We start from the raw sequence: 63,978 nt of genomic DNA, 5'->3' as shown, positions 1-63,978 counted from the left end.
GAAAATTCTATATGAACAAACTCTTTTGAACAAATTGAGGTGGCAAGTATCACGTGCCTTACTTAGCTACAACACTCCTCAAGTTTCAAAATAGTTCATAAAAAAGAAATAAATAAAAATAAATAAATAAATAAAATATTCGATCTCTTCTTTGTGGCGCGCAACTCTCTCTCTCTCCATAAAACAAGCTGCAGCTAGTATAACAAGTGCTACTCCATAAAACAAAATATTACTTGCAAGCCATTAACTAGAATTTTCGTTCTAACAGAGGTTGTTCAAATTTAAGCTACATAAACTCTGCTAAATTTCCAGCTAAATCCAACAACTACTCTATGACCGCCAAACTATTCTACCGGCCGTCGTTTCTTATCCTCACGACCTCACTTGCTTATTTCTCTGAATTGTTTGGTCCTCCATTCTTCCCATTGTCCATCTCATCTAAGAATGTCTTCCAAAATGTGTCATCATCATAAGCCTACAACAATATAAAATATATATCTATATTGTAAAGATAATAAGTTTATCAGTTAGTTGAAATATACCTAAAGTAAAATTAAAGCTATACCTGCATTAGAGGATAGTTGTTTGTTCTATGAAGTTGATCAGAATGAGAGTCTTGAAAACAAGGAACATGAGATCCATTGGCTATATATCCCTGAGCATATTTATGATTGACATCTGCTATGGGAAGATTATATTTTGGAATATTCAACTGGCTAGATATCACTTGGGAAGCATCGAATTGGAAGGATAATCCATCAGTAACATTTAATTGACTAGATATGTCTTGTGAACCATGCGGAATGTGAGATGCACATTGTTTCTCCTACAATTTAATAAAACATAAAGAAACTAAACAAAAAAAATCATTAGGCAAAAAAATATACGGAGAACTAAATTGTGTAAAATCACCGTACCTTGGAAGCATTGAAGTTGGTACATATACCTAGTGTCTCATATGAGATGTCAGATGCACCTTCTAATTCCTATGTGTTTAATAAAAAATAACATTATTGAAAACGAATTTGTAGTACAAAAAAATAGAAATTAAAAACTTGCCTTTTTTCTTTTTTCATTTGTTCTTTGGAACAAGTTTCTCCTTCTTTTCTTGTGCCCCTTCTTTTTCCTATACGATTAATGAAAGGAATAAAAGAACCAGAAAAGTAATAGTAATATAATTAAGAAAATAAATAATATGACAAACTCACAATTTCCTTTTTCCGTTTGTTCTTTTGAACAAGTTTCTTCGTCTTTCCTTGAGTATCATTGATAGGGTTATATACTAAAAGCATTACTTTTGTATTAACTCTAATTCTTTATATTTTGAATGAGAATCATATGGGCAAATGTTATGCATATTATATATGTTATTAGTTATATGCATGTGTCTAATACTTTATGTTGTAGATGATATGGTGTGAACACACAAAAGATCATATCATCAGTACCTTATAAAGTATAAGTAATCATTCACAACCTAGATGGATTTGGACAAACCATTGGTACGGTTGTAGTATAATCTGGTATTAGTCTATCTTGACTATAGGATTACACTAGTACACTTTGTGTGTATTGAACAGGACCAAGTGAGGTTGTTTATCCTTATACTGACTATATAAGAGAGCAAACGCCTCTGTTATTATGGATACTTGTTCTCCTAATCTGGATATAATAACGGGCACTTACATGCATTGTACATTGCTATAAATCATCAATGAGTAAGATTCATATGTGAATCAACAAACTCGATGGATTGGGTAATGACATTGTATGTAAGGTGTGCTATTGATTATAGAAGGAATCCGTGTCCCGCAAGAAGTCGGGTTGATGATGTCCCCTTGAAGAGCTCAAAAAGATTGTCATGTAAACCCTGTAGGTGGATTTATTCCAACATGACAATGAGGTTGAGTGGTACTACTCAAGGACATAAGAAGTTGATAATATAGTTGTCAGTAACTTGACTTAATCAACGGATATTCGATATCTTAAACACGGGGAGATCAACGAGCATATAATATGGAGCCCATAAATTCTGACACGTAATTTGGGATTAAGGCGGTAGTGCAACAATGGCCTTTAGTGGAATAAGCCATTTGTTGACGGACTTGGGCCGTGTGTTTGGGGCGAACATGGAAAGCCCAAGCCCATCAGGAGGCCCAACCCTAATTTCTCCTCATGGTCCCTGTTGTAGCCTATAAATAGAATACTCTTTCTCTCTGGCCGAAATTAACTATTCACTGGTTCTAAAAAAGAGGCAAGAAAAGTAGATCTGAATTCGTTTCTGGTCTTGAGAGAAAGAAGGGGATTGATAGATCGTTGTCCACACAACGTCCAATCTATTATAAAGGAATACAACAGAAGATCAAGGGGTTGATTGTTAATTCGGATTCATAAAACTTGGATTCTCAGAGTTATCAAAAACGGATCTAAAAGGTATGTTTTCCAATCACAAATCGTGAGAACCAATTAATTCCGCTGCGCGTGGTTCTCGCGGTTTGTAGAAATATTGCATTCTGAATAACGGTTCCTACAATCATGTGGGATGTTAGATGCACCTTCTTTCTCCTACATAAGTGTAATGAAATGAATGTCATTATCAGAAAATAATTAAGTAGTTCTACTAAAGAAGATAAATTGTACAAACTTACTTTTTTCTTTTTCTGTTTGGCCTTTTGAATAAATATCTCTGTCTTTCCTTGTTTCCTCTTAATAGGTGGTCGACCTTTTCGTCGAGCAACCAGCGGGTCAAGAATGGTACCACTTCCACTTGGTTGATCAACAGTTGATGGAGTTCGTTGAGTAGTTTCATTGATGCGTGCACCATTCTTAAACTCATTAATGAAACGTTCAATCCAACCCATTGCCATTTTAGTCTTCTCTTCACTTTCTACGACCAATTCTACCCCCTCATAAAATGCATTACATAACTTATCACGGCGCTCATTCTCAGGATTCATAGCCCAATCGAAATAAAGGATTTTAATCTTCGTGTGACACCTCTTCACATCTTTTCTCCATCGCCAAAAAATATACTTTTCAGGTACATTTTCAAGCTTTTTGTGAATCAAAACTGTAAGGCAATGTCTGCATAATATCCCTCGGAACTCAAATAAGCGACAAATACACCTAACATCACAATCAACAGGGTTAAACAATACCATAAAAGTGACGTCTTGTTGTTTTAGTCCACCCAAAACTTTGCGAACTTCATACTTCTCAATGTTGCTATTACCTCCAGTGCGTGACAGACCACAATAAAGCAAACCTTTCAGCTCATTTTGAACCTCCAAAAATTTCTCATTGGTGTAACATTCATGGAATTGTTGCTCAATTTTGTACTTAGTTATACAAGGAATTGAAGCTCTAAAGGTATCCGAATCTGCTTTCTTCTCCTTCTCTGCTTTCTTCTCCTTCTCTGCTTTTGTTCACAAAGCATTCTTATACTGCTCAACAAACTGCTTCAAAGTGGTCTTTGAATTAACATATCCATTGTTTCGACCAAATATGATCAAAACACTAAGTGGTGACGAAAGAGATGAATAACGTAGAAAAGTAGTGAGAAAAGTGATGGTGATTGAGTGGATGATGAGACTGTATCTTTCGGTTGCCTACGTACCCAAATTATCGATGAGATCAAGTCTTAAGAACGTAGTTCTTTATGAAAAAGTAGTTTTTTTTTCCTATATATGTGTAGAATAAAGACTTCTTGAGCTCAAGTATTCTTGTAGCTTAAGTAATTGTAATTGAATATAACTTTCAACTGACAATTATCTCTTTGATAAGAAATGAATCTGGACATAAATTAATATACGTTAGTGGCAAGCCATGTGGCTAAGGTTCAGCCTTAGACACATGAGTTAATGAGCATGTACATTGATCCATGGTATTGCAAATTAGGCTTTAGCCCTGTCGATTAAACGAATAAAAATGGAGACCCCTACTAATGGATGTTTGCCATGTAGGTGGGGGTTGAAACATCCATCAAAGAAAGCATTCATGCTCTCACTTCTTTGAGTGGTTGACATCCCTGCCCAAAATGTATGTTTCACAAAAGTAGGAACCCAACGATGTCGCTCCTTGTATCGGCTATTCAACCATTCATTTTCTTCAAGGTTAAACTCCTTAATTAAAGAATCATAGACGGCATATTTTATAGAACTCTTCATTTACTTATATTCGGTATACCCCTTCAACTTCTCAGGTATTTTTTTCATAATGTGCCACAAGCACCACCTATGTCTTGCATTTGGAAAGACAATTTCAATAGCATTTTTCATGGCCCCATCTTGATCAGTTATAATAGCACTAGGAGCTCGGTTTTTCATGCATGTAAGCCAAGTGGAAAAAAGCCAAACAAATGTTTGTGTATCCTCATTTGATATCAACCCACATCCGAGCAATATTGACTGGCCATGGTGATTCACCCCAACAAAGGGAGCAAAAGGCATGGTGTACTTGTTCGTCAAGTATGTTGTGTCAAATGTGATAGCATCACCAAACTCTTCATACATCGCCCTACACCTCGCATCTGCCCAAAATAAATTTCTCAACCTACAATCATCATCAAAATCCATCAAAGAGAATAAATTAGCATTATTAGCATGCATTTTAACGAAGTAATTTTGAACTGCTAAAGCATCTCCATTCCCAAGTCTTTTTCATCTTTCAATATCCAAAAAATTATAACTATCTTTCATCAAAAATGGCACATTCTCATTCCCATCGGCTTCATTCACAAAAGTATTATAAGACTTATTTGCTTTTATACCGGATTTAGCATGTTGTAGAAGCGTTCTTTTAGCCGCTAGAGGTATTTTTCGGTTATTCTTAAAATATCATGCTTTACTTGGACTCACATCGTGGTTGTGGCTAAGATAAACTGAGTTAAGCTTCCATTTTCTATCCACACATAAAACACCACTAATCTTTACATTACACTTCGTATTACAGATTGGTTGTTTTTTGAACAAATTCTTACCTATACTCCTTGATTTGCCCTCTCGACAGCACGATCATCCCCTTTTCTTGAAGTCCTAATCTTCACTGGAAAACCTTTTTCATTACCTTATTTTCGGTAGTACTGCAACATGTCATCAAAACTATCAAACTTCATTCCCACCTTAGGTTCATTCAAGTTTTCTTTTACAACTTCTTCAATTTCCTCACTACCTTCTATCTCCATTCCCTCATAGTCTTTAGTCTTCATGGTATTTATTCAGATAAATGCTTGGAGATTCAATAGAAGCTTCAACATCCATCCCTTATTTAATATTGAAATCACTATAGTAGTGTAGCTTAAAATAGAGATTGACAATCACGAAAAAAGAATGTTCTTTATCTAAGAATCAAAGCCATTTTCAAGATGGAGTTTTTAGTGAAGAGATTGAAGCTTTAGCGCGAGAGAGATGAAAATTGGAGTGTACGCGCCAAACAAAAAAGACGAGCAGTTAGTTTATTTTTTGTTTTTTTGTTTGTTTTGGAATAAGAGGAGTGTTGGTTTGAGAAGGGGCACGTGATGCTTGCCACGTCAGTTTGTTCCCTAGAGGTTGTTCAAAACTGTTTGTTCATGTAGAAAAAATCAAAATTAAAATACATACTAGCCATTTGGTCCGGTGATAAGCACCCAAAACTGTATTATAAAAACCTGTAGAGACATAACATTTCGGTCAATTTTGTGCTTAATAATCATGAAATAATCGCATATTCGTGATTTTTGCAGGTTGGAGCAACTAATGTAAAAATTATGATAAAGCCAGCATTTAAGAACGGAATAGGGAGTATACACACGCCTTCCGATCAAGCCCATGTGAAGCCCAACAAATCCGGATTAAAGCCCAAAGACTCAAATAGTACAGAATCCAGTCAGAAATGGAATTACGTGCACAGAATCGTCAAACTTCCGAAGCTCATATCTCTTGAACCAGGACTCCGAATGCGACGAGTAAGCTGCTCCGACGATCAGTGCGACGAACCCTACGCATAGGCGGGAAGTTGTAAAAATGCCAAAAGACCGGACTGGACACTGCACGTGGACCCACTAGGCGGGCCCATAAGATTTGATGAGTCATCATGGAAGTCAAGACAAAGGTGCAAATTTGACACCTTGCATGAAGTTAATGAGTTGGTTGGATTTAGGTGATGATTATCTTAAAAAATGAAAGGTGTCAAATGGGGGTTAGTTGTGGATAAGTGAAAAATAAATGAGAGGAGAGTGTTTCACGTGGGAGAAGAGAAAAATGCTCTATTATGTAAAGTGGGGCTGATTTTGGGAGTTGGCAAGCTTTTACTTCCTTGACTTTTACTTTTCATTTACTTCCATGTCTTTACTTTTAGTTTTTAGTTTTTAGTTTTAAGAAAAAAAGCTTATAACTTGTTAATGGAGGACTACATCTTCTAGTTCTTGAATAAAAATTTCTGTTTTCTTTAGGTAATTAGTTGGCTTTGTATTCATTTCTTCTTTCTATCTCTTTTTACTTATCTTACTTGTAGTTTTAATCAAATTCTAGGATCATGAGCTAAAACTCTCCCAAGGGGAGGGTTAATGATGCTCATGTGAGGATCAGGCTACAAATTTAGGATTCCAAAATCACTACTTAAAAGACTTAGGTTCTATTTTTCATCTTGTCCCAAAATGACAGAGATTGACAAATATCTGATCAATTGTTGTAAAGTAGAACTAGGAGTTGGAATGATATTTCAGAGATAAAATATCATTTCAATTCTACATGCTAGCATGATATGTTTAGAGATAGGTATATTATGTTGGGGATTTGAGATGGTAGTGACCTGTTTCTAAAAGACTTGTAGCTAGGCCTTGCATGAGTAGGATTAATCCTTCCCTATCTTTCTCTCTCTTTCATTTAACTATAAACAAACTTACAAATTTTAGATAACTTGTGTAAAAAAAATCTATCTATCAAATCCTTCTCACTTAATTATCCAAGGTGTAGATTTCAGTTGTGATCATTTAGATTCTTGTCTTAGAAGTTGGAACGAAATCCCTACTCGAACTAGATTAACATTCTAAAAGAAAAACAGTGAGTAAGGAATTATTGAGTTTTAGCACGTAGTAAGTCAACTTCTAAAAACACTGAAAAGTGCTAAGATCACCCGGCCTATGGCCGGACTTGCCACATAGATAGCTAACTACTCAAAAGCCTAAAGTCCACTTCAATAAATAATAATTATTCATTGCCATACTTTGTTTGAAGAGTTTATATTTTTCTAATTTTTTTTGAAGGGTTTTATTTCTATTTTTGGGTTATTATTGTCCTAAATAACAATTCTTATCATCCTCACCTATATAAACTATATCAAAATATAACGCAACAATCAAGGAATAGAATACGTACTCAAAATATATTATATGTTTAAGCAATAACCAAATTATATTCATTGCGCACAATGGTCTCTCCATTTGCATAACACGTAACCTCTATTATTTAGAGAATTCATTGCATCGAATTACAATGAGATCATTAAATAATGAGAGTTCATACGCCAAGATATTAATAGTTGCAGATGGACAGGAACTTTCAAATTCTAATACAATGCAAGAAGGAACTCATTCTTGCTACCTTTGGAAAGTAGCTTTACTTTTACAATTGGTTTTAATTTTTTTAGCCTAATTAATTCCTATGATTTATCATCATGCTCAATCACCAAAGAAATATATTCAGATGCACAGATGGAATCTCAACAAAAAGGCATATCATTCATTAACTAAATTAAGTAAATGGGTGAAGGAGGTTGTCGTCTTGGTAATGGTGTTAGCCGCAACTTTAGAGAAAATATTTTAAGATCAGTGACCCCAAACCTATTTTAACGAAAGTTTTTTCGTGTTCCTTAATATTCTTAAGAAGAATATAATTTGTTGAGTTAATGAAAAAAATATGCATAATTCATAAACAAGTATATAAATGCGTATCTAGATTAAATCAATTGGTTACTCAGCTAGACATAGATTGTAAGTCCTAAAGCAATGCATTAAAATCACTTAAGCAGTCGACACACATAAGGCTTTCGTGTTATGTATTAGATATTTTTCACTAGTGTTACGCAAGTATAGTATTCTAACTCAAAATTCTTTACTAATTTCAACAAAAGTAAAGATTAGAAGTTGATATTTACGAAATTACGAAAGTGGAAAATATGTTAGATAGCCTGAACCTATAAATCTACCACGTATGCCAATCAAAATACTTCAAGAGTCATAGGTGCAGATGGTATTAAATTCATATATTCAATTAATTATCGAAAAAAATATATTAAATACAATTTACACTATACCCCTGGTCCAAAGAATTTGCATTACTGCCTTCACCTAGTGACGAATCCTATATTTTTTTGGTTACATAATCCGATAGACTTCATTTTGTTGGAAATGTACATCTAGATCAAAACAATAATTTCCAAATGACACTAAAAATGATACGTAATCAAAAATAATTATCGAGAAACCAAGTACAGAAACTCAAGTCGAAAACCCATGACAATCTAAAGCCCGCAAATGGTTTGATTAACATTACGAAGAAAAATCTCACATTCCTATCATTAGAGTAGGTTTACAAACTCCCTTTAAGTAGGGAGTAGTCCATATACAATACAATAATACTAATAGTTTCAAAGCGTGTGATAAGGGTTACAAATTCTGAAAACACTAAAAAACTGGAAATTTGGGTAGAGAGGGAAAAGAAAAGAAAGTCGTGCTAGCTCATCTAATAATTCCCCCAAACTAAAAGCACAACCCCTCTTTCTCATTAACTCATAACTAAATTTTCTCACAAAATTGGGGTTTGAGCACCTTCTCTCTCTCTCTCTCTCCACTTACCCTCTTTGTTTGGCTCTGCTCGACCTCTCTCAAGATCTCATCTCTCTCTCCCACTACAATGAACATATTTCTTTAACTCTTATGCCAAAAAAAAAACAACAACAACAACAACATAAAACTTTTGAATGGATTGTGATGTGCAATTGCTTGTCTATGAATTCAATCAGTAGTTTAAAAAGACAGTAATATATTAATTTTGAAAAATTCAGCATATTAAAGTAATGAAGAAACATGAAAAATATTGAACTTGATAGTTGCCAGGCTTGCTACATCTATAGTTAATGATCAATTGTTATTTTTTTTCAACATAAATGCAAATTACATCAATATAGAAAGCCAATAGGCTTGTCCCCACACTTTGCGAGTATGGCTACCTTTTTCACCATATATATATATAAGATAATAGATCGAAGGAAAGGAGGAGAAAAACCCAAAAAAGGAATGATATTAGACAGGAGATTTTATGCCACAACACGACTCAAAACTGAGGTTGTGAATAATAACCAATCATTTTTATTTTTAGGAAATTATGGCATACAACAATAATTGTTTACAGACATAAATTTTGGCAATTGGATACCTGACATAGCTGATCAATCTCGTCTTTAGAATAATGAACTTGATCGGTTTGTCAACTTCTACAAATTGAGTTCTCGGCTTTCTAAACTTCTTCCTGTAGTGTTGTGCTATGTTTCCCTTTTTTGCTTCTCTGCTACTTTTATGTGTTATTTCTAAGATTAAAAGAAGTATGGGTGATAGGTTACAGGAACTATATAGTGTATGTTGCTTCAAGGATATTGTATTGGATAAATCAGCTTCTACTGCAACAGTTAGATCTTCCAAGTCGAAATGACTATTTTTCTAATTGAGATATTGAACCCATATGATCCATATCCTTCTTGTGTGTCCAATCAAAGACTGAATTGGTGATATCTGCAATAAGAACAAAACATATTGTTCTCCATTAGGCCTACAATTCTATGAATCAACTCACATTTAAAATTATTTGTGACCTTTACTTTTCACAGTGGCAATACCCTATGCTAGTTAGCTTAGAGGACACACATTTTATTGAAGAATACACGTTCAATTTATAATTCTCCAAAGAACACCCTTCTGCCATCTTCAATATCAAGTGTGATTCTAAGATTAAAAAAAGTATGGGTGATAGGTTACTACGTCGAGCCATGTCCATGTCCATGTCCATCATCACCATGACCCTCCCAAGGATGTCTTCTCTGGTCCTATGAACAAAAGCACCATATATATAATATAAGAACAACTCGACCCAAACAAACAGAAAAAAAAAAAGGCATAGGCGGGCACTAACAAAGTAAGGAAGTTTACGAAGACCAAGACAAAGTGATCAGCACATAATGCATTATCAACACATAGTCAAATGCAGACTAATTTTATCCACAAGTTTAGAAAATATTTTTAAATAATAATTTCAACACTATGGGCAAAACCGGCATAAAAGTTTTAACTTGGAACACCGATAGTCCCATCGTAGCCTTTCCTTTTTTTTTCTTATCCTATTCTTCCCAAAGTTAAATTGATGCTAAAATCTTCGTGACTTGCCCGTTTCTCTCTCATTGATTTTAATGGCAACATCTCAAAACTCTAGAACATGTTCTTGAAACTTCTGGATACCACCAATAATATTCACAACTCTACTTGGTCTGAAAACAATCGAAACCTTCTTGTTTCTGACATTGGTGATGGTTCTGCTAAGCTTTGGGACCTTAATTTACCTCCAAATCAAACCCCCATTTGTTCACTCTTGCTGTTGATTGAGATCTCATTTTCAAGTTTTTTTTGGATGATAGTGGAAAATTTTGGACTATTATACACCTGTAAGCTTGTACAGAGCATGTTTATAGTGTTTTTTTGCAATTTGGAATCTGTAGCATATCGGTCTAGTTTTCGCTTTGGTTTCAAGTGAATGTACAATTAGAATTTTGGGATGTCAGAGAAACCTAAATTAACTATGATACCTGCCTATGATTTTGAAATTTTATCTTGGAACTGGAATAAGTATGATATTTGTATGATTGCTACTTCTTTGGTTGATAAGTCATAAGTCGATTAAGGATGGGATGCTAGGAGATTTCAAATTGCTATAACTCTTCAAATGGACTTTAGTTATGCTGTTAGGAGAGTTAAGTTTTGATCACCTCGTAGGGATAGCTTGACTCTGTTGTGTTCTTATGGTATGAGTGTATGTTTTTTGGGATTATTATGATTGAAGATGCACTATTCAGGGAATACACTTAATAGTAAAATGTACAACGTACTATACAATTTTTTACAGTTTAGGTATATATATATATATATGAAACCAAGTTTTACAAATCTAAAATACTTTAAAGATTACGCCTCTTATCTACAGTGGGGCAATAGTATTTTATTATTTTTTTAATGTATCTCTTGGTTACTTGGTCATTTGTTATTTGCCCATCTATTTTTTGATATTTACCTAATTTATCCTATTTAAAAGAGAGAACAGGTTGTTAGGCATAAAAGAGAGAAAGATATGGTTGGATGAAGAGAGAATGTAAGAGTTATTTTTTGGAAAGTTGGAAATCGACGAATGAAAAAAAAAGCGTGCATAGGATATTTTACGCATTACACCATTCTAGTGTATTTAAAATGATAAAAGTGATTTGAGGTTTGAAGTTAGTTTCTTTATGGGATGCTAGGATTTTTTCCTTTTCGAGAAATACCACTGGCTAGCTTGGAGAAGACTCCAGTCATTCATAGAGAACTGGCTCACATGATCAGAATTAGTAGAAGATCTGACTGTATCCATCTGAGATTGAGTAACACTCTTTTCTTTATCTTTCAAAGACACTTGTTCAAACTTCAAACTGTTCTTCTACATCACCATGACTACCCGTAATCGAACCCCAACGGACTTGCCCCTTGCAAAACTGTATCTATTATCTCGTCAACTGCTTCTTGTGTATCTTCTTCCATTTATTATTTATTGGTATTGGTAATTAATCAATCAATTAATTAAAAGGACAAAATCAACGGAGAATTTTGTATACAATACAACCATGATGATGATGACGTTAACATTTGCTATGCATACCTTATAAACAGGTGCTGATCAACGCATTTATATTTTATTCACATCTTCAATCTTACCTGGAAAATGAGTAAATCATTAGATCCCCTCTCAATATAAACACCCACATTGTACTATAATCAGAGAGAGATAAAAACAAATAAATAGATCTGGATTAGATTTGATTGTATAAGGCAGATCTACATCTACATTAATTAATTGAGAGAGAAAAGTGATTAATTGTGGTACCTAATGATGACGAGTTCAGAGATAGATTGCTAAGTATTAAATAATAAATATTGTGGGATTTTCGAAATAATAGGAGAATTGGGTAATTGCACTCAGTTATATCTTCCCTTCAAGAACCCAAATCACATTATTCTTTTTAGATTATCATCGTTAGAAAGCTATTAGAGCAAGACAATAGAACTTGAATACATGAAGCTCCAACAATTTATTGATTGGAAAATATGAATAACCCTAGGGATACAACATCAATAACTTTGATGTCATTCCACTGAGAAAAAATATAAGAAATAATCCTAGGGATACAACATCAGCAACTTAGTTGTAACCCCCAACTAATATTTGAGGGCTATATAAAATGGACTTTCAACAGTCCCATGCAAACTTTGCTTTGCTAAATGAAAACCAAATTGCTAAAAGAGATGATGTCTATGAATTATAAAGAGCAATGGAAATTAGTAAAAAATACCTGATTTTATGGAGGTAGCAAGGCCAAATTGTCCACACGTTCCTGAAGTATATTGTCCAACTTCTCTCTCCTGAACATGACAACCACCATAGGAATAATCAAAGGCTCGTACAAAAAAAATATGTCCCAACCAACACAAATGCCCCGACCACAATTTTGTTGCGTTCATCTCGAAATAATTGCAAATATAACACTACTTAGTAGTATATAGAAAATCTTAGTATGGACTAAGAAGTATGAAAAGAAAGACTATGGAGAATGTACCTGATCGGGTTCAATATCAACTTTTGCTTTACCATTGCAACTTTCGAATGCACCAAGTTTTGTTTGCACAATAGTTGCCACAATAAAACCGTCTATTGGAAAAGCTTCGCAGAAAATTACACTGAAAAACAAAAAGATACTTATCAGTTTTAAATGTTGAATATGATATAATTAAGAGACACTTCATTAACATTAGCACTATTAGCACCGTGTTCAATGAATAGATGAAACCATGATGACATCATACCAACATCTTCATATTATGAATCAACAATTTCCGACACAACCTAATCAACAATTTTCTAAATAAAATGCAATGTGCAACTCAGTATCATTTGAAAGAGTAGGAAAAGTATATGTAGTTTGCATTGGATTTCTTTTATATTCCATTATTCCCACTCAATTTCTTTGTAAAATTGTTGAAAATGAATATAGGATATCGAGTATAACACCTTCAGTATACTAAACATAGATGCCTATTGCTGACTAATGTTGCAAAGTACCAATCAAGAAAGATGCAACACAACCGATACTCTCATTTAGCTAAAACAGTAAAAGATAATTGGTCCAGTGGTTCATCATGCATAGATGTCGTTCTGAAGCTATGAAAATCATCTACACTGGTTTGTAGCTAAACGTGTTCTTCTCGAGAAATCAAAATAGTTCATCATCATTGGATTAATGAATAACTCATCTGGACCAAGCATCGTGGGTTTATAATAAACACCATAAAACATAACATTCATATTTGAAGGTGACTGATATAGTTATCTATAGACATCCACCTACACAAAATAGAAACTTGGAAAATGACATAAGCGGGAGAACAAAAGACCTGATTTACATCAAACACTACCTATGACCTAACTCTAAATCCACTCAAGTGGCATCACACCCACAAAACATGAAACTCGAGAAACATAAGATATCGAAGAGATAGTATAATCTACCTCAAATGGTGAAATACTCTAGAATGTAATCAAAGAACATGCATACCCTGAGGTGGTCTCCAGTGTATTCATTTTGAATGATAATAATGTTTACGACAAAAATGCCTGAAACTTCATAATTTTATGTCAAAGACGATACATATGGCTTGCCTCTTACGCATTGAGTCAATTTGGATAGACCAAGGACACCCAGGTCATTTAATTGCCTTACAATATCAACCATGAAAGTTGTGAAGAACTTTAGAACTGTTTACTAAAATTTAAATAGTGTTTATATAAAATGACACCAAAAGCTGACATGGGTTACACGTAGCTTAGAAAGAAGTGACATGAAGGTATAACCAAGGCAATCCTAACAATTTTCAACACCAAATTTCCACTCAAAAATGTAATGTAAAGCATCCCAATTAGATTGATGAGTACTTAAGTTAGGCAGACATGAAAGAGAGCGTCATACTTGCAGAGATCAACAATGCACTCTATGAGATCCAGTTGGTGTCTTTCACTTACTGTAGTTCATCGTAGAAACACATAAGCCAACTCTGAAGAGTGTTTGAACCCCTAAAGAAAAACTCAGAACAGTGAAAAGGTGTAGGTGCCAATAATAATATGAAACAATCGCATAAGGTATTAATGATACTCATAAGAAATCAAAAGTTGTGTACCAACTATAAGAGTACAACTAATAATACTTCCATAGTTCCATGTTTGTTGTCAAGGTAATAATGCATGTTTTAGGCCTCCCATTAATCTTTTTTTTCCAATAGATTAATGGTTGTTGTTTGTAAATCGTATGGTTTTAATTATAGGTCTTATGTGTTAGTCTGTTACCTTTTTTTTTAATCAATTAACAAACTTTTTATTTTGAATTGTAGCATATATAAACTAACGTCAAGCAAGAGCAAGTTTGAGTTTAAGCAATGAGGGTTCAAGTGCAAACTTTTTTGTACTAAAATAGGTACCCTTCTCATCCGAACAATATCTGGAAAATTAACATCCCAAAACATTTAAAGGGACAAAAAGATAAGTCGCATTGAGGTCTTCATTTAGAACCAAATAAAATGTCAATGCGCATCACATCTTACGTGTGTGTGTTTGTATTATGACTACTAAAATAAGAGAATATCAAAGTAGCATATTCACCTTTGATACAACATATTCCTTAAAACCTCGGTAGTCATAATCAAAATCTGAGCATCTCTACTAACAACAGAATCTCCAGTAAGCAAACCAACATTACTCTCCCCAAATGTCTCCCTGTAACAAAAAAAAAAACACGCCATCACATATTCACATCACACAAAACTCTCAACTTAAAACAAAATATCAAAACATATCGAAAGTCTCGAAACTTCTGATTGGACAAAGCTTTCAAAGGGGTAGTATAAAAAATTCTCCTTCCTTTAGCAAATGTAGCTACTACTGTAGCTTCTGCTATTAATGTCTTTCCACTACTCGTCAGCGCCGATACTACTACTGATGAACCTCTCAAAAATGCTTCTATTACGTTTTCTATTTTATACAAAATAAAAAAAAATGTAATTTAGATAAAGAACGTAAAAATAAAAAATAAAAAGTTTAAAGTACCTGAAATTTGTCTATTCTGAAGTCATAGATAGAAATGAGTTCGTCAATATTAATAATAGCAGCTTCACCAAAATATTTCACTTTGTTCCTAAGTCTTTCTACTCTTGCCACTTATGTTCCTCGTATCTAGAAGCCGAAATTACTTCTTTACTCATATTCTTCGTATTCCTCTGCTGCCTCGTCATCATCTTCTTCTTCGGCGTTTGAGAGAGTTTTTTTTTTAGTTGAAAATTAGACTTCTGAGAAACGTGGAGTGAAGTAGTCAAGTGGGATTTGTTTTTGTAACCTAATAGAGAATGGTTTGAGCTTAGTAACCATTTCTGTTTTGGTGTTGAGAGAGGTTTATTGTTTATCAATCTAGTTTTTTTTTTTTGGTAAAGGTCCGGTGGAGTTTTGAGTTTTGACGAAAGGCTTTTTCTTTTATTTCATATTGTCACGCGAACAGTTCCAAAAAACGGGCGTGAGTTTGTTTTTTTATCTGCTGAATGTTTGGAAAAGCTGAGGTGTCCCTCTAAGAGAAAAAAAGGGGATGACGTGTTTCAATGGGAGCATTCTCAACTACTCAGTATTCATGGTCTTTGATATCTTTTAAAAAAGGGTATACAAGACTACAAGTCACTCTAGCACCAAAAGTCCAAAACAAACTTGGACATACTAGTTCAAAGGTCTAGCGGGATTAATCTTACAACCCGAAACGATACCAAAGGCGCGTCTCATTAACCAAAACCCCCCGATACTACTATTCCACGGTTCGTTCATCTTGTTGTTTCCTTACTTGTTGATATGGTATTTTCCTGTTTTTCATGCGGTTCATGTAATCACGTACTGAAAACCTCTCATTGAGTTGTCATTTTCTCTGCTGTTCTTGAGTTTATGTAATGATCCTTATTCCTAGTATCTTTTAGAGCTTTCATGCATTCTAACTCAATTTCTTGTGCATACATGTACAATTTAAAGAGCCAGTCCAAACGTTTTATTCATGGAAGTGTCCTAAAGAAGGAAAGGTTAAACAAAATGTGGATAGATCCGTGGCTGCAAAAGGGTGTGGACATGGAGGCATCATTCGAGATGAGCATGGTAATGTGGTTTCTACCTATATTGGGAGTGGTGGACCAGACTCAGTATTACATCAAGAGCTAAAGGCAATTGAAGTGGGGATTGCTCAATGCGCTAGATTGCAGCTCAAACAAGTCCAAGTTGAATCTAATTCCAAGAGAGCAATACAACTTATCAACAAGCTGGAGAAGCCACCCTGGTATTGTGAGGATGTTGTCAAGGCTATACATAACCATATGTATGCATTTGAAGATGTGTCTTTTCATCATATTTTTAGGGAGTGTAATAGGGCAGCTGACTATCTTGCGGGTCTATGCCAAAAGAGTTGTACCTTTTGTATCTTTTTAAGTCCACCACTAGATTCTCACTTGAGTGTAATAGTGGAGGAAGACGCTTTTGGAAAATTGTACAACAGAGTATAGGATTTATTAATACAGGTGAGGGTCTGCCCAACCCTAGCTTATTCTAGGAAAAAAAAAACTCAGTTTCTTGCCACAGTTTCAATCTTGTTTGTTGAATATGCAAGAATGAAAGTTAGTTTAACTCTGCTTCTTGCATTCCTAAACATTTTCTTGGAAGTTTTGTTACAGAGTTCAGTTGTTCTTTAGCTAGTTATGTTGATAAGAATTGTATTGTATAATTCTTTCCAAGAATGGGTTTTCGTTAACTCGTTCTTTGTCGTATATTGTTTTATGTTGTTGTTATGAAACTTTGTTGCTGAAAGTTTGCCGTGATATTCTTCTTCCAAATAGTGATTTGTTTAGTTGATAGGAGATTGATTTTTTGATACTGTAATTTGAATCACATTGATCTTGTCTTGTTGTATTAAGATTTTCTTAGAATATTGAAGTTCTTTATGATTAAAGTTGGTTATCTTTGTATTTTTTGTTATGAGAATCTTGAACATTTTTTTCTGTGTGTTCTTTGTTTTTTATTTGGATGAAAGTTTGAAATGTTCTGGTGGGTTTCGCTAGATATATTCTTTGGGGTGAACTAGTGTTACCCCCTACTAGATGAGCCCATTAGGATTTTTGCCCCACTAAATGGGAAATTAGGGTCTCCTCCCAAATACACACAAAAAAAATTTGGTCAACCCAATTTGACTTTTTTTTTGTGTGTATTTAGGGGGGAGATCCTAATTTCCCATCTAGTGGGGGGAAATCCTAATTAGCTCATCTAGTGGGGGTTAATATTGGTTAACCCTATATTCTTTGTAGTACTTTGCATTATAAGAAACATTCTGTTAAGTAGTTTATATTTTCATTCATTAAGAATCGTGGGTTTCTTATTTGCGTGTGTTGGGCTTAGAGTAATTTTAATTATTAAGAATCCCCGCATTAATTAGTCTTGAATCAAAGAGTATATCTATTTAATAAAAAGGCTTGGTGTGGGCTGCAAGGCCCCATCTAGCGGCTACAAATGTTTATCACAAGTTATGACACGGCAGATCCAAAGTCTTATAGAATATGTGCAATTTAAAATGTTAATTTAAAAGAGTACTGGATTATTGTTGATTTGGTCAACAATGGCTGTTTTGTAGGCTGAGTTTTTATCATTTGGTTGGTTCTATTTAATAAAAAGGCTTGGTGTGGGCTGCAAGGCCCCATCTAGCGGCTACAAATGTTTATCACAAATTATGACACGGCAGATCCAAAGTCTTATAGAATATGTGCAGTTTAAAATGTTAATTTAAAAGAGTACTAGATTATTGTTGATTTGGTCAACAATGGCTGTTTTGTAGGCTGAGTTTTTATCATTTGGTTGGTTGGGGTTATTTTGGACCTAATTTGAAACAGTCGTGGACACGGGCTAGATACTAGTTTTGAATAAAAAGGCTCAAAGAGCTATAATCTATTTACTGCAACACCTTAAGCTAGTTTCCATTTTATTGTTTTTTAGTTTTCCTTTTTCTTTCAGTCATTGATAGCAGTGTTCTTCCATTGTACTGTTTGCGTATTGTTCTAATTTTGACCGTTTCTGTAATTATGTGCGACAGTAGAGTAAAACAGGAGCAGGAGCAGGTCTTTTTATTTATTATTAGAAGACGAGGTAACCTTAAACTTGATAAGTGTGGGCTTTGAGCCAATAAGCCAGGCCCATAATTTCTCTCTGTGTGGTAGCTTACAATGTATCATCAAGATAAGAGCTCCAAAGTCTGTCTAAAGGATGCTCACGGATTTGGGACCTGGGGTTTCCAACTATGTTAGATCCAATTGTGGATTACACCTTAGTCATTGGTCAAAATACCAGGAGACTATTTGCTTGGGTTGAGTTCGAATTTGTTCACCAGCGGCTACCGCCAAATAGTTATTACTTTTTTTTTAATCAAATCAATTAGTTAATAATTAAAATAAATAGAAAACTAATTTTTCCCAAGATTCTCTCCCACATAAACTTTGTACGATTTATTCTCTCCAACTTCTTTCTCTCTCTATGTTCCTTTTCTTCATTGTTTCTTCTGTTACAACTTTTTTTTCTTTCTATCTTTAGTCGCTGGTGTTTGTTGTAGTAACCTAACATTTGCATTTTGTGAAAGGAATGGGATGTCAATTTTTACGTGTTTGCATACAATGAAATCCAAGATGTCCATTTGTAGTTTCACTTTCCCAAAAAAGGATGAAGTGCTCATAGATAGCCAATTCGGGCTAAAGTTGATGTGTTCAGAGGGTGATATAAATGTCCAAGTAGATCCATTAGAATATTGTCTTCACTCTTCATTGTATAAACCTTTAGCCATTAGCAGGAGCTTTATCACTGACTATGTCTTTCCATTTGTTTATTCATATCTCCTATGTCCTTGGGCAACCTAAATCAGCCAGAGAGCAAAATACAAGCCCATGGCACTATGTATAATTCCATTGCGTACAAGCAAATACTAACAGTCGACGACATGAAAGTGTACGTGTGTTGATATTCCGGTATACTTCTTACTTTCCTATGTCAGCGAGTTTGAAATTTGGAACAGAAGGTTCAAACTGATGTAGTGATGTTGAATACTCCTAGAAGTCCGGGTGACCTTCAAAGTTTATCCTATGTAACTAGAGTGGAATTCACGGCTATTTCAATTGAACTAAGAAAGTATTGAAAACTATAAAAGAATTCACGGACTTCAACAACACAATACTCTAAGCATATGATGAGTGGAGATCCAAGCTAGCTTCTGAGCTACTAAAGAAAGGGAACAAGTTAGTAAAAAACAAAAGACATGGCAATAACTAACGGAACCATAGTCGGCTAAAAGGTTATCCATAAATAAACAACATAGCAATAAGTAATGCAAGTGAACCAAGTCGGCTCAAGTCATTGGAATTGCCAGCTTCCTCTTACGTACGGGTAAGTCCCATTCTAATCATTTTATGTGATAGTTGAATAGAATGTCTTGGTTTTGATGTTTTATATAACAAACATACTCATCGTGCCTCTGAAACATTCATTATATTGCGAGTTCTCTAAGCTTTCATTTACAGTATGCTACTCACTATTTTTTATCCACCTGTTGGTCATCACTGTGAATAAACAAGGACTTTGTTAGAAACAATGATAAAAAATAGAGGAACGGAGAGAGAGAGTGGAGAAGAGGAACCAAGAGAGAGAGAGAGAAAGAAGTAAGAGAACCGCAAGCTTTTGTGGAGAGAATAAAGGGAAAACTTAATTTTCTATTTATTTCAAAATTATTAACTAATTGATTTGATAAAAAAAAAGGGAAAATAATGATAACTGTTTGGCACACATGGGCTCTTATTAGCACTGGTAGATTTCACCAGCAGTACCGCTGGTGAACAAATTCGGACTCCTTGGGTTGACCCCAAGACTCAAGAAGGCTCTTATTAGCGCTGGTAGATTTCACCAGCAGTACCGCTGGTGAACAAATTCAGGACTCGCTTGGGTTGACCCCAAGACTCAAGAAGGAAAATGTCAGATGGCTTACTGAGCTATTACAAGCTCCCGATTCTTCTCTTGGAGGGCCACTAACAGTAAATTATGTGGATTACATGAGCACAACAGGGCCATTCTCTATGCATATAATTACCTGCAAAGAAGAGGATGGGTCGCATCGTCCTTTGACAATTTTAAAGGGGACCTACACAGTATTTGGTTCGAAGCACGTATTCCTATTTATTTAAGCATACTTTTGTCGGACATGTTAGCAATGTAGGAACTCTAAGCGGATTTCATACCTGGCTCAACTTCTTCGATCTTAGATAAACATACCATAACATATGATTCCAGTCCTTTAACTTTCCAAGACTCATAGATGGATATAGGGGGGTGCGTGTAGGGTGGTGAGATTAGAAAAGTTCCACTACCACATAACTAATTGTCTAGAAATTTTTTCAAACTATAAGGACTCGCACCCTCCAATTATTTTAGCAAACTTCCACTACCGCACCCCCTCACAACTATAGTGAGAATATAATAAACAAAAAAATGGTATGAAAAAAAAAAAAAACTAATAAAAAATATTCCAATAAACTAACGTTTTTTTTTACTTCTCTTTTTGCCCTTACAAAATTATCATTTATCATTTGTTTTGAGTCCAAAACAATTAAAGATGGACAAATGTGTCTTTGAATGTTCAACCGGTCAGTTTGTATAATTCTAATCACTCATAGCAAACCTGGATCCTCTCCCTCCTTTCTTTCACTCTCAATTCTTAAACAAGCGTCAGACCTCAACCCAAACAAAAACAAAAAAAAAAAAACAAAAAACAAATTCAGAAAGGATTTGCAGTGCAACTTGTTGCACGCTTGTCCTAATTATTTGTAAAACTCATTGTTATTATCAATAAAATTTCCACTTAAAAAAAACAAAACAATGTAATTTTTATTTTTAATGTTAATATTTTATAGTTTTCTCCACATGATAATAAGGTTATATAGAGTTATAGCATTATAGGAAATTAATAATTTGTTGAATTGTTGTAGACTTGTGGACTAGATTATGTAGATATATATAGACATAGTAGTATCAATTAATGACTTAAGTGTTTAAATAGTTAACTTCATCAGTCCATAATAAATTCTTAGTAGTCAACGCACTCTAGTTTTGTGAATTAAAATAAGTGTATAATTTTGTTGATATTTATTGTTTAAACCTTCTGACAAAAAAAAAAAAAATTGCATACTTTTTTTTGGGTGGGGTTGGGGTGTGCACATAATCTCGTACCCCCTGGCTTAGAATCCTGGCTCTGTCTCTACCAAGATGACTGAAGAGGGGTCAATCACATGATTCACAGAGGAGGGTAGTTGAGTTGTCCTTTATCTGGAACAGGGATATCAAACAAATCTCCACAAGATTCTTGGAGTTAGCTCAGAAATGGAGTTTGCTCTCTACACTATCTGCCAACTTTGAGGTATTGAGAATAACCATGTTAGGTTGGCCCACTACAGACTTAACATAAAATGCCCGAGAAGACCTGGAGAAAATCGACCAAGGGCAGTATTTACAATTGCAGAAGGATAGTAGTCTTGCAAAAGAAGGAAAGTAGACTATGATCTAAAAAAATTGTTTTTGTTTTTTTGTGAGAAACGTAGTTTTGAATTTTTTATGTACACATTTTTATTCTTCGTCTGGTTGTATCTTTTTTTTTGGACATGTCTGTAACGTTTTTACCTTAATAACTAATCATCAAATATCAAACCATGAAAAGTTAAATTTTCTACTCATGTAATTCTTTAGTCGTTTATAACTTTATAAGTTATTGTAAAGTTTATGGTATGATATTCTTTTGGCTTATAAAGTAGTTGATTATATCCTGTAATACTTGGCATATTTTCTACAATCTTATTGTTGCCCAATGCATCGTTTAGGTTAATGGAACTTACAACTGTCGATATACACACCTGGGATTTCCCAAGTGGATATCTATTCTTATAGTCTCTTTAACTGCCACGCAAAAGATCCTTCAATTGCTGAGATGATAAAAAGATATTCCATCTTGTAAGTAGATTCCTTTTCCAATTTTCTTGTGGATTTTTTTGTTATGCTATTATAACTTGTGAGTTGCCTATAATCTTATATAAATCAACAAGTTCCTTTTGCGTGTTTGATATTTAGAGGAGCAGGGGCTTTAATTATGATAAACACAATAACTAAATTACCTAATAAAAGAAATTTAGCCAATTACGTTTCAAGTATCAGTATCTTCCTCTTGTATTTTGTTAGCTGTCTTTTGTATCTGATGGTCCCACGTGGCTTTTCCCCAACTGCTCTATTGTTGTACATTGTATTTAATTTGTGTCCAATGTCCAGGTTTGCTACCATCACAATACACCTGTTTGTGCACGTTAGACATTCATCTTCAAATTTATCACGCATATGCGTAGTCGAAGTGTGTCTTAAGTGTTGGAAATATAGAGCCAACAATTTAGCAAAGATAATGAATGGTTCCTAAAATTGGTGATAATGATACTAGAATAATAGTCAAAACATCATAAGACGTGCATATACATATTAGCTTTAAAACTACAAAATAAATTTTATAAAGATCTGGTTCCAATCCAAGATAAATGAAAAAAAAAAAAAAAAAAAAAAGAAAAACAAAGTGCAATCAGTGTGAGTGAAATCAAATTTGCTTCAGCACCAAATACAAATCCAGAGTAGAAGGGAAATTCTGAAATTTAAAATTACAAATCCAGACTACAACATTAGATATCACTTCGTACACCCAAGTATATCCACAAATATATATATATATATATATATATATATATATATATATATATATATATACATATATCTACAAGTATAACTATAACTATATATTATAGTTATAGTTATAGTTATATACATATATCTAGCACTACATATGGGTCAGATTAGTAGTTGCACTTGTAGCTGGGATTCCGTAAGATAATGACTGTGTTTGATGACCATATATATATGTGCAATTGTGATGGTCATGCATCATGTGGGTGTGTTTGATGTCAAGTCAATCGGCTATTTGATCAGCTTTGGCTGTCGTAGCTCCATCTTGGCCTCAATTTTTTTTTTTTTTTTTTTGGAATTTATTTACTCCTCCACAAACTCCTCTTTGGTCATTGTTGTTGCTTTTTCAGCCTGCATGCATTTTTCACATCAAAGTAATTAGTGGGGACCAAAATTAAATAACATCCATTATATATTTACAACATTTAAAATATTTTTAGTGCATCATTTAGACTTCTTTCAAATGCTCTGAAACATGCAAGATGTTCTCACCTTACGTGTTGCACCTTAAACTTTTCTTAAATGCCACGAAGCATAAAGCTTTAAGCCACTTTACAAAGTAGTTGTGACATCCCTCTAATGATTTAACCACCTTCCAGAGCTTGGAGCTAATCCAATACATAAAAACAAACTATAAGTCCTAGATTGTCATTTAAAAGTTGTTGATAGCAATGGTTTTTGAAGTTGAAGCCAGAAATTATGTGTAAATATCTTATGTAGGCTGAGTGAACTCCAATGCTATCACTACAACAAATATAACATATGACATCACTAATTTTACATCACGTACTTTCAGCGGAGTGATGTCATCTAAAAACTATGACATCACTTTTCTTAGCATGTGATGTAATAATTATCACATTTTTTTTTAATATCATCACTTATTTTAGAAACTGATGTAATAGAGTTATACAACATCATTTTAATAAGTGATGTCGTGATAGTGATGTAATAACACTTTTTTACGCCATTCGCTGTGTCACTTATAAAGTGATGTAATATCTATGTGTTCAACATCACTTTAAAGGTGTTGTCACTCACCATGTCACTTATAAAATGATGTAATATCTATGTATTCAACATCACTTTAAAAGTGACTTTGCCAAGTTTTCAAAATCACTTATAATGTGACTTCCAAAAATGTTATTATTAACATATCTCTTCTTAATTAAATTAATGAGTTAGAAAAAGACCATGTAAAAAAAATTAGGCTAAACAGAAATGAAACATGCGCATGCTTGGCTTGCTAGACTAGCTACCCTTAAACAAAAAATAGAAAATAAAAAACCTCTTGACTCTTTTCTTGCACCAAAAATAGCCCAACCCAAAAACAAACCGAGAAAACTGGTTATGCTCTTCATCTGTCTTCTATTTCAATCCAGCCTCCAACTTCAAACCGACCAATCGAGCCTTCTTCCTTCAATTAAGCACTAATACAAGTTCCATATTTTGTTTCCATAGTTATTGTATTACTTGGATATGCTCCAGCATTTTCGCTGATTGCTTTTGCAAAAGGGAGTCCTTCAGCAATCTTAGAAGCAATTGCAAAGTCAGGTTTCACACCCGCATTCACATTGATTTTTGTTTTTGAAATCGGGCCAAGACATTTTTATTCTTTGCATTGTTAGCTATCGCAAGATGAGAAAGGGCTGGTCTTGTTGTTAAGGGTCTATGGGCTCTCTCTCGCTTTTATGACTATCTTGTCCGTGGTAATTGGAAGAATATTTCATTCGGGTTCCTGCGCAGTTTCAGATAACTTTACCTCTTGGTGAATATGTTGCAAGTAACTCTTCTTATGTTCTTTGGTCTCAAATCATTAAAAACCGTGTGGGATCTGCAATTTAATGTCGTTAAGGTTGATGAGAAAAGCCCCGAACTTGGAGAATATGTTGAAGCCGAGGAACTTGTGAAGAAAAAAAGATGGCAAAGTGGCTAACAAATCCACTTGAAATCATATGGAAGTCTTTCAACCTTGTGTTCTTTCTTTGAATGAGGGGACCGATCTATGTCTGCAACAATCGCTGTAGGTGTTGTATAGTCTCCTTGGGGTGTGGCTAGCAGAGCAATTGCTGGGCACCTAATTGCAACTTTTGTGGCTATTCTGGGAGGAGCGTTTCTTGCCGTTGATTGAGACACTTCCTTTAGAACAAAGATTGGCCTCATACTTGCCTGAGGTAGGATTGTTAAATTCTGAAATTCCTCAACGTGTTTAAAATTTTAATATGACTTCCCAAAATGCACACGGGGTGAGTTGGAAGGTTAATTTCAAGAAGTATGGCATGTGTCTATGTGCTACTAGGTTTTATTTATTCACTATTGTTGTGATCAGACCAAATGTGAGGACACATGGTTTTTGGATTGTTGGGAGCTTGTTGCCCAACTTGACTCTAGTTAGTGTAGGGGACTGTAGGACCCAGATACTTTTTTTTTTTTTTTTGTGACGATCACGAGGGGTCAATGGACTCCTGAGGATCTGTTGGAGTTGTTGCAGAGTCCTCCTTTTCGTCAACAAGTAGAAGCATTTACCTATGTGAGAATATTGTACTATTCTTTTTTCATTAACTGGGAATTTCCTTATTGAATAATTAAGTTTGGACTAAGATACCAATCTTTTTTTTTTCTAGGTCTTTGCATAGGAGAGGTAGATTTGTCTCGGTTTGGAATTGACCCAAGTAAATGTAAGTAACGAAAGCAATCTTTGGTCTTTCGAGTCGGGAGTATTGACTGCAATTAGATTTTATTGTGGATATCGGTTATTTTTCATTTCGCAATTCTTTTTGTCGGGTCCATTTTATTGCACGATTTTTGGACCAAATTTTCAAGTTGTTTTTTTTTTTTTTTTTTTTTTTTTTTTTTTGTTAGAACCAATTTTTAAATGTTTTCGATAGCTCGACACACCTGCATTGCCTTGGGTCTTTTGAACTGTTTATTAAAGCTGGCGATCGATATAACTTTTTATTTGGTCGCATGACAAGCTAAGTGTACTATCCTTCCTTGAGGCTCTAGACGATTCACAGAGGTGGTGGTCAGGTTATTCCAACAGCAAGGAGAGTCATCTATGCTTCACAGATTACTGCCAAGCCAAGGCTATTGGAGCCTGTTTACATGGTCGAGATCCAGGCCCCAGAGCAGGCACTTGGTGGCATTTATGGTGTTTTGAATAAGAAACGTGGGCATGTCTTTGAGAAGATGTAGAGGCCAGGTACTCCATTATATAACATCAAAGTGTACTTGCCAGTCATTGAGTAATTTGGGTTCTCCGGTCAACTTAGAGCTGCAACATCCGGACAGGCCTTCCCACAGTATGTGTTTGATCACTGGGACATGATGTCCTCAGATCCTTTGGAGGCTGGGTCGCAAGCAGCAACTCTTGTGTCTGAGATTCGTAGGAGGAAGGGCTTGAAGGAGCAAATGACACCTCTCTCCGAATTTGAGGACAAGTTATAAGGTGTTAATTATCAAGTTGGGGTTTTCCCATCGTACTTTTGGCTGTCATGTGATATGTTCTTATTATGATTTTGACACTCTATTGACTGCTCTACACACTTATGTTTATGACTTTCATTTTTTAAGGTTTACTTGTGGTTATTTGGATTCGGTTATTTCAAGGTTTACCTCATAACTGTTTAAATGTGATTTTGAAGATAATTTCATTTTTATTTGATGATAAGTGACCAGGAAAATGGTATTATATTGAGATGATATTGCTAATTTTGTTTTTTTTTATTATTATATTTTTTTATTAATTTATTTTTTATTCTTTTGATAAATGGGATATCACTTTTAAAGTGATTTATAGAGTTATTTTACATCACTTTACAAGTAATTTGACATCTGAATGGAAAGTGATGTTAAACGTTATAACATCACTTGTGGACATCAATTAAAAAGTGATGCAAAGTTATAATATCACTTGTGGACATCAATTAAAAAGTGATGTGAAGTAACATCACTTGTGGACATCGTTTAAAAAGTGATGTGGAAAACCCTGACTTTTCACGTCGCCACCATTCACATCACTCTCAAAAGTGATGTCTTATACTTTTGACATCACTTTTTAAGTGATGGGAAATGCCATTTATGTTGTAGTGTATCATTTAGGATGCAAACGGTTTGGTACCTCCCTCTAATGATCATACTATTAGGGAGGAATGTAAGCTTCTAGCTTTGCTTCAATAGACATTAACCTCAGCTTAATTAACCTCTTCTTAACTTTAAAAAAATATAGCCATTAGATTATTGATTTGCTGAGAAATGGTGCATCCGCTTTCTTCAAAAAAATAATAATCTAATGGATTAAAACATGTTAGCAAAGGGAATAATTAAATTCTAACTACATTCAAATGAAATAGTGAGAAGGGGATCACCGGATCAGTATCAACTAACTACAGTTGTCCTTGTGTTTCAAAGGAATAGTACCCATAAGGTACATAGTCAATCCAAAATGATGTTAATGCGTGTGCAACCTAGGAATATAAGTGTTGCTAAGCATAACATATTAGCGCGCGTGCAACTTACGAATGTAAGTGTTGCTAAGCATAACTTTTCCAGAATAAATCATCAAAATCTTTGAGACAGTTCCAAGTGCAACTTATATTAAGTAGAGGAACGTGTTTCTTAGATTTAGTTGAGCATCTCTTTCAGCCAGTTGATTTCTAAATGCAAGCGTCATAATACCTAGCATATATCAAACATAGAGTACATAGGATTGTTTGTTGTTTAGCATAAACATTTGGAGCTTCCACCACTAAGTTCCTCTTTCAAGATATTTTAACTTGTATGGTAAGGTTAATCAACTCCATATCTATTTTCCATGGCTTTTTGACAATCTTTGTCCCTACTATTCTTAAGTTTTATCTAACTTCCAACATACAACATGGCAAGACTCTAGCCATTTAGAAGTTTGGAAGTACAAAGAAGTACATGTGGAACTTAAAAAAGAAATTAAAACAATGTATACTCGTGAAACTAAGAAAAGCAATGGTATACACTTTTGATGAAGTACACATGGTATATAGCTAAAATATATTTATTAAAACTATTAGACCTTTGACTGGGCACGATCAAGTGGTACTATCTAATCATCATAACACTAAAAATATTTGGTTAAGCAGGGCTTGCTCAATAAGTTCAACAACTATTGTACCTGGTGAAGTACAAAATTATGGAAAATCAATAGCAAATGAGCAAATGTGTTAGTGTATTACCTTGTAAGCTAGACTGCAGGATGCCATTAAGGATATATCCATAGACCAAACACATATATATCCCAACCCGCTTCCATGAAAAACATATCAAATAATCTAATGAATTTGAAAAAGGAACTGGTTAAGACTAAGTACCAAGACCAAAAACCAATACGTTGTCCATTTTTTAAATTACTGTCTACCATAATAGTCCACTAAAAATAGTCAAAATAAAGAGGACCTTGAAATATAATCATTTCAGTGTAATGGTTCACAATTAATTGAACACATTAACCATTCCAAGTTCCAAGTTCCTTTTCTCAAAGGTTAACAATCAACGTATGACACAACTGTATATACAATCAACAATATACAATGAATATGGTATGGAAAGACGACAATATAAAATAACTAATAAGGACTCAATTACAAATGCATAGTATGCTAGCTTTTGCAACCATAAAAAATGGCATGACACAATGAGTTTGCCTAACTAGTAATCCTAGAAATGTATCTCTATGTTAATGGTGCTAAAAAGTTCATTTCTAGATGGTAGGATGTAGAAAGATTACGTATGTGTGTTGTCTGAAATAGTGAACTCTAAGTTCACATAATTACTGCTGAAAACAACACAGTAGAACACACTTGGTCTATATATTATCACACTTGTGCAAATATAAACAATACTCATGTATAATTGCTTGCTCCTTTTCTCAAAGATTTTCTGTAGCAATACACTTATAATATAACTGATGTAGATTTATGAGCAGAAGCAATTAAGAATGAGAAATCTATAACTTATATGAAAAATAATTAAGAACCCTAAAATAAAGAAGTCTATTTTATTGAATTTGAGAAAGAAAATCACTACCAAACATCAACTCCCCTAAACCCTAATTACAAACCTCTTATTTATACTAATCCTAAAAACAATAAACCAATAGTAACACAACATGTGTTGAAGTTGAGTTAGTTGTGAGTGTGTCTTCAAAAGAGTGGAAGTGAGGTTCACCATAAATTATTTAGAGCCTGACCATTTGGGAGTTTTAGAAGGAAAAAAAGTAGTTTCTCTAGTTTAGGACAAGTGTTTGTTTACTAGTTTATGAAGAACATTGAAAGAAAAGCTTAAATGGTTTTAATGATTGAAGAACATAACTTGAAAGCAATGAAAGGGAATGATTGATTGAAGAAAGAACAACAAAGAAAGATGATAGATTGATTGAAATATAAAAGAAAATAACAAGATTGAAATGAAGAACAATAAATTCAAATGACTTGAATGTAAAAAGACTAGAAATTAAATCCTACATGACACTAGATTAAGTCTAGGTGTATTCCCTCCCCCTAACTTTTAGTTCTTATACCCCCACTTTATGCAAATGACTGATTTGCCCTTCTCCATTACATTTGAGACACCTCGTCCTTTACTTTATGCTTTTGCTTTTTTCCTTTTCTTCTTGATCAAGATAGGTTTTAGAGAAAGCCATCTTTTGAGTTGAGGACATCTATCTCTGGTCTTCTGAGTTGAGGACTTTGACTTTCAACTCTTTGGTTATGAGTCCTTGACCTTTGACCTTTGACATTTGACTTTGACTTTGACTTTTTTAGCACTTTTTCATAGTAGCTTCGGGTCTTCATAATAAGCGTAATTAAGGCTCCTTTTGGTACTAAGATGTAACTGTTATGATAAGGGGTCTGAATTTCTCTATAACCTGAAAAATGAAATAAAAATTATAAGTTGTCTTTTCATTAAGCGTAAGAAGGGCTGTAATGCAGTAATGTAAGGGTAATAAAATGCACATTTGGAAGCTGATCACCACCCCCAAATAGCATCTTGTTTGTCCTCAAACAAGGATGGGAGAAAAAACTAAGATCACAAATAAGTGATTTATTACAAGTTATACTAATCTCGTTTCGTGGAGTGTGATTGCATTGATCATATGCAACAAGGCCTTGAACCACTAGGAATTCCCTAGTGGATGAGCTTTAAGCCTCGTGAGAGTTTTCCAGTAAAGGTACTCACAAACTTTTTCCATCTAGTATAAAAGGTCTTGTTTCCTTATTTATTCTCTGAAGTTCATACATCTAATTAGCGGGGAATAAGGACAAGCTCGTTTGAACTTAGAATAACATATGTACAATAATTTAATCACCTAAAGATAAATGCGCAAAACATGATCAATAAAATGCAAAAGCAGAGTCATTTATGAGACTTTTAGAGAGCGTCCTTAAGGTGGGTTCTCACAGGGGTATGTTGCAATCACAACTCTCTGATAGATTCACTCAAGTTTCGTTCTCTCAAGTGTAGCGGACACTTATATTCCTCACATACTCAAATGACGTCCATAGAAACAGGGGTCGATTGATCACGCTTGCCACTTACTATCATATCATCCTATTCCTAATTAAGCTAGGGGTATTTTATTAGGAGTTACGGGGCTAGGGTGATGGTTTAGAAAGAAAAAGGAAGGGAAAAAAAAAATCTGATATGTTGAGAAATTGGGTCTTCAAGATACTTGTATCTAAAGAAGATCATCGTTTTGTTATTTGCTTCAGAATTGTGATTCTTTTTTTTAGCCTTTTGGCTTTGTGATTCCATATGATTTTGAATTTTGGGAGTTTTAACTTTGTTTTTGTTTATTTTTGTTTTTGTTTATGATATCGTCTCCTTTTGATTTTGAACTTTTGGGAGATTCGATTTTTTACTCCTTTGATTTTTTTGGAATTTTTGGTTTTTGGTGGTTCTTTCTTTTCTTATCTTTCTTTTCAAAGTAACTAACTAATCTGTTTTTGTACAAGGTCTTCTCTTCTCTTTTTTTGATATCCATCCAATTCTCAACTCGTCAGTTGGGTAAGCTTTTTATTGTGTGCTGTAATGGGTTAGGAATTTATGGCGAAGAATAAAAAGGCTTTTAGAAAATGGTGAAGGCTCAAGAGGGGTAACTAGAGGAAAAATTATTTTTTTGGGGTTTTAACGTTTATTTGGCTATATCGATCCAAAAAGGGCTTAAATTCTTTCTTAGGATATGGCGTGGTGATCAAGCAAATGGACACGTGGTCTTTCTATCCGAATATCCTTTGTATCATAACTCAATAATCATTTAGATGAGGCTTTTGGCTAGATTCTCACAGGATATGGAACTTAATTATTCTAACCTTGGTCTCGGAAACTCACTACTATATATAAACAAATGATGATGCATGTCATTCATGAAAAGATGCAGAAACTATTGTATGTATATTAGTCTAAGTTCGAAGAATGAATCCTTATTCTATTACTATAATGAGACTTCTAAACTTTTTATTCATCCTAGAAAAAGGAAACAAAACTTTTTAATACTAAATAGAAAATATTTTTGGTCTTTTTCGATTTTTTTTTAGAAAGGAAGAAATATACTATTATATCTACTATATAAAATGCATAGTTTTTGTAAAATATTACTATACCACCCCCAAATAGAAATATGCTTTGTCATCAAAGTATGAAGAGATAAGGAAAGAGATTACTATAGAAATATGAGCAAAAACGGCAATACACATGTATTCAATTCTTCATGATGAAAATACGTCACCCCCAAATAAGTTTGGGGAGTGGGTTGTTTGATATAGAACGAGAAATACATGGTTTATTGTACTAATGATAATTATTCTACTATGAAATATCTTTTTGGGTTTTTGTATTTTTGAAAACATATATGAAATGCAGAAAGGAAAAATGAAAATTTTTGGCATGATATATCTGTATCACCTTCTACTCATATACCAAATTCCACAAGAAAACAAATAAAACAAACATATATAATATTAAACATATAGTTAAACTTATACTAAACGTCATACACGTAAGAAAGAAAAATAAAAATAAAAATATCTAACTATACGGACACTAAGGAAATTCCTAGTCAAAATCCGTGCGTGACTCGTTTCGACATCTAGAAGATCCTTCTCCTTGATGACATCGGGTCCTAGCGTACGTGTCTATCACTATGCAGGAGCACATCTCTAATGCTCTGCAGTGTTCTAGTGACACTGTGCTGGAAACGTCGTTGCTCCTGCTGGAAAGATTGCTGCTCCTCTCTGAGGGTTTGTTGTTCCGCTAGAATGACTCCCTGAGTTTGCCTGAGCTGGTGGATGTGCTGATGCAGAGTCCTCTGGCCTCCATGGAGGAAGTTAATTCCGTCCATGGGCTGAGTGAACTGTCGGGTGACATCTTCAGCGAAGTAATCCACTTTCTTAGTAGAGCGTGCTTGCTTGGTGGCAAGTGGAATCCAGAATTTCTGGATGCAGTGGGCATAGATAGGACGTGTGGTAGCGTCCTTGACCTCCACTAGGCCGTTTGTAGCCTCGAACCTCTAGTGCTGTATGATCCTGGTGACCAACACTGGTAGAGGGGCGGTTGACTTCTTGGGTTTGCAGAGTTGCTCCCAAACGAAGGTGACGATGATGCCGAAGCTGTTCTTCTGCTCTTAAAGAATCCATAAAATATGGAGCATCGCCTTTCTGATATTAGAAGGCTTGATTGAGCCTAGCAGATTGTAGGTTGTCCACTAAGATACTGCCAACTGATTCCTTCGCAGCGAACTCTGAAACTCGCAGTGTGACTTGGGATTTTTCACCCCCTCGAGAAGTGTCTCTTCCATCATCACATCGATGGTCTTATTGTTTGGGGATTGTTCCATCTGAACATAGACCTTTAGAGGAATCCCCAGAACCTCACTCACCACCTCCTTGGTGAGCTCAAGTGAGCGACCATCCTTGACAACCGTGATGCGGTCATCCTCCCCTCTAAGCATATGATTATAAAACGAAAGAGTAAGAAAGGGAGAATAAGCTGCACCTTCCAACAAAGCCAAAGCTTCCCATCCTCTTATTCTAATTTCAGCCTTGAAGTGGACTTCAAATAGATTGGAATTGAAAATGGGTTAAATTTTTTGCTCTGACATGATTTTAAGAACTCGAGCTATTTAGAGTAGGGATTGATAAAATTGGGGTTTTTAGTTGAAATGGAGGTTGAAAATGAAGCAGGCTATGAAAAAATTAGGTGGTGGTGTGTATAAGTGAGCGGTAGGGGTGGGAATTTGGCCCTAATGACCCTAACCCGGCCCTGACCGACCTGACCCTAAGCCCTATAAAGCCCTTACAGAGTTTAGGGCAGGGCCGATCGCCCTAATGCCTTCTAAAGCAGGGTCAAGGCTAAGGTTCTGAAACATAGGCCCGACCCTAACCAAGCCCTAACCAAGTCCTAGTTATAATTTCACTATAAAATACACAACTAAAACTATCCAACTCCTTGTTATATATTTTCAATTAAAATAACACTGTCCTTTGTAATTTATCACTTACCGTATGAGTACTTCTAATAACTTGTCTTATATCATAAAAACTTGTAAACCTAATTGTTTCTATCTCACAACTCACGTACACCTCACAACTCCCCGTCTAACCTAGTCGCCAAGAACAATAATAAGCACTGAGCACTAGCCTAATGAAAAATAGGTTGACGTCAGTAAAAACTCATTCCATACTCTTATTTTTCTTTGTGTTCTTCAATGTTAAATGTAATTTTGGTGAGATTTGAGTACAAGAAATAACGGATTTATGTCAGTGAAAGTTCATTCCAAAATGTGTCTTGTGCATTTTAACTGTAATTTTGAAATATAAATATGAGTCTCTATGTACTTCAGTTTATTAGATTGTGGATATGCATTTTAAATTGTTGGACTTATCAAGAATTATTACTAGATTGGTTGTTATTCAAATTTCAAAGTGGTGGGACTTTGAGTTTGCAAATCATTGAAATTTTTTTGTAATATAAATGAGTTTTTAAAATTGCGAAAGAAAAAGAAGAAAATATATAGGCTCGGCCCTAAACTGTTAAAGAGGGCTTAGGGTAGGGTCAGGGCTTGAAATTTAGACTTATGACCCGGCCCTATGGGGACTTTAGGGCCGGGCTGGCCCGACCGTAATAACTGAAAGGCTTTAAATATTTAGGGCTGGGCTAGCCCGACCCGGCCCATTGCCCACCCCTAGTGAGCGGGCAGTCGCGTGCTTATAAGGGGTAGACGCGTGCGCGATTAGGTGCACTAGGGTTGGGGATTTTGGGGAAGATGAAGACGGCCAGGCAGTCGCATGGCTTATAAAGGATTTGATGGCACGTGCCTTGCACGTGCCTCTTTAGTTGTTTCGAAATTTTGGCCCAAACCCAAATAAAATCAAGTAATTCCGATCTTGTCCTTAGTGCCTTGCCAACTTCAAGAGCTGATCCGCGCTTCATTACACGTCCGATCTTGACCCGTGAGGTATCAAAATGATCAATATCGAATATGCTATACAATGGTATAGGGTACACTCACATCCAACAGTGGATAAAAAACAGATGAAGGAAAGAAACGAAAAAGAACTGTATGGAAATATGTACAAACAATAGAAGGAAAAATTTTAATTAATTTTTTTGGGTTTAGAATAAGAACTAAATTTTTTAAAAAAGTGGGTTGTTTTAAGTCAGATATCCAAGACTTGAAGTTTTTGAAAACTTGAGTCAATCCCAACTAGATGGTTGGATTACTCTCTTAGACTAAGCGTTATGCACTGGAGATAACATGTGTAGACTTTATAAACAAAATTTTTATGAGGTTGAAGATCGGGACAAGTTGGTGTTTGACAGTTCGAGCACCAGCCTTGTCTTATAGCTCGTCTCTTACGTGCGTATGAACTCTTACCTAAACCAGGAATAATTTTCAGTATATGTGTCCATATCTTCAGCTGCAGCTCTCTAAGAAGTGCTTGCATATGATCATTGAAACTTATCCATCTTGTCTTGCTAGGTGGAGGGTTTTTGTTCGCTACAGAAGACATTTTTGAAAGTTTTTGAAAGTTTTTAAAAATAGAGAGATTTGAGAAGGAGAAAAGATTTTTTGAAGAAAGAGGAAAGATTTTTAAGAAAGGAAGAATTTTGAAAATTTGTACAAGTTCGAGTCTTTTAACGTCAGATTCTCGAGACAAATAGAGAGGTGGAGGCAAAAGATAAATTAAATAGAGAATAGTATCACTTTAGGTTACTTTATTTGTTTAATTCTAGCTTGGAGGTGTCATGTCTTTTTTGTTTGAAAGATTTTTATTCCTAACTGATTTAAAATAACAGAAAAAGAGAGGACTACTAAGAAAAATCATTATGAGGAGAGTGATCCTCCCAATCGAAGGAAAATATTTTTGAATTTAGGTGACTAAAATTGTGAACCATCCCATGGTTTGGCCTCCCTAGATCTTCCACCTCTTGTTTTGCAAGTAGGCAAATCTAGTGAAGAGGACTAGCTCTATTTCTAGATAATCTAGTATCTCCTCTCCTACTATCTAGTTAGCCCTAGTTAAAGCCATTCCAACTAGATTGTAAGACAAAACTCGAAACAACTAGAAATCTCCCACAGAAAGAAACAAAATTTTGAATTAAAAGGGCTCCAATTGCCAACCATCCCATGGTTTGGCATGCCTATATAAGACGAAGCATGCTAAACAACCATGAAAAGCAACCATAAGACACCTCCACTCAATCACCATCTCACCTCAGCTTTGTTTCACATCTCTTCTTTATAGAGGAAAGACTACTCAAGCGTCAAAAGTGAAGATTGAATGAAAGAACTTATGTAAGACAAAAAACTGGGAAATAACAGAAAGCAGGAAATGTAAAGTAAATTACCGGAAAAGAAAACTATTTTAAAAAGAATGTAAAGTAAAGAAATAAATTTTTTTATACTTGCTCCATAGGGGTACACTACTCAAACGACGAGTAAAAAGTGTTTTAAAAAGAATATACGAGATATATGTGGACTAAGGCTTCAGCGTTTATAACCACACACTCCAAATTGATGTATTTTGATAAACACCCAAAACTGTAATATAAAACCCCATAGAGACATAGCATTTTGGTTAATTATATGTTTAATAATAATAAATTAATGATATTTTTGTGCTTTTACAGGATTGAGAAATCAACATGAAAATGAGGATAAAAGCCAATATTTAAGTACGGAATAGTGTGTCTACATGAAGTATTTCGATTTAGCCCACGTGAAGCTCAATGAAGCCCAAATAAAGCCTAGGGAATCAAACAGGATAGTTCCAAGTCATAACAGGGTCAAAGCGCCAGAAAAACATCAAACTTCTGAAGCCTATATTTACTAAACCTAGACTCCAATGGCGGAAAATGAACCATCAGAAAGATCAGTGCGGCGAGCTCTACACATAGGTGGGACTTTGTAAAAAGTCAACTTTTTGGACCCGCCATTGGTCGAAGCACGAGGGACCCACCGTGTGGACCTATAAAAATTGGTGACCAAGCTCACACGTCAAGCTTCAACACACGTCAATTTGCATGAAAGGCTTTTGTGCATAACTTTGGCATAAAGTCTTATTTTGTGGGAACAAATCATTAGATGCATAAAGTCTTCATTAGGTGGCAATTAAAATTCATGCCAATTAAGTGCACCAAGTCATTATCAGGTGGATACAAATTTAGTTGCACACAAAGTCTTCATTAGGTGACAATTAAGTCATCAAATGATAAAACGTCTTGAGTTGTAATTAAATGGACAGTTGGTATTCACGTGAAGGAAAGGAAAAAGGGCACTCTCATTTGCTTTAAAAGGATGTCTTCAGTAGCAAGACACAACTTTTGCTCCGTAGTTTAGTTTTGTTCTGGAGTTTAAAAGTTTCCATATATTGTTAGTTTTAGGTAAGCTTGTAACATGTTTTATATTCTAAGTTAATTAATTAAAATCATTTCTAAGTTAAGTATTGCATGTTAAGGAAACTAGTAGAATTTTATTTTCTTTGAATATATTTCTCATTTTTATCTCCTGATCAGTTGCTTTAGTTAAAACTAGTGTAAGGTAACTTGAGTAACTTGCATATTAAGTAACGTAGTAAAAGTAGGTAAAAAAATCAAAATTAAATCCTGCTCACATAATTCCCTTCTAGAGAAATCTTCATTTGGTTGTTAAATAGAGTTCTAGCCTTTTGGTTTGGAACGAAACCCCTGCTCGAAACAAATTACAATGTGCACATGAGAGAGGTATTTGAACGGTCGTATTCGTCGAGTGTGTGTGAGAATCGGTTCTTTACACATGTAAGAGTGCCATTATCAATTGGTGCCGCTGCCATCCTAAAGGCTGGAGAAATAGTATACCAAGTGGGAACAGCTCCGAGGGGACCCCCCCACTCCTACCCTTTAAACTCTTTCATTTTTTTACTTTCCTGTTTGTTCAAATTTTATTTGTGTTTACTACTGATTCACTACTGTCATTTTTTTTTTCACTTGCAGGTTGCATACGAGTTGAAAACAAAATCACCTCCTAGAACCAGTGTGAGGTGCCTGTAAATTATCAAGCTGAATGCCCATATTTCAGAGCGCGCACGCGCCCTTGTTTGCCATGTCTGAAGCGCGCCCGCGCCCTTGATCCAGTACATTTTATACCCACATAAAAAGAGTACAGAGCGCGCCCGCGCCCTTGATTAACCTATGAAGAACGTGCCCGCATCCTCGATCAAAAAACAAAAAAAAAGGAAAAAAAAAAAAAAAAAAAGAAAAAAGAAAATGCAAGGATACCAAAAGTACTAAGTGCGCCGCGCGCCTTACTTTGCCTGATGCAGGCGCGCCCACGCTCTAAGAAATACTGAACAAGTTAAGTTTTCGTGAGGACTACCCTATTTAGTTCTCGGACCTGGAACAATACTCGTATCGTGTTCCAGTAGCATAAGAACGTGTTTCTAGGCTGTTGAATGCGCTATTTATAAGCGTAGCAAGGGCATTTCCAAGTTTCAACTCCTAACACTCCCGTCTCTGTATATTACCATGTTGTATATTATTGTTTACATGATAGCATATATATATACGTATCAGTGGACGTTGTTGCCTGGTTAGCATCTATCTATATATGAGTGTATTGTTTTGTTCAATAATTTGATTTTGTCATGAAAGAGGAGAACATTTCAACGAGGGTTAAAATCTGAGTTGGGTAAGTTGTTTCTAAGCCCTTTGGGGTGAAGCTGCTCTCTATATGACATTTACAATCTCACTGAGTATTGATGAAATCAAATTATTATGGAAAACACATGTTGTTTAGAGTAGTATATTATTCTATATATATATATATATATATATATATATATATATATATATAGAGAGAGAGAGAGAGAGAGAGAGAGAGAGAGAGAGAGAGAGAGAGAGATCTCTTCACATACTAAGGTCTATAGCTACGTCTGAGTGGACTATGTTTGCATAATTAGATTTTATATGCATATTTAGTAATTTACACATGAAATAATAAAAAATAATGAAAAAAAAATTAAAAAAAAATGAAAAAACAAAAGATATTAAAATATTAAAATTAAAAAAAAAAATAATAAATATTTTGTGCCTTTATCTTATGCATAATTTGTAAATAACTTAAAAAAAAAAAATCATAAATCATAATCATAATCCAACAGTGTCTAGGAAACTTGAAAGATTGAGGTTCTCTAATTAAGGAACGTGCTTGCACAAAAACCTCCCTCATATCTCTCATGTGACCTGGCTATTGGTTTATGCACACGAATTTCTCGCTTCACTACTACATTAGCAAAAGCATAGGCTTACGATGTTCATTTCTAATGCTTACGTAAATGATAAAATTCATGTAAAAATAAGTTCTTTTTGTGCCTCAGATTTAATTTTATGCTTGCATGAGATTAAAATCTGGTAATAATAAAGAATTTGAATATACTTATCGTAGGCGAAAATACGATAAACATTTGCGTAAGGTCTTACCTCAACAAAGTTCTTCATCTGTTAATAGTAATCATCAAAATCTTTTGTCGCCATTAACTCCATTTGTTATGGCCAACAAACCTCCACCAGCTGAAAAGCCCCTTTTGAACTTCTATACTGCCTTACAGGAATGACCTTCTTCCTACATCAAACTCAAGGAGATTGCGGGTGATTTTCGAATCCTGCCCAATGTTTTTGGATTGTTACTTGTTTATCATGGTTTAGACCATGAGAAACCGTACAATCACCTTCCTAGGATTCAGGAAGTAGCCACCACTTTCTAACATCCATCTGTCTCCAATGAACAAGTCTTGCTAAGGTTGTTTCCTTTCACCTTAGCTGATAAAGCTTCAGTTTGGCTAGTAGGCCAACCATCATAATCCATCGACACATGGAATAAACTTGTGTAATCTTTCATGGTCAAATTCTACACTCAAAAGAAAACTACTAAAATACTTTAGAAAATCCAATTCTTTCGTCAACATCCTCATGAATCGTTTATTGAAGCATGGAGTCGCTTTACCGATCTTCTTTTGAAATGTCTACATCATCAACTTGACCCCGCTATCCTCGTCTGTTCATTCTTTAATGGTCTTTTTTATCATAAAAAAGAAATGCTTGATATTATGAACGGTGGTTGTTTAATGGACAAATGGGCTATTGAGGCATACAATTTTCTTGAAAAACAAGCTTTGAGAAGTACCCATTGAGGTAACACTGATACTTCAAGATCAACTCAAGATACTACTCCTAAAGTTACATCTATGTTTGAGGTAAAACTTGATCAAGAATTAAAAACTCTGATTGAGTCCCTAACCAAAAAGGTCGATGCTCTCGTAGTTCAAGTAAACGATCAGAAACCCAAATAGGTCATGAACGTTAACACTTCCCCATGTTTTCTTTGCCTAAGTCATGACCATTCTGATGCATATTGTCCCATGTTATATGGCTCCACTGCCCAAATATCTGAAGAAACTTGTGCATTTAACATCCCTAATGCACCATGGAGACAACATCCGAATCTCGCTTGGCGATCAAATACACAGCAGATGGCCGGTCTAGGTTTCACCAATTAATCCGCCTATTCGACCATCCACCAACTATACTCCATACCATCAAAGGAATAATTAGTAGTACCAACAAGGTCAAAATCAGGTTCTGAGCAATTCAAATCCTACCTACCAAAACAACTGCAGTCTTGTTCCCGTGAATCAAAATTACGGATATCATCCTCAGCCCACCAACAATAGTCGTGAACTAGTTCCTGTTGCTCCACCTGTGCAACCTTCTGCTAATAAGACGACTAAGACTTACCTGGCATACATGAATCAACTATTTCAAATCCTAACGTCTATCCAACAATCTCTTCAACTTTTAGCGCAGGATAAGAGTCAAAAGGGTGTGTTTCTGGGACAAGCAATTCCAAACCCTAAGCCCGTAAACAATGCCTTTGAAATAAACACTTCACCAGGTACATGTAATCCAACCCAGGGTGAGGTGAATGCAATTACTACTCTTCGATTTGGCAAAACTGTAGACAATCAAATATGTATGCCAGATGATCACCCAACTGTAACTAAATATCCCAATGTACCTGCTTCTGATGTTGAACCTATGCTTGCAGCACCAATTCCAACCAAGTCACCATCTACAACAATAGGAAATGAGCAAGCTTATCTGTATGCCAAATTCGGACTAAAGGCACCGTTTCCTGCACGTTTGGCAAAGAACAAACCTGATAAAAATTTTGACGAAATTCGAGAAGCTTTCAAAATTTGACGATAAACCTTCCGTTTCTCGATACTCTTAAACAATTGCCCAGACATGCTAAGTTTCTTAAGGATATGTGCACTACCGAAAGACGAACACAGGTTCCTTAACAAGCATTCATCACCGAACAATTCCCTTCCATGATGGAGTTCCACGGTATAATAAAGTACAAGGACCCAAGATGACCCACCGTTCCTTGCACTTTGGTAGACAAGTACACAACTACTTCACTTTTAGACCTAGGAGCTAGTGTTAATTTACTCCCCTATTATCTATTTAAACAGTTAGGTCTTCATGAGCTAAAGCCTACAACCATGACCTTGTAGTTAGTTGATCGCTCTATCACGCATCCCAAAGGAATTATTGAAAACGTCCTTGTCTTGGTCCAGGATTTTTATTATCCCATTGATTTTTTCATTCTGGACACGGAAGTTGCAAACAACTCCATTTCTATCATCATAGGGCATCCATTTCTTGCAATTGCAAACGCCCTCATCAACTGTCATGATAGTTCCATGACCATGTCCTTTGGAAATCTCATTGTGGAAATAAATGATTTCAAACTGATGCTACAAACTATGGATGGTGAGATCAACATGATCACCAGTTCGGTTGATGTCTTAACTCCAATATTGGTACCCATTCTTCTTACGAAGGACGACAAGGATCACAATTTATTTGCCAACTTCACTACCAAGGATATTGAAGATTTCCTTATGGATGCACACACTTTTGTAGATAAAGATTATCATGTAATTCTAGACACGCTGGATGACGAATACTTCGAATTCTTGAGAGCCTGTGACTAGTTACCACCGGTAGAAACCCAACCACCTTCTATAACCACGATTTCCCATTCTCCACCCTTTCAACAGAACCTTGAGTTTGCACTCGACTTTCTTGCTGCACCCATTCTTCATGAGTTTTTAAATCCTTCTGGCAAGAATTTCATACCCATGAATGAACCACGGGAGCGTTTCTTTTTCAACTACGAAACAGTAGAGCCCCACTCATTCAATGCATTTAGTACTAAACTCACTTTCTCATTCCCGCTGAAACATCTACATCCTAATTGTGCTTTACGTGCATAATTTTTCTCATCGTCATCTACTAGAATACCATTCTGTTTGAGAAAAACCAAAGTGCACGCTTGTTTAGGTTCTCAGCCTACTAAACCTCGGGATAACGAATTTTAGTGTTTGAATCTGTTTGGGGGTGAGCATCGTGTTAGTTGGACAGACCCTCAACTTTTTCGATTGTTGATTTATGATAAGTTGTTAATTGAGGACCCCACATGGTTTAATTAAGTCTTGAGAATCTGACTTTAAATGACTCATCTTTTTCTTTCGGTGTACTCCATTCCATTCTTATATAAAGGGAGTGCACCATTTTGGTATCCGGGCCCTCCTTTATTTTCTTCTCTAAATATTATCTTGGAGTGAGTGGTTGCAAGCGCCGAAACCGTAGTCCACGACAACTCTATTTTAGAACTGAGTATAAATGTCTTCTGATAATCGAGCAAACGTTCTTTCTGGTACATGATGGGTACCCAAAATTTCCCCTCCTTCTTTAACTACCATTTTCTACTTTCTTCCTTCCGATATTCAGCTCTTCATTTGGTGTAAGTCTCACCCATTGCGGATAGATAATGGTTGTAGTTCTTTTGCTTGTTAACATAGTTCACGAAGGATGGGACGGTGTATGCGTTGTCAAATGCCTGTTTGCCCCAGTCTTCAACCACAAAGAGATGTTTGCCAGTACAAGGTGTACACTTACCTCACACCAGCGGAGCGGGATCAACTTCACTGCCACGACGTTTCTCCCACGAGATGGGAATAGTCTTGAGGATTTGCCTCTAAAAGACTCAACTTGTATATACTCGTGTCTTTTACAATTCACCATTTGCGCTATTGCTGCGCACAAAATGATTTCGTGTAGGACATCATATGTTACCTACTAAAGCCATGGGCAATGGATTCCACCCAGACCAACTTCTTGCAGTATGCAATTTTCATTCTTCTATGGGGCGGTTTGAAGCTATATGACATATGTAATAAGGGTAGCTTAGTCCAAACTGCTCCTCGCAAGGTCTAGGACGATATTGTCTTGAGCAGTAACTCCCCTAACACATAATGGTGAAGCCATCACAATATGGCTGGATTGGGTTCTCGATTATCTGACACAAAAGTTGCCTAGGATAATCTCGATTAAAAAATAGTTCAATAGCTGTAACAATGATGGTAACACATTAATCTTTTCTTGTAAGAAAAAAAAATACAAAAAAAAAAAAAATAATAATAATAATAATAATAATAATAATAATAATAATAATAATAATAATAATAATATAGAGTCAGCTAATGGAGGTCAGTTAATGATAAGCACCTAAAAGTGTAGTTTAAATCCCTTCATAGTATTACATTTAGGCCAATTATGTTTATAATAAATAACAGTTAGTAATGTTTACGTATTTTTGTGTATTTCAGGTCTTGAAAATGTTTATGTGTTTAAAGATGTTATTTTTGCATGAAAAATGAGTTAAGATGATTTTTAGAAGAGTTCCATGTTTAAAGCCCAAGAATCAAGAAAAAAAAGCCTTTTTAAGCCCAGTCAAAGTTGGAAAGTCAAAGTCAATTCGGGTAGAAAAAGAATAGAAAAGTCAATATAACTTCAAATAGGCGTATCTTTGGACTCGGGTCTCGGAATTGGGCCTACGTTATGTCAAAACGACCAGTTCGGAATAAGCTTTCTAATAGATCTGGCCTTGCCCCAATCAGAGTGGTAAAAGGGGATGAAAATAGTACTAAAGTAATTTCCAGTAGTTATGGTCTCTTTAGACTTAACCTAATGAACTTTGGGCTCATATTAGAGGCCCAAAGTCCCCCTTTTTGGCCCATGCATGAAAATATAACCTTAAACATCTCCTATATAAAGAGGGTTAAGGCTAAACTTATCAAATGAAGCTTTAGTTCATCATATTCAATTCTTGTTTTATTATTTATGTCTTTAATTCACTATTTTAGATTAATAAATCTAATGAAACAAGGCTAAACCTCCATTAGAGGGAGAATTATAATGAAGCCAAAAGTGAGGATTTGATGTATTTAGTGTAGACTTATATTGCTTGTTTTTAAAGTTCGATTCTTGCATGTTTCTAGATATAGGAGTGTTCGAATTTGAACTAGGAATTGTGAGTTCATGCTAGAGATAAGTGAATAAGCTTTTCCTCATGCTAGTTAAACAATGACTATAGAGATGTAAGTTGTTAACTAGGGATCATAAAGTTTAGATATTTCTGTTAGAACCATTAAACACATCAATTATTTGCTTAAAGTGGATTTAAAACTCTTCGTTCCCTATCTTTTTCTCATTCATAAAGTTACTGTTTAGACATTTAAATTCACTATTTTTTCCCATTTAATTTATTTCTCTTGTCAAATGGTGCTGCTTGCCATCTTGCTTTGTTATGTATTACGTGTTTAGAATACAAAAACTGTTTTCACTATTCACTAAAAATAACACTAAAAACACTATTTGCAATTTCTTCAAATTTTTCTGCTACTGTTCGAGAGAATATGAGTTGTTCAACCAACTCCCTGCCCTCCCGTGACCTGACCCTAAAAATTTGAAACCCTAGTTTTAATTCGAGAGTGCGCGCTCCTTCAAATTGCCTTCAATGAGGGTGACTGATAAGAGCCCAAAACTATAGTTTTAGCCCCTTAACAATAATATTTTTAGACCAATTATGTGAGTAATAAATAAGAGTTAATGCTGATTACGTGCTTTTATGTATTTCAGGCATTGAAGTCAATTATGTGTAGAAATATGCCACTTTGGTGAGATAAAGGAGCAAGGGTTGGTTGCTAAGAAGTTCTGTGATTAAAGACCAAGATTCAAGGAGAAAAAGCCTTTATAAAGCCCTGTTAAAAGTTGAAAAGTCAAAGTCAACGCGGGCAGAAATAACATACAAAAGTCAGTAGAACTTCCGAAGACCGTATCTTTGGACTCAGGCCTCGAAATTGGGCCTACCTTATGTCAAAACAACCGACTCGGAAAGAGCTTTCAAATGGTCTAAGCCTTGACCCAATCAGTGAAGCAAAAGTGGACGAAAAGCCTACTGAAGTCAGATCTAGCTGAAAAGGGCCTTATGGACTGAAGAGATTGGGTTTTGGGCTCGATGTTCGGCCCAAAACATGGGTCCTCAGCCCATGCATGAAAATGTGGATCTTGTCTCCTCTATTTCAAGACACAAGACTTAACTCTTAAAAATAATTAGTTTTTAGGGCAAGTAGCCATTAGAGGATAATTTAGATCTAGTTTTGAGTTTTATTCAATTAATTAGTTTTCAATTATTGTTTTAGATCTAGTTTTACCTTTCAATTAATTAGTGTTAGAACAAATAGATTATTATTTTAGAATCAAATATTAATTTATAATAAAGTATTCAATTTCATTCCAATTTAGTTATTGATTAAAGTCTTGTTTAAGTTTTAGTATTGTTAAATTCATAAATTAGTTGTCTTTATTTCATAATTAGTTAATCATAATCTAGTTTAATTATTAGATTCATTAGAATCAATTTCGATCTTAGTTGTAAATCATTTCTTAGTTGTTAATTTAGATTTGAATTATTGATTAGTTAAATTAGTAAAGTTAGAATCTTTAAACGATGTCTAGTTTAAATTCATATGGAAATGATAGCATAATGATTCTAGGCTAAACCTCCATTAGAGGGGGTTGAAGAAGCCTTGATGAAGCTTGATCTTTGTTAACTTAGAAATCGTCGTGATAATCTATTCAATTCTAGAAAGTAATTAGTTCACCATGAGAATGGGCTTGGTTGCTTCACATGCTAGTTATTAATTGGTAAAGATTGCCATGTATAATTAGAGATTAGAATTACCATTTTGATATGCGAAAACATTGAAATTTGGATCACGACGAATCTTTGTTAGTTGATTAAGTCGAGTTAAGGTGGAATCAACCCCCCCTAATTCCTTATCATATAGTATCAATTTAGTATTTCCGTCATTTCGTTATTCATATCTTGTTTAATATTTGAATTCACATCGTAGTAAAATTCCCACATTACTCTCATTAACTTTGGATAGATTGATAATCTAGGAAAACATGAATACTAAAGAACTAGGAGTGGAACAAATCTTTTACTCCAACTCTATTTCGATAGAATCGAGAGTAGAATAATCTTTGATAAACATCACACGTAAAGTTCAGTTTTAGTTTTACTTGCATTTAGTTTTATCGCTTATTTGTGAGTAAAACTATTCATTTTACGTTAATCAAATGGTGCCGCTGCCATCTTAGTTCCCTTTAGTATTGTTTTCTTTAGAATTGTTAGTCTTCCAAAGTCCCATAACCCACCCACCCTTGTTTGATTCTAACTGTGGTTGTCTATTTCAGCACTGAAATTTTCCTCATGAGAATTACATGGGCGACCGCGCCTAGGGAAAGCTAAATTGGGCGCCACCCATGGCGCTTAGAACTCAGTTTTTACCTGAGCGCGACCCGTGCCTTGCCAAGGCAAAACTCGAGCGCCCCCCGCGCTGAAGCGCCTGGAACTTGAGTTCTTACCTGAGTGCGACCCGCGCCTTACCAAAGCAAAGTTTGAGCCCCCCGCTGAAGCACCGAGCTCGGTTTGACCTGAAAGTCGCGACCAGCCCTTTCTTGAAAACGCCCCGATTTCCATAGGTTTGTTTCAAACTTCCATTTCTTCAAGGTTTTCAGTGTTCTAACTTATTATATACACTGAGCTCGCATAAACAAGACGCTATTTATAAGCGAAGCAAGGAGGCATTCAGGGACTCCTTTCTTCCACACCTCGCATCTCCAGTTAGAGGTTTATACTAGTATATCAGGATTGTTTGTAGTGTTGTCGTGTTTAGTTAAGATTGGTCTTAGCCTTGCATGAGATTGAGGTCGTGCCGAAGAAAAACGCCTAACGTAATCAACTGGCAACGTCAACAAACACGCCTTTCTAGTATACCACTGACTACACCTCTAGCTAGCATACCACACACCACACCTAAAATAATGGCTGAAGAAAGAGAGTCTCCTCTCTCTGACTTTTACAAAGCTTTGAATGATAGCCCAAAATCTTGCATCGTTCTATCAGACCCAGTGGGGGATTTCCGAATCCCCCAAAATATATTTAATTTGTTACCCGTTTTTCATGGGTTAGATCATGAAAAACCTTATCAGCATATGCATAGGATTGACTAAGTCCTTACTACATTCCACCATCCTACGGTTGGTGCTGAACAAATTAAACTAAGGGTGTTTCCTTTCACCCTGGCCGACAAGGCGGCGTCTTGGTTAACTTCCCAAATGCCTAATTCTGTGGACTCGTGGGCCAAACTTGTTCAACTATTTATGGAACCTTTTTACCCACCACTGAAAACCGATGAAATGCTTTCCAAGATTCATTTCTTTCGATAGAATCCTCATGAATCATTTTCAGAGGCTTGGAATCGTTTCACCGATCTTCTTATAGAGTGTCCACACCATAACCTCGCGAAAGACACGTTAGTTCGTGCCTTTTTCAAATGACTTTTACACCACCATAAAGAAGTCCTTGACATAATAAATGGGGGTAGTTTCCTAAGTAAGGGAGCCTCAGAGGCTTATAAATTTTTAGAAGATCAAACTAAGCGTAATAATAACTTGAGGGGGGGGGGGGGTAGTGACGATATCCCGTTCCGCTAGTTCTTCTTCAACAGTTATGGCTACCAGTATGTTTGAGATGAAATCAGATCTTGAACTTAAAATTTTAATCGAATCTCTCACTAAAAAGGTAGAGGCTATTTCTGTTCAACAAACGCCTATCCCCGTCATGAATGTCAACACCAATCCATGTAATTTTTGTTTGAGTTCAGAGCATCCTAACTCCTATTGTCCTTTCGCTTATGAACAACAAACATCACAACAAGATAATGTTTGCTCGATTAATAGTTATCCTATTCCTAACGCCCCTTGGAGACAACACCCCAACTTCAGTTGGAGAAATAATCAACAAGTAACACCTCCAGGGTTTAATAATCAAAATGTTAGGCCAGCAAACAATTATAACCAAGCCCCACCACGAAAAGGTCAAGGACAAGGTCAGGGTAATTATAATAATTATAACAATAATAATTATAATGCTAATAGAGGTATCGTTTCGGTAAATAATAACTATCAAAATCCACCCATTAATAATCAACGTGACATAGTTCCTGTCACACAACCTATAGCTAACACTCCTCCACAACTGGATCATTTTGACGCCTTTATGCAAACCCAACAACAGATTTTACAAGCCATCCAACTTTCCTTACAGCAGTTAGCACAAGAGAAAGTACAACCCAAAGGTGTGTTTCCAGGACAAGCGATACCTAATCTTAAAATAACAAACACAACCTTTGAGGTCAACGGTAATACTAGTAATGAAAATGCAAATGTAGATGAGCTAAATGCCCTCACCACTTTGCCTCACCACTCTAGGAGAGTGGTTGATAACAACGTAACTATACCTATAGTTACCCCACAAGTAGTCCCTACACCGGAGATTGAACTAGATACTGAAATAGAAACTCAAGAGCCTACCCCTATAGAGGTACCAGTTAAACCACAACCTAAGAAACAGAAAGCCAAGATTAGACATCCAGTTGATCCATATGCTAAATATAGAGAGAAACCACCGTTTCCCCAGAGATCACCTATGTTAAACAAGGATACAAATTTTGAGAAGATTAGGGAAGTTTTTAAAAATCTAACGATAAACTTACCTTTTCTTGAAGCAATTAAAAAATTACCTCACCATGCTAAGTTTCTCAAAGAGTTGTGCACTAAAAGGCATAAAACAAATATTCCTAAAGTCGCTTTTTTAACTGAACATTTTCCAACTTTAACAGAACACAATGGAATCATTAAGTACAAGGACCCTGGTCGTCCTACCGTACAATGCACTTTAGGGGATACTCACACGACCACTACTTTATTAGACCTGGGGGCGAGTGTTAACTTACTCCCTTATTATTTATATAAACAAATAGGTCTACAGAAAATGCAACCTACAACAATGACGTTGCAATTAGCTGATAGGTCTATCAAGTATCTTAAGGGTGTAGTGGAAAACGTGTTGGTTAAGGTTCAGATTTCTACTATCCTGCGGATTTTGTTATCCTCGATACAGAAGTCGCTAACGACTTTGTTCTGATCATTTTAGGGTGCTCTTTCTTGGCAACTGCCAACGCGCTTATAAACTGCCGCAATGGTTCGATGTCCTTGTCCTTTGGCCATTTTTCTGTTGAGGTCAATATTTTTAAAATGAGGAAACAGTTTCTTGACACGATTATCGATAGAGAGGTTAGCATGATCGAGAGCTTAGCTTATGATTATTTCAAAACCACGTTTTCGGATGACCAGATGCACAAATTCCTTTTCTTTGGAAGTTCCAACTTCGACAAGGACTCCTTGGACATAGATGAAATTGAGGAAGATTTCCTTCAACTTTTTTGCAACTCTTCCCTACCACCTCGCGAGTCCCACCCTGCCAACATCCATTTATCCCTTGACGCTATGACGGAAGATGAATTTTTCACCCTTTATCCCGGTAATTCTTTTCACCCACCTATTGAGGAATGTCTGGCATATCTCAAGGTTTCTAATGATCTAGACCTGAGAGCTCTAGCTGACACTTATTCATCTTCCATCACCAATTTTCCCCACCTTCCACTTTTTCAACGGAACCTGGAGTTTGCGCTTGACCCTCTTGTTTCTTTTGTGCTTAATGATTTTCTAAATCCTCTTAATACAGAAATAATTCCCAAGGGAAAGACACTTGAAACCTTCATTTTCAGAATTGAGACAGTACCCACATTCTCATTTTTTCCATTCCTTTCTTCTAAAACTTATCCATATCCAACAAATCTTCCACAAACATCCATTTTCTCATGATCATTCACTTGGACACGCTCTCGTTCAAAGATGAAGAAGAAGGTGCATGCTTGGGTACGTTCTAGATCTATCAGACTTCGCTTTCATTTCAATAAGTTGCGTCGTAGAAAATCTTGGTGCTTGATTCTGTTTGGGGCTGCATTCCATGTTATTTATTTATGGAAAGATCCACAACTCTTTAGGTTGTTGATATATATATATATATATATATCCAGTTATTTGTTAAAGTCTCGAGTATCTGACTATAAACGGCTCATTTTGTTGTTTGGTGTATTTCCTTACAATTTCATATATTGGTAAGTGCACCATTCAGGTAACCGAGCCCTCCCTATAGAGTGTGTGGCTGTAAGTATCAGATCCTAAGTCCATAGTTAACATAATTCACGTATTCCACTCGTGCATATTTTCTCGGGTTTTGAGTTATATTTATCTATGGTGTGAATTATGTCTTTATTGTTTTTCATTTTTCTTATATTAAATTTTATTCATAAAAGTAAAAAAAAAAAACATCAAATCCATAAATATAGTAATCTAGAAAGTCTTGGGAATCTGACCTTAAAATACCCACGTTAAAACAAGTTTTCAAACTTCATTGCCAAAAATTTGTTTGGGGGTGGGGTAGTCGTTTTTCCGTCCGGGATTGTTCAACTTTCCATTTGTGTTGCTTAGGCCGTTTAATCGTATTTCAATTCGGGTTGATATTATCTATGAATTTAGATTTTATTCGTTCGCCTAACTTATGTCATGCACACACTTTGAGGCATTTTCCATCTTCTTATATGTCATGCACGGTCAGGATGGAGTGTTTTATGAATCATTGGATTGGAAATTCTCTCCTGATCATTTCTATATATCATTCGCAAAAATTGGACCGGTAACGAAGTGGCAATTTTAGTTTGAAGTTGAGCGGAAAAATCGACAAATTTTGAAAAATCGAAGTGGGCTTGGGCCCAATATCTCGCTTTGCACGTGCCCCACACGTGCGTCCCTTTCCTTCAAACCAACAGATCGCGAGTTTCCTTTTTCCCCACCACCATTAACAAAGTTTAAAACCTAGAAACCAAAATAAAATAAAAAAAAAAAAAAAAAAAAAAAAAAAAACCTAACTACACCCACGCCCACAATACAATCCAAACTTTAAATCTTCTCCAAAACATTCCCCCACCAATTCCAACCTTTTTAAACCAACAAAAACATCCAAAAATCAAACAATTTCGAACTGCCGTGCCACCACCATTGTTTTTTTTTAGTAAGGTTGTTTTAAACTCTTTCCCCACCTTATTCAAACCCACAAATCCTTTAAAAACTTCAATGGCTCTAAGACGAAGAATTTTGCTGGAACAAGCTTTTACTTGCCACCGCTTTACACCATTTTTTAGTGACGAGATGATTAGGAGGAATTGGAATAGATTGTGGTACTCAACAGATGATTTCTACCACTCCAATTTGGTCGAACAATTCTATAAGAAGAGAGAGTTGGAGGGTCAAATTTTTTTCATGAAGGTGGCTGGGACTAGAGAGAATTATCGAGAGAGAAGTTGGCTGAGATTGTAGGCATTATGCCTAAACGCCACCTCAAAGCCACCATGCAGGAATCCTAGTATACTGGAGTTCTTGCATTGATGAAAGACACTCTTATGGAGGGTCAATAAAATCTGAATTCTCATTGTGCTCGACAGTGATCTCTGTGAACCAACCAACTGGCTGTAGCTCAGTGGATTGATAAGAACGTCATTGGGAAGGAGAAAGTGAGCGACATCGGTTTGACATGTCTGCACATTATCTGGATATTGTAAGAGAAGAGGTATAAATTCTGTATCCTCGAGTTTTTGATAAATATGATTAGAGGAGTTGGGAAGAGTATTGGACCATTTCCTGCTCTAATTACAAAGATAATGTTGTCTTGGGGGGCAGGGGGAAACCAAGAACTGAGCGGACTATGTTGAAATTGCATTCAAATGAAATTATTTATATGGAGTGTATCCAAAAGACTTGGATGTTGCCGGAGGATAGGGTGGTTGATTCGGATGAGAAAATGGAGGACATGACATGTTTGGATGAAGATGCTTTGGAGAGGTGTACGTCCGATTTAGAATGCATGTCAGTGTTGCATACTGGCGTGCATTGCATTTATGCTATTTGTGAAGATGTATGGGATAGGCAGATTATAATTCGAAATAAACAAAAGAACCTTCAGACGAGTTTTGAAAACCTAAAAAAGGGTCAGGACGATCTCTTGTATAACATGGGGACACTCGCCCGGCCACAATGATACCGCGTATAAAGAGATGAAGTCGAGATGAAGGCAAACAATGGAAGCCAACGCTTTGTTCCAAGTAGAGAGATTCTACGACGCATGCCACCCCTGGAGGTTTCTGTTTCAGATGAGTCTGAGAGGCATGAGCGTCGTCGTCAAAGGACGGATGGCTCGGGCCCTTCTTCATCTCAGGCCCAATCTCCATCTCACGGTCTGATAATCGTAAAAACAATAGAATCCTAAATATTAATGTTAACACATTAATACGTAATCCTACCGTTCTTACGTTTAAATCAATTCTTCTTACTCTCAAACATAATCATGCAATATAATGAGTAAGGATTCGTTCCACTCTTAACTATCTAGACTTAAATTGAATTCAACTAATCAAACCCAAAAGGAACAATGGTGAGAGTAATGATTTGATGTGAAATTTCTATTCTACCATTCCCAACAATTGAATCTAAACAAGACATAATATAAAGATTTGAACTTTATTTGTTTAAACTCAATTCAAAACTACTCATGCAATAATTGAATTAAACTAATAATGACAAATAAGTAAATCTAAGGATTTAAGCTAATAAATAAATGAAAATGAAACTAGATTATGGAGAACTAATTAACTTTATTTATCTAATAGAACAATAAGAACAAGATATGATTGAATGAATAACAATTATTTTATTTATCTAATGAATGATATTCAATGATTTAAATAACTAATCTAAAACAAAGAATGAAACTAATTAATGGAATGAAAACTAAGTAATTAACTAATCTAGATCTATCTTTTTCTAACCCTAAACTCCATTAACATTAGCTTTCTAACCTAACTGCCATTAACAAAGAGTCAAGCTTTTGTTTTTATACTTTCAGATCCAAAAATCGTGCATGGGCTTGGAGCCATGTTTTGGGCCGAAAAATCGGGCCCAAAACCCAATTTCTTTAGTCCAAAATGGGCTCTTCAGCTGTAATTGGCTTCGATAGATGTTTCGTCCACTTCTGCTCCTCTGATTGGGCCAAGGCTTGGACCATTGGAAAGCTCTTTTTGAGCCGGTCGTTTTGAAATAAGGTAGGCCCCATTCCGAGGTCTGAGTCCAAAGATATGGTCTCCGGAAGTTCTGCTGACTTTGTGCATTGTTTCTGCCCGCGTGGACTTTGACTTTTCAGCTTTTGACCGGGCTTTACAAAGGCTTTGTCTTCTTGAAAATTGGCCTTTAATCACAGAACTCCTTAGCAACCGACCTTTGCTCCTTTATCTCGCTAAAGTGGCACATTTCTGCACATAATGGACTTTAAAGCCTGAAATGCATAAAAACACGTAATCAATATTAACTCTTACTTATTATTCACATAATTGGTCTAAAAGTACGATTGTTAAGGGGTTAAAACTACAGTTTTGGGCTCTTATCAAACCACCCCCAAACAGCATTTTGCTTGTCCTCAAGCAAAGATGAGAAATTAGAATAAGTGACCAAAAATGGAGTTCTATCTACTCTCGTTTCGCTGAGTGTGATTGGATTGACCATATGCAACAATGCCTTAAACCACTAGGAATTCCCTAGTGGACGAGTTATAGCCTCGTGAGAGTTTTCCAGTGAAGGTACTCACAAACTTCATCTATACTACAACAACTAAGAAATAAAACTATTGTTTCCTTATTTATGTCTCAATTATCTATACATCTTACTAGCAATGAATACAGAATAATCATGTCGAAACCTAAGCTAATATATGCATAATAATCAATCATCTACGAATAAACATATATACAATGAGTAATGCTATGAAATGCAGTAACAAGTCCGTTTATGAAACTTTGGAATTAGCGTCCTTAAGTAGGTTCTCACATAAAAGTTAAGACAAAAATCACTCTGATTTTTCCACTCAAGTTTTGCTACTCCGATTAATGCGTGGGCATACTTTACCTTACAATCTCAATGACACACAAGGAAGCCGAAGTTGATCAAACACATCTGCCACTTACTATCCCACTAACCTATTAAGTGAATTGAGCTAGAGGTCTTTATTAGGTGTTTGGGGGGATTAGGAGATGGTTTAAAAAGGAAGGAAATTGATATTCAAAAGGGACAAGTCTGAGATAATAGAGTCTTCATATTATGTAACTAGAAAACCTTGTTTTTACTTTTTGTTTCTACACTTTGTTTCCATCCTTAGCCATTTTTTTTTTCTTTTTCTTTGGCTTTTGACTCCTTTTATTCTATTTTTTTTGGAGTTTTTATTTTATTTCTATTTTTATTTTTCTTTTCTTTGGATGGAAACTTCTTTTCTTTATTTTCTGAAGCAATTAACTAACTTTTGTTTACACAGGTTTTTCTCTTCTTCTTTCTTCCTTTTTCTATTCTCAGACTTATCTAAATTGGGTAGGTTGAATTTTTTTATTTTATTTTGTTTTGTAACAGGGTAAAGGATTTGTGGTTTATGAAAGGACTAATGAAAGGCTCAGTGGGGCGACTAGCGGAAAATATACTTAGGTCGGAATATCTAGCTATATCGATATAAAAAAGGGCCTAAATTTTCTCTTAGGACATGGTATAGTGGTCAAGCAAGTGGACGTGTGATTTCTCTATTCGGAATATACTTCTCCCTTGTGTCATTTCTCAAATGTTTCACTCATATAAGGCTTTAGGCTATATTCTCACAGGATTTGTAGAATAAGTATTCTAGCCTAGATTTCAAAAACTTACTGCCAAACAATCATAGATACTCATGTAATATATTTATAGATAGATGCAAAGATTATTACCTATATATTAACCTAAGTTTCTAAAAACTATTCTAATGCAAAAGCTCATTGAGACTTCTAGATTATTAAGAGCATAGAGAAAGAAACAATACAAATATTCCTAAGTGTATAGCATAAACTTTTTATTTTTATTTTTATTTTTATTATTTTTAAGACAAATAATACGTAATATACAACCTAATATGTGCTTAACATTTACATCGTGTTTCTATACCACCCCCAAACAATTTGGGAGAAGGGTGGTTCATGAAACAATTCAATAGCACAATTAAATTATGTAACTAACTAATTTTTATAATTTTTAACATTTTATAAATAAAAGTGCATAATTTACATCCTAAAAGTGCCTAATTTTTGCAAATGTTTCTATCCCACCCCCAAACAATCGAACGCTTTGTCCTCAAAGTGTAAAGAGATAAGGAAAGAATTTACCATTGAAACGTGGCAAAAATTGGCGGTACACTGCAGAATGAAATATTGTAAAGATGATATGATAATATGAAGCACAATTAAACTAGTACGTACTAACTAACACAAACTCTACTGAAGTAAACATGACAGGCTTAGGGTGGCAACATGATTTAAAATGAATACTAATATACGCCACCCCCAAACAAAATTGGAAAACTCTTTTTAAGTTTGAAAATTTTGTTTGGCCTATACTCAGAAAGTTGGTATTTGTAAAAACTTGGGTCTTTTAAAGTCGATTCCCTAGACTTACTAATATATATGTATTAAAATGCAGTTTACCATATATCAACAATCGAAAAAGTTGTGGGTCTTTCCACAAATAATTAACATGGAATGCACCATCAAATAGAATTAAGCACCAAGATTTCCTATGGCGTAGCTTAGTGGAATGAGAGCAAAGCCTTATAGATCTAAAACCTAATCGAAAGCATACAGTTTCTTCTTTGTCCTCCCCACTGAAGGGGATGCCAAGTAAATGAGCGTGAGAAAATTGATGGTTGTGGAAGATCGTAGGATATGGATAATTTTGAGAAGGAAAAAATGGAAAAAATGAAAATATGTCGGTGGCTTGTCCTTGGGTGTTACTTCTTCACCGGTTGGTTTTAGATAGTTATGAAGCATAGGAGAAACGTCAAGGTCAAGTACAAACTCAATGGTTCTTTGAAAAGGTAGAGGGGCGAGGAACATTCGTGATGGAAGGTGAATGAGTGACATGAGGATGTGAGGTGGGTGAATGGTGTTCAACTAGTGTTCTTAGGTCTATATCATCGAGAGGCCTTGAGATATGCAAGACATTCCTCAATAGGTGGGTAAGAAGAATCACTGGGATAGAGGCTAAAAAAATTCTTCTTCCGCCATGGCGTCAAGAGATGAATGGATGTCAATAGGAGAGAACTCGCGAGGCGGCAAAGAAGGATTGCAAAAGAGTCGAAGGAAATCCTCCTTGATGTTATCTACGTCTAAGGAGTAGAAATTGTGATCCTTGTCTTCTTCCATAATAGGGGTATCTACTAGTGTGGGGACTAAAGTGTCAGCCGCACTAATGTGAGATACAAAACTCTCAATGGACTTCACTTCCCCTTCTATAGGCAAACCTAGTTGTCCCTGTTTTTGTCTAAACATGTTAACTTCTACAGAAAGATTTCCAAAAGAAAGAGTTATTGAGCCATCCCGACAATTGATTTGGGCATTGGCGGTTGCCAAGAAAGGAACCCTAAGATGATGGGAATGGAAACATGAGCAACTTCTGTGTCAAGAATAACAAAGTCGGCTGGATAGTAAAAATCCTGAACTTTAACGAGAATATTTTCAACTACACCCTTGGGATACTTAATAGAACGATCGGCTAACTGCAAAGTCATTTTGGTTGGTTGAAGTTTTGTTAGACCTAGTTGTTTATATAAATAAAAGGGAGTAAGTTAACACTTCGCCCCAGGTCTAATAAAGTAGTTGTTATGAAGGTATCACCTAAGGTGCATTATCTGATAGGGCGACCGGGTCCTTGTACTTAACAATTCCGTTATGTTGAGATAAAGAGGATATTGTTCGATTAAGATTGCTTCATGGGGTATGTTGGTTTTCCTCTTCTTGGTGCACAACTCTTTTAGAAACTTAGTGTGTTCAGGTAGACTTTTTTATAGCTTCTAGAAAAGGTAGGTTTATAGTCAAATTTTTAAACACTTCCCTAATCTCATCAAAATTCTCGTCCTTTTTAAACACAACTAGTCTTTGGGGATATGGTGCTTTATCGCTATTTTTTAGCGAAGGGATAAAAGTTTTATTAGTCTTTGCTTTATCTCTATCCGTTTTCCATCTAGGTGTCCATATTGGAACCTCTACAGGTGTAGGGTCTTCACTTTCTATTATTGGGTCTTGTAATGTTTTCCCTTTTGGTTGTGGTTTAAGCGGGTACTTCTACGGTTGTAGGGTCTTCAGTTTCTATTATAGTATTTGGTATGGTATCATTTTTAGTTTTTGCGGGTAATCTTTAGGCATAGTCACTTGGTTATCAACTACTCGCCTTGAACGAAGGGTAGTGACTGCTTGTAGGTCCCCTTGGGTTTATATTACCATCTGATAAATACCGTTTATTTCAAAGGCGGTGTTTGATGACTTAGGATTAGGCACTGCTTGACTTGAAAACACGCCGGTTTGGTTATTATTTTGGTTAGAAGACATGTCAATAACCTTTTGGCACAAAGACTGCATCATTTGCATCATTTGTTTCACTATATTAGAGTTTTGATCATGCTGATCTTTCATCAAGTTGGAGTTTTGTTGCATAATTTGATTTTGTTTCTCCAACAAGGTCACTACTACTTTGTCGTAGATGGTTGTATTGGAATTAAAGCTTGTTGGCGTTCATGTCTTGATGTTGATAGTTCCGGGTTATGGGTACTAAACCTCTATTACGTCACCTAAGTTCCCTTGTCCTTGATGTTGAGTTAACTGGTTGAAGTGTGATGGTTGTGGTGGTGTTTGTGCATAGACAAGAGGACAATAGAAGTCGGAATGCTCAAGACTACAACAGACATTACAACGAGTAGAGTTAATGTTCATGACTGGAGTGGGTTGTTGTTAAAGAGATGGCATCTACCTTTTTAGTAAGGGCATTGATAAGAGTTTTAAGCTCGGGATCATGTTTAACCTCAAGAGAAGAAGGAGAGGAGCGGGAGGAATCGTTACCTCCCCAATTGTTGTTCTTCTTAGATTGATCTTCTAAGAATTTATAAGCCTCTAAGGCTCCTTTACTAAGAAAACTACCCCCAGTCATGATATTTAGAACCTCCTTATGATAATGTGAAAGCCCCTTGAAGAAAGCACGAACAAGCGTGTCTTTCGCAAGATTATGATGCGGGCATTCAATGAGAAGATCAGTGAAACGATTCCAGGCCTCTGAAAAGGATTCATGAGGATTATGGCTGAAGAAATGAATCTTGTGAAGCATTTCATCTGTTTTTAGTGGTGGGTAAAATTGTTCCATGAACAATTGAACAAGTTGAGCCCATGAGTCCACAGAGTTTGGCGTTTGGGCAGTTAACCAAGACGCCGCCTTGTCGGCTAGGGTGAAAGGAAACACCCTAAGTTTAACTTGATCTGGACTTACGCTAGGATGATGGAATGCAGTGAGAACTTGGTCTATCCTACACATGTGCTGGTAAGGCTTCTCGTGGTCTAAACCATGAAAAACCGGTAACAAGTTAAATATATTAGGGGGGATTCGAAAATCCCCCACTAGGTCTGCAAGAACGATGCACGACTTAGGGCCATCGTTTAGGGCTTTATAAAAATTAGAGAGAGAAGTCTCTTGTTATTTAGCCATTGATGCAAGTATAGTGTGTGAAATTCTAGATAGGCGTGTTGTATTTATTTCTACTAAAAACAAGCCTGATTATACTAGAATTAAAACTCCTCTGATAGAAGAGGCGAGGAGTGGAAGAAGGAGTACCTGAATGCCTCCTTGCTATGCGTTTGAATAGCGTCTTGTATACGCGATCTCAGTGTATTTAACAAGTTAGAAAAACTGAATAACTTGAAGAAATAGAAATTTGAACTAACCTGTGAAAATTGGGCTGTTCACGCTGAATTTTCCTTCGAGGGCGCGGGTGCCCTCTGTTTTTTCAAATGTCCAGTGTTTTGGGCGCGGATCGCGCTTCAGGGTTTTCGAGTTTTAGGCCTTTTATCGTACTCCAAAAAATTTGAAATTTTTACCGTAATTTTCAAGACATCTATCAAGTAGCCTGTAAAATTTCAGATCAATCGGAGCTATGAAAGTCCCTCTACTGCCCTGCAAAGTTTGCAAAACAGTTTTCGGACACAATACAAACAACCGAATGGTTAACCCATCAAAACAAAGCCAAAAATTGCCAAATTTTTACTGGAGACTTCTGACAGATCCTACTTGTTCCTGTTAAAATTTTAGAGCAATTGGAGTTCTACAACCTCTCCTTATTGGCTGGTGTTCCAGATATTCAGTGTTTGCAACACTGCAGAAACACACTGGAAACACTCTACTATTTAGGTGGTCAAAACAAATAAAAAACTCGTAAAATTTTTACTACAAACTCCTGACTTAGGATAGATACTCCTGTAAAAATTATAGAATTTTTAGAACTCCCTAAGTAACCTTACTCGTCTGTTTTTCAAGAACATACGGTGTGAAAACTAAAATGCAGCACTGTAAAGATCGTATTTTTTTCACAAGGTAAACCAACTTTGAAAAATCTGAAAATATTCCAATAAATCAACAACACATTAAATATTATGTTTGAAAATTTTCAGAATTTTTGAAAATTTGGAAATACCTTCACCACAGTGTTTTTCTCTGTGAATCCGCAGCCCCTATGCCTGAAACAGTGAACAGTTCCGAAAATTCAAGAAATAAGAATGAAAAATTAAAAGGGTGGGTGGGTAGAGAATAGGGGATTGCCCCTTGTATTTAAGCAATTGAATTCTTGTCTAGAACGAGATTAAGATGGCAGCGACGCTATTTGATTAATCATAAAAACAATAGAATCCTAAATATTAATGTTAACACATTAATACGTAATCCTACCATTCTTACCGTTCTTATATTAAGATTGGGCTAAGGCTTGGACTATTGGAAAGCTCTTTTCGAGCCGGTCTTGACATTAGGTAGGCCCAATTTCGAGGTCTGAGTCCAAAGATATGGTCTTTGGAAGTTCTGCTGACTTTGTGCATTGTTTCTACCCGCGTGGACTTTGACTTTTCAGCTTTTGACCGGGCTTTACAAAGGCTTTGTCTTCTTGAAAATTGGCCTTTAATCACAGAACTCCTTGGCAACCGACCTTTGCTCCTTTATCTCGCTAAAGTGGCACATTTCTACACATAATGCACTTTGAAGCCTAAAATGTATAAAAACACGTAATCAATATTAACTCTTACTTATTATTCACATAATTGGTCTAAAAGTACGATTGTTAAGGGGTTAAAACTACAGTTTTGGGCTCTTATCAAGGTCCATCTTCATCACGTGGCTAGGTTTTTGAAAAATTGTTGTTTCGATGTTATTTAGTTGTTTTTATTTGTTTTATTTAGTTCAGATGTTAATTTTGAGTCCCGTAGTTAAATTTGAATTTGGTAGTTATATATTGTTTGAATTTCAATTTTAATATAATGTAGTTCTTTTCAAATTGTGCGTTGTTTTTATTGTTAATCCCACCTTCCTGAATTGTTTGGGGGTGGTATTATTTACTGTAGCATGATTTGTTATATGATCTTCCATTTTAGAAGTTATTTTGGAGGGATGGTTGAGAATATTGTTGATATTGGACATGCCTTGGATTAGATGTGGTGGTAAGATGAAATCTCAATGCGTTAGGCAGTTAATATCCTAAATTCAACCTAAAAGATATTGGGTTTGTTTTGGAATAGAGAATATGGGTTGTCCCGGTTTCCAGTTTCTGAAATATTTTGTTTCTGACAATTGCCTTAAAACTTTTTGGCAACTTGCTGATTCATTTTGGAAGCTCACAACCTATATAAACTTCCTTCATTCTTCACTCACAACCCACACTACATCCCACTTTCATCTCTCACCTTTCACTCCCACGTTTTCCTTCTTTTTCCTTCTTATTTCTGCATTTCAGCACCTAGAAGCGTACCTGCGCCCCAGACATTGTCAGTCAAAATTTCTTCAGAGCGCGACCCGCACCCTACCAAGCCTAAACTTGAGCGCTAGCCGCGTCCAAAACACTGGAATTCCAGTTTTCATCTTGAGCGCGACCCGCGCCCTACCAAGACTACAAGTGAGCGCGCCCTACTCCTAAGTGCCTGGAACTCTGATAAAGATAAAATGAATAGCTTACCTACGAAATGAACGATGAACTCAAAACGTAAGTAAACTAAAACTATTTATGTGCCTATATGTTTATCAAAGTTTCTTTACTCTCAAGTCTATCGAAATAGAGTGGAGTAACAAATTCGTTCCACTCCTAGTTCTCTAGCATGGAATGATTTCATATCTAATTGATCAGTCTTAAGTTTATGAGAGTTTTACGAGGAGGAATTATACTACGATGCAATATGAAAAGCAGTATGTTTAATGTCACTACGAAATATATGGAAATACTAATGTTCTTGAATCTAGATAAAGAATTAGAGGGGAATTGAATCCACCTCGAATCCAACTTAATCACCTAGAATAGACTGTTGTAATCCAATTCTTACGTTCTTATGGTAAGAATTGCTCGTTCTAATCCCTAATTAACATGACATTTCTACCAATTATAACTAGCATGTGAGGTCGTCCACCCATTCTCATGGCGAAACACGACCTTCTAGAATGGAATAGACTCTACAACGCTTCTACACTTATACAACTAAGTTTTCATCAAGGCTTCATCAACCCCTCTAATGGAGGTTTTAGCCTTGATTCATCAAACCATCATTTCCCATTGAAATTGAATACAACATATTACAAAGATTCTAACTTTATGAAATTTAACTAAACAATAATCGAAATCTAATTAATAACTAAGAATTGAATGATAACAAGAATTGAAATTAGATCTAATAAATTGTAAATGACAAAATTGAAATTGACAAGAATAACTATTTTATTTATCTAATCAATAAAGAACAATGATTTAAAGTTTTAATTTAAAACAGGGAATGAAATTCTAAAACTGAGATCTAAAACTAATTAATGGAGGCTACTAATCTAATTTCTAATCTAGGTCTAACTATCTACCATTAACAAAGAGTGAAGCTTTTGGTTTTATACTCTCAGATCAAAAATCGTGCATGGGCTTGGAGCCATGTTTTGGGCCAGAGAATCAGGCCCAAAACCCAATTCTTTCAGTCCAAAAAGGCCTCTTCAGCTGCAGTTCGCTACAACAGAATTTTCGTCCACTTCTTCTCCTCTGATTGGGTCAAGGCTTGGACCATTGGAAAGCACTTTCCGAGACGGTCGTTTTGACATAAGGTAGGCCTAATTCCGAGGTCTGAGTCCAAAGATATGGTCTTCAGAAGTTCTGTTGACTTTGAACACTATTTCTGCCTGCGTAGACTTTGACTTTTCAGCTTTGACCGGGCTTTAGAAAGGCTTTGTCTTCTTGACTCTTGGCCTTTAATCACGGAACTCCTTAGTAACTGACCTTTGCTCCTTTATCTCGCTAAAGTGGCACATTTCCGCACATAATGGACTTTGAAGCCTGAAATGCATAAAAACACGTAATCAGTGTTAACTCTTAATTATTACTCACATAATTGGTCTAAAAGTATGACTATTACAGGGTTAAAACTACAGTTTTGGGCTCTTATTAAACCACCGCCAAATAGCATTTTGCTTGTCCTCAAGCAAAGATGAGAAATTAGAATAAGTGACCAAAAATGGAGTTCTATCTACTCGTTTATTTGAGTCGCGATTGCATTGACCATATGCAACAAGGCCTTAAACCACTAGGAATTCCCTAGTGGGCCGAGTTATAGCCCTCGTGAGAGTTTTCCAGTGAAGGTACTCACAAACTTCATCTATACTACAACGACTAAGAAATAAAACTATTGTTTCCTTATTCATGCTCTAAATTAACTATACCTCTCACTAGCAATGCATATAGAATAATCAAGTCAAAACCTAAGCTAATATATGCATAATAATCAATCAACTACAATAAACATATATACAATGAGTAATACTATGAAATGTCTGGCAGGTTCGTTTCTGAAACTCGGAATAGCGTCCTTAAGTAGGTTCTCACATAAAAGTCAAGACAAAAATCACTCTGATTTTTCCACTCAAGTTTTGCTACTCCAGTGTGCAGTGGGCATACTTTACCTTACAATCTCAATGACACACAAGGAAGCGAAGTTGATCAAACACATCTGCCACTTACTATCCCACTAACCTATTCCTAATTAAGCTAGAGGTCTTTTATTAGGTGTGTTGGGATTAGGAGATGGTTTAAGAAGGAAGGAAATGGATATTCAAAAGGGACAAGTCCGAGATAATAGAGTCTTCATATTATGTAACTAGAGAAACCTTGTTATTTACTTTTGCTTCTACACTTTGTTTCCATCCTTAGCCATATTTTTTTCTTTTTCTTTGGCTTTTGACTTCTTTTATTCTATTTTTTTGGAGTTTTATTTTATTTCTATTTTTATTTTTATTTTCTTTGGATGGAAACTTCTTTTTTTCTTTATTTTTTGAAGCAATTAACTAACTTTTGTTTACAGGTTTTCTCTTCTTCTTTCTTCCTTTTATTCTATTCTCAGACTTATCTAAATTGGGTAGGTTGAATTTTTTTTTATTTTGTTATGTTTTGTAACAGGGTAAAGGATTTGTGGTTTATGAAAGGGCTAATGAAAGGCTCAGTGGGGCGACTAGCGGAAAATATACTTAGGTCGGAATTTCTAGCTATATCGATCCAAAAAAGGGCCTAAATTCTCTCTTAGGACATGGTATAGTGGTCAAGCAAGTGGACGTGTGATTTCTCTATTCGGAATATACTTCTCCCTTGTGTCATTTCTCAAATGTTTCACTCATATAAGGCTTTAGGCTATATTCTCACAGGATTTGTAGAATAAGTACTCTAGCCAAGATTTCAGAAACTTACTGCCAAACA

The 63,978-nt window shown here is 35.5% G+C and overlaps 1 long non-coding RNA gene and 2 pseudogenes across 2 annotated transcripts; 1 reads left to right on the top strand and 2 right to left on the bottom strand.

Moving 5' to 3' along the window:
- Positions 1–3,425: 3,425 nt before the first annotated feature.
- Positions 3,426–4,448, bottom strand: LOC147511154 (protein FAR1-RELATED SEQUENCE 5-like; annotated as a pseudogene).
- Positions 4,449–9,323: 4,875 nt separating this feature from the next.
- On the bottom strand, positions 9,324–13,003 carry LOC147511153 (uncharacterized). 2 transcript variants are annotated; one of them, XR_015216948.1, is made up of 5 exons: positions 12,883–13,003; positions 12,619–12,688; positions 11,557–11,983; positions 9,896–10,074; positions 9,324–9,763 (listed from the first exon to the last, which is right to left on the bottom strand). It is a non-coding gene; the product is annotated as an uncharacterized LOC147511153 (long non-coding RNA). The 2 variants fall into 2 exon arrangements; XR_015216947.1 differs by having other exon boundaries at positions 9,324–10,074.
- Positions 13,004–23,330: 10,327 nt separating this feature from the next.
- Positions 23,331–25,614, top strand: LOC147511152 (protein PAM71-homolog, chloroplastic pseudogene; annotated as a pseudogene).
- The last annotated feature ends 38,364 nt before the right edge of the window (positions 25,615–63,978 follow it).

The sequence above is a fragment of the Coptis chinensis genome, chromosome 3 (assembly GCF_015680905.1).
Source record: "Coptis chinensis isolate HL-2020 chromosome 3, ASM1568090v1, whole genome shotgun sequence".
NCBI lineage: Eukaryota > Viridiplantae > Streptophyta > Magnoliopsida > Ranunculales > Ranunculaceae > Coptis > Coptis chinensis.
Note: the sequence above shows the minus strand (reverse complement) of the source record. Positions and strands in the feature narration are given on the sequence as shown.